Here is a 71,370-nt window from a genome sequence, read left to right on the forward strand (position 1 = left end):
TTTTCAGTATGCCATGGCAGCTGCTCCTGGAAAATGGTAGGATGGGATTCAGCCCAGGAGCAGGCTGACAGAGCAGGTCTCAAGCGAGGTGACCGTTGTTTCCCAAGGTGCTGTGAGGAGACACCTGGAGAGCGCCCTTCTTATGCACCCGTGCCATCTCATGGCCCTTCGCGCCTTGCTCAGCAGGGGGCTAAGAAGGAGCAGGCTGCACTTCCGGCACCACAGCACACCCACCTCCCGTGATGAAGGTATTTGCGGGGGTTAGAGAGGGAAGGACTGAGGCACAAAATGGATTGTGGCATTTTCCTTTTTCTTCCTTATTTATTTATTTTGGTTTTTTTTTGTTCTTTGTTTTGCGGAGGGATGGGCAGGATGCGTAACTTGTGCGTTATGTTTTCCCTGCCACAGTGCAGAGAAAGCCCTCCTGCTGCAGCCACAATCCCTCAAACAGTGGCTAAGACTAGACTGAGTGCAGCACTGCTGCTTCCTCACTAGCAGCCCAGCTTCCCGAGGCCTTGCGAGGCATTGCAGGTGAGGCCTAATCATGCTCACATCATGAAAGCAAAAAACAACAAGCAGAATTTTGCTTGGTTTACTTTTAGTTTGGTGGCATCTGCTGAGACAGCAAAAACACCATGGCTTGTTCCTGAGCACTGGAGGCGGGCGGGATTGTGTCTAGGGCTTTTCCAAGCCGTGTCTTTGCACAGAGCCATCTTAGAATGTCTTCTTTCGAAATGCAGAGCTCAAGGCCTTTAAAGAGAAAGAGAGCCCTGCAAGAGGACCCAAAACACGTCAGTGTCCACGAACGGGGTGCTCATTCTCCCAAGAGGAGGTGCTCTCACAACCTGCAAAGCAGCAAACAAAACTGCCCTCAGCAGCACTACTGCAATGGGAACAGCTGCACATCCTGCTGTAGCGACAGAAACTACACGGAGAAGGACAGAAGCTCCGGGAAACGTCCTCGCTACCCATCCCAAAGCAGAGGACAAACAGAGCAAGGCAGGTCACACGTGCATTCTTGCAAAAGCAGCTGGCTCCACCTGCCATCCGTGTCCAGAGGGCAACATGGGCATCGCTTCAGCAGCCACTGAGCAGATTCTTAGCTCTATTCAGGACTGGAGCAGCCCTCTGGAAAATGCTCTCCTCCAAGATAAGCACCTGCAGCCGTGCCCCTTCCTTCTGCTCTTGAGGGCTCCTCCCAGAAAACTCAAGAGCCGAGAAGCAGAAAAAGAAGACATCCCCATGCAGAAGGGGAAGCTGAGAACGAAATGCAAAGGAAACGGAGAAAGAGCGAAAAAGGACATTTCATCACTTTGTACTTCTTTCTCCTCTGCCTCTTCCTCTTCTCTGTCCTCTTGGCCTTAAGGAGCACTCCGTAGTGCAGATCCCGTGGGTAGGTGGATGAAATAAAGGCAGGAAAGCAACTGCTGAGTTGTGTGTGATCTTTGGGACTCTTCACAGTATGAAATCTCACCGTGAAAAGAAGCGGCGTTTGTTTCCCACATCTTTTCCCTCTGGCGCGTGTTGTTAAAGGTGCCAGAAATATCAAGGGGTGGCAAAGATGCTGCTGGTGCGCAGGGCCTGCAGGTGGCAAAGGCCCAAATGGGGCACCAGGCAGGAGTGCGAGAAGCAAGTCTTTCTGCACCTCGGGCAGCTCAAGCATCAGAACTCCTTGTCTAGTTCGCTGCAGACTCTACTGTGGGTCAATTGGATGGCACTAAGTTTGCCACTGAGGGGGCAAAAGGAGGGAGCGGCCCTGTCCTTGAGAGAGCCTTCGGCAGGGAGCAAGTCAGAGCATGCTGGCACTGCTCATGCACGGGCCCTACTGCTAAAGCATAGCAGCCTCAGGCTTTTCTGCTCATTCGCGGACACACCTCAGCTTGTGCAGAGGCTCCCAGAATGAAATAAAAGCTTCTTGGCCTTCCAAGGGCTTCACACAGTCTTGCTCAGAAGGGCTCCCGAAGGGCTCTTTCCCTGGTGCCAGTACTGCAACATGAGCCGAGTGCTTTCCCTCCACATCTAGAGAGAAAGCCTGGAAAAGGGCCCTGCTCTAGGAGTGCGGCGTTGTGCTCTACAAGGCCTTGGGAGAGTGTGGCGCACACCACAAGAGGGAAAGAGACACTGTAGGGTGCATTAGCAGGGAAGGTAGTGGTTAAATAGCTAATGTAGAATAAGCTGAGTCTTAGAGCACAAGGACCCATGATAACTGGCAGAGTCTGGATGTCTTGCTCATGGCAGGGGCAGAACCCTTGATAGATGGCAGGGTTAGGGTGCCCTGCCCTCAATCAGGATGATAGGGGGGCTGCTTATCCAGATGTTTTAATTCAGCAAAATAGATAACATTAACAAGAATGCAAAACAGGAAAACGGGAGGGGGAACACTCTTGGGTAAGAACGGTATAAAAGAGGGACGCTCGAAGTGGTCGGGGTCCGTGGTGTGACCCCTGCGTGGGAAAGCCCGGACCCCAGCTAGCTGGTAATACTTATTATCTTTCTTCTATTAATAAAAGACAATATATCTATGGTGGTTGTCTCTCTCCCTGTCAGTTCGGATACCGGACCTAACATTTGGGGGCTCGTCCGGGATCCGAATGCAGGGGAGGAGAGAGAGATAGAGAAAGATAATAAGTCAAAGGAGGCCTCAGGGGGTGAGAGTGAGCCGACAGAAATCCAGGTGGACGCACCAAAGGATAGTCGGCTGGAGTCTGAGGGAGACGTCCCTCAGACTCCCACGAGAAGGAAGGGTAGTTGGTTAGGTTGTTTGGGTACACCGTATCTCCTTGACGAAAGGAGACCGGTGTGGGAAGGGAGAATTCTGTTAATAATCACCCTTACTGGTTTACTGGCAGTTGTATTAACTTTGGTTTTAAGCGACGAGCTTGATACAATGGGACAAGGGAAATCCACCCCTTTGTCATTTATGTTAAATCATTTTGGATATGTTAAACATCGGGCACATAATTTGTCTGTAGAAGTGTATAAAAACCGATGGGAGGCATTTTGTAAAAGTGAGTGGCCAAGTTTTGATGTAGGCTGGCCGAGAGAGGGAAGTTTTGATTTAGAATTAATAAGGAGAGTAAAAGAGGTAATAATGAGACCTGGGTCAGAAGGACACCCAGATCAATTTCCATATATAATCACATGGGAGGATTTGGTTCTGTATCCACCCCCATGGCTGAAACCTCTTTTGGGGGAGGGTAGAAAAGACGGAAAAGTTGATATTTACGTAGTGAGAAAGGAAGGGGAAAAAGCAGTACTACCAGATTCGACCTTATATCCAGAAATATTAGACGAAGAAAGCAGGCATAACCCCCTCCCTTACGTACCTCTGCCCGAGGCACAAAGGGAGGCAAGTAGTAGTGATCAAAGAAGGGGGAGAAGGGAGAGAAGGGAAGATAGGGGTCCCGCATATAGGACACGATCTCATCAAAGAGAAGATGAAGAAGGAATATCAAGTACCACCCATGCCTTCCCAGTTAGAACGATTGGAACAACTGGGCCACAGGGACAGCGTACGTATCAATACTGGCCATTCTCTTCTAGCGATTTGTATAATTGGAAAAGTCAAAACCCCTCCTTTTCCGAGAAACCGGGGGTGTTAATTGATTTATTAGAATCCATCTTGTTTACGCACAACCCTACCTGGGATGACTGTCAGCAGCTTTTAAAAGTGCTGTTTATGACCGAAGAGCGTGAAAGGATCCTGACCAAGGCGCGAAAGTTGGTGCCGGGAGAGGACGGGAGACCCACCGGGCAGCAGAACCTTATCGATGAAGGATTCCCATTGGTAAGACCACCGTGGGATTTTGAACAACCTGAAGGTAGGGAGCGTCTTCGAACATACCGGCAAACGCTGATGGCTGGGTTGCGGGCGGCGGCGCGTAAACCTACTAACTTAGCAAAAGTAAATGCTGTTAGGCAGGAAGCCGAGGAAAGCCCTGCCGCTTTCTTAGAGAGAATATTAGAGGCGTTTAGACAATTCACTCCTTTAGATCCTATGAAGGAGGAGAATCGGGCAGCTGTCATCTTGGCATTTGTAAATCAAGCTGCCCCGGATATAAGAAGGAAATTACAAAAGATTGAGAGGTTGGGGGAGCAAACGTTACAGGATCTTTTAAAGGTAGCAGAGAAAGTGTACAACAACAGGGAGACTCCAGAAGAAAAACAGGAGAGAATAAGAAGGGAGGATTGGAAACACCAGAGGGAAATGGCTAGGAGATTTTTTGAAGCAGGAGAAAAATCAGAGACGCAAAGAAGGGGACCGCCACCCCCAGAGGAACAGGGGTACGGTTAGGAAAGGATCAATGTGCAATTTGCAAAAAGAAAGGACACTGGAAAAATGAATGTCCAGAAAAAGGAGAAAGGAGGCCACCTAGAGTACTGGTGGCAAAAGAAGATAGTGACTGAAGGGGCCGGGACTCGGAACCCTTCCCCGAGTCTTGGGTAGAATTAGAAATGGAAGGGAAACATGTAAAATTTCTGGTAGACACAGGGGCTGAATACTCAGTAATAAATAAAGCAGCGGGGAAACTATCGACAAGGAAAGCTCGAGTACGAGGGGTAAATGGGAGTAAGGTATATTGGTGGACATCAGAAAGGAAGGTAGATGTAGCTAATAGACAAATCACGCATTCATTCTTGTATATACCGGAGAGTCCGGTACCCTTAATGGGCCGGGATCTCCTAACTAAATTGGGGGTAAGGATATATTTCGAGGACGATGGGGTAAAGATCAATGACCGGGAAGGACAACCGATACAGGTCCTGACTGTTAGATTAGAGGACGAATATAGACTGTATGAAGAGAGGAAGGAAGAAATTGGACCAGAAACTCAAAAATGGATGAGGGAACTCCCAGAAGTATGGGCAGAGAATTCAGGGGTGGGAGAGGTTAAAGGGAAAACTCCTCTGGTCGTGGAATTAAAACCAGGAGCTCACCCGATTAGCGTTAAACAGTACCCAATGACCCCTGAAGCTCGACAAGCGATAGCGAAGCACATTAAAAGGTTACTGGAAGCTGGCATTCTGCGTAAATGCAAATCTCCTTGGAATACTCCTCTACTGCCAGTAAAGAAGCCCGGAGGAGATTTCAGGCCAGTTCAAGATCTGAGAGAAGAGTGGAGGATGTGCATCCTACAGTCCCGAATCCATACACACTGTTAAGTACGATGCCACCAGATATGGGATGGTATACAGTTTTAGACTTAAAGGATGCCTTCTTTACCATCCCCCTGACAAAACAGAGCCGGGAAATGTTTGCTTTTGAATGGGAAGATCCCGAGAGCGGATACAAGGGTCAGTTAACTTGGATCCGATTACCACAAGGGTTCAAAAATTCGCCGACTTTGTTTAATGAAATACTGCAGGAAGATTTGAGTGAATTCAGGAGACAGAATCCTAGTGTGAAATTGCTTCAGTATGTGGATGATCTGCTGCTAGCAGCAAGAACGAAAGAGGAGTGCGAGGAAGGTACGAGGAAGTTGTTGCAAGAATTGAATAAACTAGGATACCGAGTAAGTGCTAAGAAAGCTCAGCTATGTAGTCCTGAAGTAACATATCTGGGATATAAGATACGAGATGGTAGGAGATGGCTAACTGATGCCATGAAAGAGACTGTTCTTCAGATTCAGGAGCCCAGATCTCCAAGGGAGGTTCAAGAATTCTTGGGGACAGTAGGATGCTGCCGTTTGTGGATACCTGGATTTGCAGAAAAAGCGAAACCTCTGTATGAGGCGAGTCGAGAGAAACCGGACTGGCAGTGGACAGAAGCTATGGGAAAATCTTTTGAGGAACTGCGATTAGCCCTGCTAGAGGCCCCTGCACTTGCACTCCCGGACCCAGCCAAGGATTTCCATTTATATGTGAGCGAAAGAGCGGGAATTGCTAAGGGAGTGCTAACTCAAAAACAAGGACCTTGGAAAAGGATAGTGGCGTACTTATCAAAGAAATTAGACCCAGTCGCCGCAGGGTGGCCCTCGTGCCTTAAAATCATTGCAGCCGTGGCAATGATGGTTAAGGACGCAGACAAACTCACGTTTGGGCAAAAACTGTATGTAACGGCTCCTCATTACGTAGAGGCATTACTCAAACAGCCGCCTGAAAGATGGATAACAAATGCTAGGCTGACTCATTACCAAGCCTTACTTTTAAACCCAGAAAGGATTATGTATACGTCCCCAACGACTTTAAATCCAGCCACTCTCCTACCTAACCCAGAATATGAAACACCTGTGCATAATTGTCAGGAGGTGTTAGCTGAAACTGCGACGGTGCGGGAAGATTTAAAAGATGAGCCGCTGCAAGGGGGAAAAGTGTGGTTTACAGATGGAAGTAACTTGGTCGAGCAAGGAAAAAGAAGGGCGGGAGCTGCAGTGGTAAATCAGAAGGGAGAAATAGTTTGGAGCCAGCGTTTACCAGACGGCACTTCGGCTCAGAGAGCGGAACTGATAGCCTTGGCTAAGGCACTAGAAATGGCAGAAGGAGAGCGAGTGACGATTTATACAGATAGTCGCTACGCATATGGGACAGTGCATATACACGGAGCAATATACAGAGAAAGGGGATTTCTTACCTCCGCAGGAAAAGAAATCCGAAACAAAGAAGAGGTTTTGCACTTGCTGTCAGCTTTGCAGAAACCAAAAGCAGTGGCAATTGTGCATACCTTAGGACATCAGAAGAAAACCGATATGATAAGTAGAGGGAATGCAGCTGCAGATAGTGCAGCCCGGCGAGCTGCGTTAGAAGGACAAATACAAAGGGTACTAGCCCTGACTCACAACGCTTTAAGAGAAGAAGAGGAAATTGGAGAGGATGAATACACCCCGGAGGAGAGGGAGTGGATTCAAAAGGTCGCAGAAAAGCAAAGTGCAGGAGAAGGACATTACGATACAGAAGGAAGAATGTTAATTCCTAAGCGGTTGGGACAGAAGATGGTGCAACAGTTACACAGTACCACACACTTGGGGGAAAGAAAAATGGGACTGTTAATAGAAAAGTTTGGGTTGAGATTCCAAGATCAGAGGAAAATATTAAGAGGGATAATAGAGGGGTGTCAAGCATGTCAGGAAATGAAACCATCGAGGGTCAGGAAGGTACATGAAGGTATAAGGGAAAGGGGTGGTGAGCCTGGAAGGCATTGGGAAGTAGATTTTACGGAAATAAAACCAGGTAAATATGGGTATAGATATTTATTGGTATTAGTAGACATATTTTCGGGGTGGGTGGAGGCCTTCCCCACTAAGCGAGAAACAGCCCAGGTGGTAGCGGTCCCATATATGCAAACGGGACATTCTGTGGGATAAATGGGACAGTCGACGGGTTACAACAACGATTCCCTGCGTGCGGGATTACCCTTAGGAGCATATGGGGGGGATCCATCAGGACAGGTACATAATAGGACAGATTTACTATGGAATAATGATACCGCTAAGGCCTTGCCAGATGGAGTGTTTCTAATTTGTGGGGATAGAGCATGGCAGGGAATACCTAAGAATGCCTATGGGGGACCGTGTTATTTAGGGCAACTGGCAATGATAGCCCCGTCTAGAGCTAAGTTGTTAACTATGAAGCAGGAACAAAGAAGGCAAAAGCGTTCCCTTGGTTTAACACCGGAATGTGATGATAACGTACAATTAATATCTGTAACCGCGCGGGTCGCCTTAGCTATCTTTGTGCCAGGAGCTGCAGCAGGAAATGCATTAAGGGAGCTTTCGAAGTTAGCCTGTTGGAGTGAGAAGCAAGCAAATGCAACAACCGAGGTATTGGAACAACTCCTGCTCAATCAGAACAGCCTGCGACACGCACTACTACAGGACAGAGCGGCTATAGACTTCTTGCTCCTCGCCCATGGACAGGGATGTGAGGAGTTTGAAGGACTATGTTGTTTTAACCTGTTGGACCATAGCCAATCGATTCAACAACAATTGCGCTGGCTCAAGGAACACACTCAGAAGATAACACGGGAAGAAGGACTGATGGACGGATGGCTAGAGTCATTGTTTGGAGGGTTACCTGGGTGGATATCAGGACTGATAAAAGAAGGATTACGCGTATTTGTAATTCTGTTATTACTGTTACTGTGTATCTGTATAATGTGGAAATGTGTAATGGGGGTAATGGAAAAAGCTACAAATCGAGTTAATTCTATGCACATAATGTTCATGCGACAAACTCAGAAAGATCGAGAAAGGATTCTCTGATATTAGCAAAAGAAAAAGGGGGGAATGTAGGGTGCATTAGCAGGGAAGGTAGGGGTTAAATAGCTAATGTAGAATAAGCTGAGTCTTAGAGCACAAGGACCCATGATAACTGGCAGAGTCCGGATGTCTTGCTCATGGCAGGGGCAGAACCCTTGATAGATGGCAGGGTCAGGATGCCCTGCTCATGGCAAGGTCTGGACCCTTGATAGGTGGCGGGGTTAGGGTGCCCTGCCCTCAATCAGGATGATAGGGGGGCTGCTTATCCAGATGTTTTAATTCAGCAAAATAGATAACATTAACAAGAATGCAAAACAGGAAAACGGGAGGGGGAACACTCTTGGGTAAGAACGGTATAAAAGAGGGACGCTCGAAGTGGTCGGGGTCCGTGGTGTGACCCCTGCGTGGGAAAGCCCGGACCCCAGCTAGCTGGTAATACTTATTATCTTTCTTCTATTAATAAAAGACAATATATCTATGGTGGTTGTCTCTCTCCCTGTCAGTTCGGATACCGGACCTAACACATGGTGGCCGTACGAAGGACGGGGGGAGGCCTGGCCACGCAGGTCCCACGGAGGTTCCTGGGGACACAGGTAACGCGTTCACGGTGCGTTCCGACCTCCCTGCGTGCGGTTGCTCTTCCCTTTCATCTCGCCCCAGCCGCAGTGGTGGCTGACGTGTGTCCCTGACGCCTGGGCCCTGGTGCCGGCAGCCCTCCTGGCGGCCTCCCAGGGCAGGTCTCCGCTCTCCTGCTTTGCCCCTCTGCTTTCGCTGGGGACCTCGGGGGCCAAGAACCTTCCTCCTGCTCCTGCACGAGGCCTCTGCTTTCGCTGGGGACCTCGGGGGCCAAGAACCTTCCTCCTGCTCCTGCACGAGGCCTCTGCTTTCGCTGGGGACCTCGAGGGCCAAGAACCTTCCTCCTGCTCCTGCACGAGGCTCAGGAGCGGCTCCCCCGCGTGACAGCGGCGCTTCCCCCACGGGGGAGCCGCGTGCTGCAGGTAACGAGCTTGCCCGCCGTTCATACTCGGCAGCAACGGGCCCTGAACGGCGAGAAGCGCCTCGTAACGCGCCTGGACAGCGCTGAGCACCGGCAGCAGCGCCGCCGCCGCCGCCATTTCACGTCGTCCTCGCAGGCCGCGGCCGCGACCGCCGCCTGCCATTGGCCGCCGCCGTCACGTGGCTCCGCCGCCGGGCTGTGGGCGAGCCCGGAGCGGGTAGCGGCCCGGCCGGGCTCGGCCCGGCTCGGCCCGGCCTCGCGGCGGCCGCTACACGGTCGGACCCAGCCCCACGGGCCCGGGCAGCGCGGCGGAACATGATCTCCCACATGGAGCAGGACGAGGAGCGGTGGCTCTGCCGGCTCCAGGCGCCCCTGAGCAGCGCCCGTGCAGGTAAGGGCCCTCCGCACCATCCGAACCGGGTCTTCTGCGGCTTCGGGCACTCCCGAGCCAGCCGCGGTGTGGGGTATTTCATAACCCGCTGTGTGTTTTATTGCTGTCTGCATCTGCGGGTGTTTTAGCATCCAGCCTAACTTACATTGAGGAATTCTGCAGCTTGCAGCGCTTTGTGAGGAACCACATCCTCTGCTTTGAAGCTGCCTTCTACTGGTTCGCTGGATGCCCGTGGTTCTTGTTTTGGAATAAACAGCGCAGGGCAGATGGCTGCCCACCCTCTGCAGGACATGCGTGTTCTTACAGAGCTCTGATATCTCCCGTCAGATGAACCTTTCTTGGGCGGAACACCCCGTTAAATCATTTCTCATACAGAGGCTGCTCCAAACCTGGGCATCCATGTTACCTTTCTGTACCTTTTCCAGTACTATTAATATAGCACATCATTTCAGTCCCATGTCGTTGCTCCAAGCCATTTTTAGCTATACTGTTCGGCTGAAGTTCAGTAGGGAGCTGTTATCTCCCAGCTGCCTGCATTGAGCCAGGGGAATCTGCACTCCCCAGTTAGCAGGAACCACGTGTGCCTTCCACTGCTGCCCCTGCGCTCACGTCACCGCCACTCTTGGGGGAACTGGAGCTTCTTGTGCCCAGAAGGTGACATCGCAGGCCCTAAGTGAGTGGCTGCAAACTCCAATAGCTGGGACCGGTCGCAGCTGCTCTTCAAATGCAAAGATGATGGATCAGGGACTGGCTGGTCATCTCAGACACAGACCACTTCCCTAATGGGACAAAAAAGTGAGTTTTAGTAACAAAAGTCTTGTAGATCAGCTCCTACGCAGGGAATCTGATATCCTGCCTCTGATCAGCTGCATAATTTTGGGAAAGCTCCTTCCTCTCTCTAAGCCTGTTACTGTGGCAGCGTCTTCCAAATATTCTTGGGTGCAAATAGCAAATGGAGGCTTTTGTAGCAACGATGACCTTGTTGCATTGCAGCAATGGTCAGAAGCATAGAAATGTGCTGTGAAATAGATACAGGTTTACCAGTATGAACATCTACAGATACTAGCAGATACTGTTAAATCTCTTTGCTTTGGAGTCTGTTTATATAATAATACTACAATACAGCTGGTTGTTTTTAAGTGCAGATTTTAAAAAGGCTGCAAGGTATTCACATGGATCAGCAAGGTTCAAGGTGGTTGTCGTATAGAAGTTGAACACAAGTTGTAAATGATTCAGATGATGAAAAAACAGATTCCTGTGCGTGTTATGCATTTCACATTTTTGAGGGATCCTCCACTTTTAAGTGTCAGTGTTTTTCATTGGACAATTCAGTGCGATTCGCCACCTAGCCCAGTAACATCTATCCCAGAGAACTTGGCCTTTGGGGCTCAGTACTAGCAAGTGCTATGCTGGAAGGTGAGGAATGTGATCTGACATTTCTAGAAAGCTAAGGTTTTACCTTATGTGTTAGTTTTTAAGGGCTGTATATAAGGGTTTTGTCTCTTGCTTAGTCCCTGCCTTGCTTTGTCTATTTGGAAACACAGATGAGAATATGAAGGCAAAAGTAAGATTGTTTGGAATAATTTAGCTCTCTCCCTATACTATGTTTCCTGTGTCTCTAACATTTAGTTTGGGTTTTTATTTTAAGTATTTGGTGCTCAAGAATGGCATTTATAGTACTGTGCAGCAAAATATTACTGTGACTTGGCTTAGTAGTAATTGTGGAACCGACGCAATGTCTCAGTACCTCCTAACTAGAGTATTTTCGGTATATTTGTGCAATATTTGCTTGCAAGTTCTTGCAGGATTTTCTTAAGAGCATTTCTAAGTCCCATGAAGTGTAGCAACTTAAGAAAGAAGTTGAATAAACCAGCAGAAGTGTTGAAAGACACAAAAACAAAGGAGTTTTTCATGTCAGTTTTTGCAAGCTTCAAACCTTTAGACCTTTAGCCACAACTAACCCAATTGCTTTTGAACACAGTTTGAAATTAAAATGCAGTGTGTGATCTGAGCCCAAACTAAATGCTGTGGAAAGGCAACATCCGTCTTCCTTGTCAACTCCAGGTAGCAGAAAGCACAAATGAAAGGTAATGCTCTGTCGCTTGACCGATGGGCTCTGTGAAAGCCTGAGCGATGGAGCTGTCCACCTTCCAGCTTCATTGCAAGCAGGAAGGGGCTTGTTAAATCCCTGGAGCAGGAGGATTTAATGGACTTTAGCAGCAGCTTTGTGGCCTGCAAATGACCACTGCGGGTTTTAACCACAGAGCTGAAAAAGCAAATATTTGATGCTCGCAAGCAGAGGCTCTGTCTTTATCTTCTCAACATGTATGTGTTTCTACCATTGGATGTTTCAAAGACCTTAATTCTTAATAGAAGCGCCCCTGCTGTAAGTTTTCGTGCTTTGGCGCTGTTTTTGCCCGAGAGCGGGTGAGCGGTGTGCCCAGCGGATCGGTGTTTTAGGGTTTTACTCCATATTTGAGCGTTTTTTTATTTATTTTCCCGCGCTCGGGGCGGGCGGCCCTCAGGGGGCGCCGTTGGCGAGCGGCGGCCGTTGGGCCCGGCTCGCAGGGCGGGGCCCGTCACCACGGCAACCGCTGTGGCGTCAGGAAGTCTGTGTTGCGCCTGCGTCGCTCGGCTCGGACGCGCCTGCGTGCACCGCCCGAGCAGCGGCAAGCGCGGGCCGTTGGCGCGCGGTGCATGCGCTTCGCTGCGGTCCTTCCCGGTGTTGTGGCGGGGTGCGAGGAGCGGAGGGAGCCGCGGCTGCGGCGGAGAGGTCAGCGGTGGGCCGGGGGCGGCGAGGACCGGGCGGGAGCGGCGGCACCGGCGCCCCCCGATCCCCTCCGCGGCCCGCGGCTCTGTGCGGAGGGCGGGGGCCGGCGGCGTGATGTCACGGCGGCGCCGCTTGCGCGGTGTTTCACGCCTCTAAAGTGACTTAAAAAAAAAAATCTCGCTAAAAAGATACCGACTTAGCCCGGGAGACCCCGTTCTTCACAAAATTGTTTGGATTCGTGTTAATTCGTTATCCATCGAGTCCCGCATCAGTCATTTATTTCGCGTTGCCGTCCGTTTCGGTCTGCAAGATTCTTGCTTCCCCAACGGTCCTGCTCAAAGGTCGCCGCTGGGGATGGGGATTCTGAGAGATCGGGGGCTCTGCCGGGCCAGAGAGCGGTCGGCCTGTTCGCCCGTAGCATCTGTTGCATTGCAGCTCGTTGCTAGAAATCGGGACCTGCAGGAGCTGTGGTTTTTAATAGTGTTTGGGCTTCTCTTGTAGTGCACTAATGTCATCATCATTATGGGATAGATGCCATTAGACCATTGATTTCTGAGTTAGTAGTTTTTAATAATGATCTAATAGCGTTGTTAGTTTTTTGTGGGTTTTATGTACACCAAAAGCTCCTTTTGAACATTCTCTAATAAATCTTGTGTAATTTTACTACATTCTCCTTTTAATGCAGTTCCTTTTTTTATGTTTTGCACTGTACCATTTCATCATCACGTTGCTATTTTGCATATTTGTTTTTATTCCTACTCTGAATATTTCTCCTCTGAAAATCAGATTAGCATTTAACAACTGGTGTCCTGTTCGTTAGTTGTGGAATGGTAGAATTTTGGGCTTCAGTTGAAATGTTTTTAAACAGTGCTTAATTCTCAGTTGTATTTTTCATTTTGAAACACCCGCTGCATAGATTCCTGATTTGTATGTTACTGTGTTTGCATACAAGCCATGAAAATTTGCACTGAGCAACCGTTACTTTTTATTTTTATGATTACTTCCTCTTTATCCTTCCATAGGAGGTATAATGTGAAGTTTTTCCTGTTTTCAATAAGATGCTCTGTAAAATAGGAGGTTAGTTTCTATAACACTTAAAAAACAGGGGCAGTTTTTGTCATGTAAGTACCGATTTAAAATTCATTTCTGGAACGTGATAAAAATTTTACTAGATATAAAATGTTTTGCCTTATGTACGAGGTACTAGTGAGGGGGGTTGCTTTAAAGGAAACATGAACATGATGCACTGATGGGTTATGAGGGAACATAAGTGGGTAGTGTCTGGTAGACAATGATGCTGGTCATTGCTAAGGTTGCTTCTTAAAATCTGTTTTTTTTTTTTTTTTTAGCCGTTATTTTTTGCTTGTTAATTTGTCATTGCTTGTATTTCCCTATCTGTTTCAGTTACCCTTGTCTGGCATAGGAAGACTGACAGAGACTAGAGCAGAAAGGTTAGTACCTGATTTGGAATTTGTCTTCTACACTTATATTTGTGCTCTGCTCACTGAGTAACTCCTGTTCTCTCTCCTCAGTATTATATATTATATTGGCACTTCCACAAAGCCAGAGAACCTGCACTGTGCAGCTCTTGCATTATGTCTCAGTAGGAGAGAGTGTGCCATAGAGTTGTGGTTCTGGGTTCAAGAAAGTTATTAGGAAACAAGATGGAAAAAGAAAGGGCAGACTATTCATGGTATCATGAGTCCCAACTTTCTGCTCAAAATAGGGTCAGCTCTAGAATTGCGTTGTGTTATTCAGGACTTTATCTAGCCTGATCTATTCTGACCTCCAAAGAGCTGCGTTGGGGGGGTTTGTTGTTTGTTTGTTTGTTTGTTTTCTGCAGGAGCAGTGCTGTTCACTGCTGGGAGCAGTGCTGGGCTGAGCAGATCCTGAGTAATATTTGAATTCACACACATATTTAAGTACACAGGTACTTGTGGAAGTGGCTAAACTTAGCACCATTAGAGCATCTGCTGTCACCTTCTCCCACCCTCTGAAGCTTGGAACTTGAGCAAAAAGAGGAATTAGTAAAAATACACTAAAATCTAACCCTTTCCTCCCAATTTCTAGGTTCCATCTTCAAGAACCATCTAGGTTCTTGCTGCTCAGTGCTATTTTGATTATATACATCAAAAGGTTCAGTTGGGCTATAGACTGAACATCTAAGTGGATAGGTAAGTGCTGCTGTTTATTTTATTTGACCAGCTTGTGTGATTTGTAGAGTCCTAAAATCTTACAAAATTAATCGAATTCTATATTGAAATAAATAATTTTGCAAAACCGTTACTTGACAAGCTCTACAAGATGGTGCCAAAGGGGCTTTAAGGTACATCAATAACAGCATGATCAGATGTATTTAGAGGATCCTGGTCTGTGCCTACGCCTCACTATACGTCTGTAGATGGAGGAGTAAGATAGATTAATCCTTAGGTTTGCGTTGCTTATGCATCTCACGTGATCTGCCTGGGGCATTCAGTATTAATTGCAAACAAAAGTTTAACATCAGGAAGTCACCGTAAATAATATGACATGTGTACGCATATGTCTGTGAGAGTTACTTAAAGCCATGGAGGATGTGAGATTCTCTGTGTGCCTCCTCCTACTTAGGGAAAAAAAAAAAAAAAAAAAAGGTCAATTTGTAGTGATAACTACTCCAAGATTCTGTCTGAAAAAAATAAATTTATGGACTAGTTACAGAAAATGTCAATTTCTCTCTCAGGAAATGATCTAAGACTCACAGCAAAGTCCTCTGCAGGTTTGGGAGGTGGAATTTAAAATAGATAAATCCATTAACATCTGTAATTGCTTATAGGAAAGGCTGACCTGTGAAAATGTGTAACCAGCATTCCTTAGCCTTGCATGGCTGCAGCCAAGCCATTTGAGAAAACAATCCTGCTTGTGTTCTTCCTGCATTTTGAGTCTTTTGGTGCCCAGAGCTTTATTGGAGAAACTGAACCACAGCTGCTGCCATTCCAAATGAAACACTCTGTTTAAGTTTTGAAAGAAATGGATTTGGGAGTCAATATAAAAGCTCCATTAAAATAGCCAGAACCGTAGTGAACATATGGCTAGGAAGAAGAGGACAATCAAAATGTCTAAGAATAGAAATCTAGTTCTAGTGTTGCTCAGGGATTGATGGCATTTCCATATGGATGTTGTTGTACCTATTGCTGTTCCAAGAAATCACTAGCTAGCACTGTTATTCTTACTGTAGAGAAAGTTTAAGAAACTTAGTTAAATCAGTTTTTTTAAGTTAGTTTAAGAAGCTAATTTAAACCAGCTAAGAAAGAGACAATACTTTTTTCTGGTGTATTTGACAACAGTTTATGAAACATGGTCAGTGTCTACTGAGTAGCCAAAGGAGGAGGTAAGAACTCAGAGGTGAAAGAAGGGTGGGCACATTTGTTAGATGTGCTCTCTCATCTGTCCGAGAAACTCTTCTGCAAGGCCAAGCACTGCTAAGCCTTACTCTGCTAGCTGCTTTTTAGCATGGGGACAGGTTCTCTTCTTTAAATATGCTGTGTCACAAAATGAAATTTTGCACTCCGAGTGACAGTCTTTCCTCCCCACCTTATGGGAGTGAATACATTCATTTTTGCTGTGTTATATAAATGTAGATATGGATGCATATACAAGTGGGACATCTCAAATTCTGAGCTCCAGGCAGGATTCTGACCTCAAAGGAGAAGTCAGCATGCTTTTGAATGTGGCCTGTGTCTGTCTGTGCGGAAAGTACAGTATTAGTGTTTTGGGTCAATATGTGCTATTATACTTATGTGCTGCAATATTTTATATGAGAATCTCTTCTCCTTCAAAGAAGAGTCTTCAAAGAATGTCCTCTTTCAAATTGGTACCAGAGGCCTGTTTCACACTGCATCTGCGTATACCATCTTACATATCCACCTTTTAGAGGTTTTTCCATTAAAGGGCTTCAGTAAATCTTTCTGAAGCCCTCTAGCGTACCATGAAGATCCTACACATGCTTTGGGCAGATTGAAATGCTTCACTTCCATTCCAAAATCCTCTGAACAAGAAAGTCATCACTGTGCTGAGTGAAAATAAGCAGGGTCCTTGGAGAATGTGCTGCACTAAATGCTATAATATATTCTGTGCAGATGAATTAATCACAGAGGAAAGTCCACCGTTGGAACAGTGGAGAAGTGCTGGCGTCTGAAGAATGAAGGCGGCGAGCCAGAGAAGACGCAGCCCTGACTGTTCCTGAGATCTTTCCCTGTAGCGCTGCTAGGCAGCATTACTGCAGCCTGCAGCACCATGGATGAAGAGGACAATGAATTTAAAGTAGTGTGGGCAAAAATTGTCGGTAGGGCAAAGAAGAAAGCTGAGGATACTGAGGAGAAAGCTGAGGATACTGAGGCAACAAAGAAGGTTCAGAAATGGATAAAGACCACTACAACAGGCAGATCTGTTCCTGGGAGCCAAATCGATCAGTGCTTTCCAGTAGTGAAGGGGAAAGATTTGCCACAAAATTTGGGTTCTAAGGTGCTGACAGGGATGCGTGAAGAAGACGATGATGCTGTGCCCTGCAGTAGTGGTGGGACGTCACAAGAAGACAGGAGAAGCGCTTTCCCTGACAGCCAGCTGCGCACAGTGACCAGTTACTCTACCAAGAGGAATCTGACAGGTGCGTGCACTGAAATCTTTCAGACAGAAAATAGGCTAGTACTGAAAAGACTCAGTTCAGTAGAGCTCTTTAGAAGTCTGGAGGAGGTATGCAGTTCTTCAGTAAGGTGAAACCTAAGTGCTGAGTGATATATGAGGGAGTCATTACCTTTTTTTTTGCGACTTCAGAATGTAAATCATCCCTCAAATCATCAAGAAGCAAGTTTAGATTATATCAAAGTGTTTTTTCACAGTGTGTTATTGTATTGAATGTTGAATTATGTTGCCATTGACTGTCACCAAGGCCAAAAAAATAAATTAAGAAAGGTTCTGGGTTAATTCATGAAGGATTGGTCTTTCAGTGATGACTAAATATGATGACCAGAAGGCAGTCACCAGTGCATGAAATCCTTAAACTGACAGCTAAGGTCAACCAGGAGAAGGATTATTTTGTGCTTGTTCTGCCTGATACCCTTTCGTAATTATCTACTAGTGACTGCACTCAGAAACTGGGCTGGTGAGATCTTTGGTCTGATCTCACAGGTTGCCTCAAAGCAGAGCGGAGATACACTGAGCTGTTAGCCTGCTGCTCGTTACCACCCCTCCTTAGGAACACCTGTTGCTTGGTTCTGAGCCTGAAAGTCCGAAGCATGGATAGGGCTTGAAGATCAGAGTAGAAACATGTTCATTTTTTTTGACTATCTCAGGTTGCTGTTTTGGGAAGCTTCCCAAGAGCTCCCTGGGCAGCTCAGTTACCTGTTTAATTCTGACTGGGAAACTGTGCTTTGTCCCCTTCAGTGAATGCTCCGAGTGACTGTTCCCAGACTACACTATCCTTCCGTCCTTCACAACCAGAGACCTGCTCTTCAGACACCTTGAAGACACCACTGCTGCCTGGGTCGAAGGTGCGGGCAGCAAAGCTGGCGGTGGAGGGAATGCAGCAGTTCAAGAGAGTGGCACCTGAGCAGCTAAAACATAGCCTGGGCGATAGCTTGCCAAAGGCTGCAGCTAGCAGGAATTCCTCTGATGAAAGCGAGGAAGAGAACCCGGAAAAAGGTACGTTTCTGCTGTTATTTAGCTCCTGTGTGTGCATGGAGAGTGCTGAGGGCTGCTTAGGGTGATTGCATGAGCAGCAGTCTGGATTCCTGGGCTTTGTTCACAGCTGGACAGGTGGCTTGTGTGATGCTGAATAAATCGCTCCACATGTCTGAGAACTTGCTTTCTCTATTGATAAATGTGTATTGATCTCTATACTTTTCTCCTAGATCTTTTGTGAGGCTGAAATTTGATTTTATGTTAAATTCTGGAGAGAGAATTTACTTTCTGGAAACAGGTTGAGATTCTAAGAGCATCAGTAAATCCAGTCGTTCTTCTCAGGGGCAATATTGTGTAGCTCATATAAATATGACCTTAGTTACTCCGTGTCTTCTGTAAATCTCTGAGCACTTACAAAATAGGATGTTCTATGCAGATGAATTGAATCCGTAGCAATTTGAATTCATAGCACTTTTTTTGGTGTTTTGGTGCTTTAAAAGTCAAGGCCCCTTTAAAAGTCAAGGCCCTGCTGGTTCTCTATGGACATGAGAATTTCCTGTGTTTAATATGTAATGTTTAAGACCCCATGTTCTCCCAGAAACTTCATCTAAAACATAACTCTCCTTTTGGTTCTGATACATAATGTGCGATGAACCAATTGCCACCTTCCACTCCTGGGGTAGTGCTCTCCTGTACTGTTTGTGCATTCCCTTGTGAGAAATGAGATGTGAAGATGCAACAGGAAGATTGCAGGGGTTTTTTAAGTTAATAAAATAATCATGACAAATGTAACAGTTTCATGCCTTTCACTACAAGATGTTTAACTCTATCATCTCTCCCTTCTGTGCCAGTTACCCACGATCTTCCATCCACAAAGGACGATGGTGCTTTGGCTTTTGCCCTTCAGCAGAAGATCAAGGAGGAAGTCCCGGAAAGCCTAGAGGAGAAGGGCTTGTTTTTTTGTCAGATCTGCCAGAAGGATCTTTCAGCCATGAACATAACACGACGGGGGCAGCACGTTAATAGGTGAAGCACTAGCATGAAAGGCCAGTGTGGCTTTCAGCAGCAGTGCCTTAGAGAAGATGTAATTGCAGACTAGGTAGCAAAGCTACCCATTAGTGTCCATTTCAAAATCAGCCCATTTCAACACCATTTATTCAATTAAATAATGATTTCCTAAGAACATTTGGTATGTCAGCTGTTTGCAAATCTGAGCTATTCGCTGAAGGAAAGATGTGATACTGTTTTGCAAGATGAATAAATACATAGACTATGCACTATATACTTTTGTAAAACTATGCACTATATACCTTTGTAAATACTATATATATGCACTATAGACCTTTGCTTTCCACAGGTAATGAGAGTGGAAGGCTAAGGGAAGGATCCTTGTGTTTTCTTTTGTCAGAATGGTGTGGGCTTAAATTGATGCCAGCACTCTATAACAGTTTCCTTAGTGGTAAATATCAAATACTGTTAAAACATTACATACAGCTAGCTCTTTATAAATGAAAAGTCTGTGCTTCTCTGTAAAGAAAGTATTGTAAACAGCTTGCTTAAGTAGTTGGAGTTGCTCAATTACAGCATTTCAGGAGGCAAGGTTCAAAAAGAGCATGTCATGTCATGTCATGTCATGTCCATCATCCTCCAGGTGTCTGGATGAGATGGAGGCAGCAGAGATCTCCTCCTCCAGCAAACCAGCAATCCCTGATTGTCTCAGCTGTGGCAAACATTTCCAAACTTCCGAGAGCCAAACTACTCACTTGAAACGCTGTGCTGTGAAGATGGATGTTCCTCCTAAAATGCTGCTTCAGGCACTGCAGGTGTCTCAGTTTGGAGTTGCCTCTCCTAAGTATCCCAGGTAAGATTTTGGTGAAAATCTTGCTTTCCTTCAAAAGTGATCAGGTGGTGGATGACTATGAGTCAGGAGACAGGAGCAAAATGGGAAGTAAATAATCTTACACTAATTTGTCAGAAATATTTATGCTCTGAGAGGTAATTATGTAATAAAGCTGAATAGCGTGGTTGAGCTTATTAAGCAGAACATGCTATATGAGCATACAGTCTCTTCGGAGTATCTGTGTTTCCAAGGCCTCAGCTTTTCGGCTCGTTGCTGTCCTGGATACATGGGCCTTATCCACAGAGTCAAGGAGGAAACATACAGGCTGTTTTGAATTGTGCTGGGTGCAGAGATGTATCTGCTCTTTGGGATTTGAGCAACATGTTCAGAGTATAGCGAGTGGTGCCTGCCTGAAATGTATCCAAAGGACTTTTAAGTCTTATTGTGCTGAGGAAAGGCCATTGCTTGTTTACTGTGGAAGTGTAAGATTGGCAGAACGGTTTTGGTGACGGTCTTCTTGACTTCAACCTGATTTTTGCCCTTTGATACAAAGTTTAGGTTTGAGATAGCAGATGGTTAAGGCCATTCCTGCCCTTGCAAAAAAAAAAAAAAAAAAGGCAGTTTGTCAGTGCTGCAGTCTTATGTTTACCTTTCCAAAATAAGATTTTCTCCAAATTGCTGTGAATTCCACACATGATAAGAAATCCTTTTCTTTCCTCCACAGAAAAAACTACTGTTGATGCTTTCTTATTATTCTGGATATGGGAATCTCTCTGAGGAAGTGGGGCAGCTGGTCTGAAGTGCTCAGGGTTTCTTGTCTCTGATCCAGTTATGTTAGGTTAACTTGGGCTTTCTGCTGCATTCTTACGTTTCAGCAATCAACCAAACATATCAAAGCGCAAAGAGTTCTCCGGAGATGACTCAAAGGAAATGAAAAAGAGGATCAAAATGGAACCTCAGGATGAAGATCTGCAGGTTGCTATGGCAATGTCACGCTCTCTCTTGGAGCAAGAAAAACGTGAACAAGCAGCAGTAGCTGCAAATATGAAACCCGTGGCTGCCTTGCCAATCAAATGGAAGCCTGGATCAGGTATGTGTCACCGTGAGTGTCTCAGGCTATATTATTGGAGGAGTGATGCAACAGCCTGCTCTTCACTACCAACTTTTCTGTTGGGCATAGGGGATGACAAGCACACTTCTGTTTCATTTAAGTTGTCCGAGATGGAGTAATGCAAAGTATCCACATACAGATAGCCAAGGGAGGCTGCAGGATGTTTCACTGAAATCCATTCTGAGTCTTATATTTATTTCACTGGTTGATTGTTTCAAAACTATAGAATGTTTTTAAGATGAGTTGTTTTTTTTAATAAATCCCAAAGGGAAAACATGAAAAGACCATTGTTATTTTTTTTGCAGTGCATTTTTCTTATTCACTGTCCCATACCCTTGATTATGCAACTTTTTCATCCTTCTCTCCTTGCTCTGCTTTCTTTCTGAAGTATATGTGCATACAACTACACACGTTGAACCTGTGGTTTGCTATTTAAATGCACAAAAATGGTCAGAAAAGAAGCCAGTTGCCCTGGGGGAAGGTTGAGTTCTGCACATAGGAGACACTTTGCTCTTCGTGGCTCTCCTCAATCTCTTCCTGCTGATAACCACTGCCAATTATATTGGGAATTAGTAAGTCAAAGGCAGTAAAGAAACAGACCTGAGAAACAGACCTGACAAATGATAGCTGTGCAGGATTCATATGTGCTGTGGTTTGACATGAGTGACCATCACCAGTGATCAAGACGCACCAAAAGCAGTCCTTCATGGCTTTGGAGTCTTTTTTCTTCTCTCTCTCTCTCTCTCTCTCTCTCTTTTTTGAGTGAAGCGCTGGTAACTAGCCAAAAGCACTGTACGGTCACTGTTCAAAGGGTCTGGAAGGTAGCCTGCACATAGGTATCAGTTGCTTTCATAGTGATCTGATTTGACAGCTCAGCCCAGCAGGACCATGTGTGCACGAATAAGTCTTCCCTGAAGGTTTGTTTCTCTGGCAGAAGTAACGGGAGACTTGGGACTTATTGCAGAAATCTTGTGTTCTGCTGTAGTTGCATTTTGATCATTGCCAACTGCAACACTTGAAAAAGCTGGCAGGTTCAGTTCCTCTGCTTATGTGTTCAGCTGTTCATTTATTTGGGTTTCTTTTGCTTTTCTTTTTAAAGAGAAAAGAACACGTAAAAGAGGCCCAACTACTCCTCCACCGTTACTGCTGCGGGATCCAGAGACAGCCCGCAAAAGGACTGAAGAGCGAGCCGCCATGGTGCTTACACAAGAGATGGAATTCCCTCCCACTCCTCGGCTTCCCACCAGTAGGATTTTGGAGGATGGATCTGAGAAAACAGACTGGCTCATGCCATCGCCCAGAAACAAGGACTGCCCTTTATGGAACAGCAGTGCTCTAACAGGGCCCTGCGACCCTGAATCATTCTACACTGCTGAACTGACCCCTCCAATCGTACCTTGCATAACTGTGCAGGTGGGATGCTCTTTTCTCCTTCCTCTGGTATTTGTGTGCCACAGTTTACTTGCTCTGTAGCCCTTCTCTTTTCTGCCATTTAAGTGAGTCACCCCATGCTCTGCATGCTCTCTGCTCCTGCACAACTGTCCCCTGGTCTCACACAAGTAGGTTTGGTGATCTTGAACTTTCACTTCTCCCTTTTGGACAGGAGGCTGAGGCTTGTGTTGCCATGCTGTTCTTTGGGCTTTTGGAAGACAAAACAAATGGGAGCAGAGCACTGAGTGAGAGGGCTTGAGCCTCTTCATTTTGCCACTAGCTTAGCTATTTTTACAGTAGCCTGACTCTTGTGTTCCTTCTTGATACTTTTCTCTGACTGATTATAATCAGAGCCTTTCTCTTTCTTTACTCATGTTTTGTATCAAGGCAGCAAGGAACAGTGTGGAAAGTTCACACTGAAGATGGATGCTTGTGTGTTACACTGAGGAGGGGGTGGGCACTCCTAGGGTTGTAAAGTGAAGCGTTTGCATTTCAGGCTTTCCCCATGTATCCCACTGCCTGAAGCTGCATGCAGGACTGTGATCCAGTTTTAAACCGAGCGGTCTCACTCTGTTATTATCCAGATGTCTTGCCTCTCGTTTTTCTGTAGTTTTATAAATGCTGCCTACAGAAACAGACAGGACCTTTTAGTCTGTCGCCTTATAGCACTATCTTCTTGGAGAGCAAGTATGTATCTGGGGATCGCTCAAAGTATTTTATTAATATTTATTAAGATATTTTGAAAGTATGAACTAGAGATCAATTCAGAGACTGTACTCTGAACTCTGCAAATACATACAAAATTAATTTATTGATGTCTTTTTTTTTCTCTCCTTTGATCAGATTTGTAAGTCAGAGACTTCTCTGCCATCAGTGGGATCTGATCAACCAGAAGTATCTCAGCAACTTCAGCCTGATCTCAGTCCTCATTATCCTGCTTCTCCAGAGACTGGAGAAAAAGCTGCTGATGAAGCCGACTCCGGCTCTGAACAGGCTGGACAGATTTCATCTCAGGGCGAGAAGGTTCATGTTCAGACTCTGCAGCAACTGATTGAGTTGGCCATGGAAGCACAAACTCAGTGGAGGCTTGAGCTTAACGACGCTCAGGAAGTAGAGCAGCCAAGTAAGTTCTGGCAGCCTCATGAGCCTCCTCTCTGGTGTCATCAGCTATGAGGAGCCACGTTTAGCCATACTGAACTTGGAGAGCAGTGGCAGCAGCCGCAAGATGATATTGTTGATCCAGGGGGTGATATTTGGGGGCATTGTTCTGTAGTAGGCTTTAGGTACAATCAAGTTGACATTTCTGAAATGATTCATAGATCCCAATATTTAAGAAGAGCTCCTCTTAGACAGCAGCTTCTAAATTTTATTTTAAAAATCCTTTAAAGGTGTCAGATACATTTCTGCCAGCCGGGGGCCCAGACACGGCCAATAGTGAGGCAAAAATATATCCCAAAAATATATGCTCTTTTCTGCCTAGTAGCTTTTGCCGACAGCACTGTCTTACGAGGTTTCACCAGGAGAAGACCTGGTGAAAGAAGAGCGTAAGAGATGATGTTGTGTTGGTACATGGATACACAGTCCCTGAAGTTGATCTGTACAGGCTGAAAAAAGTACACCACCTAGAATTCCTTCAAGAGCAGCTCTAACTTCCCTGGTTACAGTGGTGTGCATTGCACAACGGCACATTCCAAGACCTTGGAATGGTAGCCTTAAAATTGTCCAACCATTTAGCATAATATATGCACTGTGTGTCTCCTGTTCACTCATCAGTGAAGACTATGGTTGCTAAATCTAATGTCTCTCTGCTTTGTACTTGACTTGGGTAAAATTCCCTCAGTTCTCCTATTAAGCTGCAGCAAATGGCTGCTGGTCATATGCCAAGAAAACCAAATGCATCTGATAAAGCCAAGAGGGGGAGGCTGAACCATTCAGCTCAGAAATGTCAGCCTGGGACAGGAGTCTCTTGGGGAGTTGTCATGGCAAGGAGGAAATGGCAGTTAAGAGTTGCCACTTCGTTCTGTCTTACAAGAAGGTTGTACATGACTTGAGATGTGCCTTTTCTTCTTTGAGGAAAAGAATTGACTTCCAGTGATTCTTCACTAAGTGGCTTTGCCCCTCTACCCATAGAGAAGAGATTCCCGAGAAGCAACGATATAAATGTAAGGACAAATGTTATTTTTCCCCTTTTTTGTATTGTTTATTTGCACTGTATTTTTGTATTGTTTATTTGTTTAAAAAAAACAAAAAGCCTCTCCTATTTGATTAATTTCCAGAAGTATGGAGTATTTCCCATTCATTTTCACAGAAACAGAGATGTTTAAGCATTACAGTCACTCACAGGAATCATCCTAGGCAAAGCTGAAGTCCAAATACGTGATGTTTCATTGATGCCCACAGGCAGGCTTGTGGGTGTTTCAGAGTGTTTGTCCTACTTAATTTAAAATAACAGGTAACATAAAGCAAATTTGTGCATAATTTACACAAAGAGAACCAGGTTAAATATTGAGGCTGTAGTGCATAGAGTATTTGGGGGTAGTTACTAGGGATGTATCTGCTCAGCACTTAGGTAGTACTCTGCTTTGATGCCCAGCCTAGATGACACAGGCCACACTTCCTGGAGACCAGGAGAGACAGAACTGTCTGGGGTTTCATCCAGGCTCATGTACGCACCCATTTTGCATGGTTCTGACCAGAACTTTGTAAATGCCTCTCCTCTTATCTTCCTTTCCAGTCTTTCTTTTGCACAGAGAATGGTGCAGCCAGAATATTTCTGTTCTTACTTAATTTCCCCATTTTCGAGTCATAATTTTAGTGTCAGCAGGAAGGCTGTTCTGGGCTTCCTGCCTGGAAAGCAGTGCCTGCCTTCTCGAGGTACCGTCTTGCAGGTGTCCTACCTGCCAAGAAAAAGAGAGCAAGAAACACCTAACAGGTTTCCAGACTGAGCTTCCTGTCTTGCCCTTGGAGAGCAGTCCATGACGTGCAGAGTCTCCTCTAGCCCACCTGTGAAGCCTGGAAGAAATGGCCCAGCGTGTGCTGCCGTTTCCATGCTAACTGGTATTGGCTCCTTGCAAACACACTGAAGCAAGTAGAGAGGTTGAGTTCCCACTGAACTAACCTAGAAAGCTGCTAATAAAATAAAGAGCTCTGCTGTTTCTGGTGGAACTACATCTCATGGAGTTGGATAAAACTTGCCTTTCTTCCAGTCTGCGCTAGGGTCAGAAATTACAAGGTCAACAATTAGTGTCTCAGGTAAAGCTGCTTTCTACTTACAGTCAGGCAGCCTCCCTCAACCATGGGCTGCAGGTATTTCACGCTTCTCTGAAGCACTGGCCACCTCCAGAAGCAACACTGCTACCTAGGGAGTCTGAGTCTTTAGAAGATTGCTTTGTATGGGTTTGTAGTAGGGGTAGTGCCAGACATTAAACTAGTCACAGATAGCTTGGGCAACCAGCCTTCCCCAAACTTTCAGTAAAGGAGTTTAAAATTATAAGAGTAAATACTTAATAAATAAATAAATAAAGGAATTTTCAAAGGAGATTTCAGTAACAAGTGCACAAGTTCCTTTGGACTAGATACCTGCATTTCTTTTATTCCGTGTTGCCCCCTTGTTGCAGAGGGTTTCTTCCCAGGTGTCATTGCTAGACCAAAACAGTGAACAAGAGAAGAAAGGCTCATTACCTTGCCCCTGGGTCATCCTCATTCCTCTTGCTCTATGCAATTGTTATGAACTGAGTTCAGTTCCATCAAGGTGGGAATTACAGCTTTCAAAAACATGGTGGAAGACAGCAGAGCAAGAGGCCAACTGCAGGCAGTGGCTCTGCCACATCAGGAAATGATGTGGTAAAGATCCGAGGACGATGATGTGCTGTAATGCAAAAGGCTGTTCCACAAGTAGAGTGGAAGACAGCATGTGACTGCCTCTTCACAGCTGCTAAGCTTTGAAGAGAGGAGAAGGAGGGAAACAAAGCCAGAGATGTGTGTTGGACTAGGTTGCTTACGTCTCTTATGGAAGACCTTGCACTGATAAGGATTCTGTTAGTCCTGAGAAGGCAAAGGCAGCCATACCCACGCTGGGACCCAGAGTACAGCAGTGCTGACAAACTGGGCTGTTGCCTCCTTATCTGCCAGGAAAATGCCTTACAGCTGTAAAAACTCCTGTCTTTGTGTCCCTTCTATGTTCTAGTCCTCTTTCAGGATGCTGGCAGAAGATTACAATATCATGGTTAACAACGCCTACTTGAGTGATATCCAGTTTCAAGTGGACTCTGGAGAAATCCTTTATGCCCATATGTTTGTGCTGTATGCACGCTGTCCACGGGCTGTTCAGCTGGTAAGTACTGCTGTTAGACTTTTCTCTTCCCCTCGAGTAAAGCCCCTTTGCAGTAACAGGAGTTTGACCGTCTATTCCAGACTGATCACAACAAATGAGTTAGTGATGCCGTACAGTAAGCACAGAGTATTTGGAGATCCAGTGGCAAGTCACTCTGGACCTGCTGATTATGGAGTAGACAGTATTTACAAGCTGTGCTTGTAACTAACCCAGACAGAGGTCTGTCACTCCCACAGGTGCTATGGAGGTAGCTGCATTGACCTGTGCCTTTGGCAAGGCCAGTGAAGTAATTTCTGTGTTTCCAGAAGCATTTTGGTTCATATAGTTTCCAGCCTGCTCCTGTGCAATTTTCTGCAAAGGCAATGAAAGGCAGTGGGCTGAAGACAGGAACTTGCCCTCTGACAGAGCTGCCACCAGACCATACCAACTTCTTGACAAAGTTTTGTCATTCTTTCTGGAATCAGTAGAATTCGTTTTGTCCTCATGCATGATTACAGCAGTTTCAGCTCAAGGTGCTTAGGACCATTTATGAGGGGTCCTTGAAAGCTTCAGGGTACAAGTTAACAGCTGTATGGAGCTCCCTATTCCCCAGGGAGCTCTGTATCTCTGGTCATTTTAGCTTCCCTCTGAGGCATCAAATCCTGGCCATAGGAACAGACTTTGACACAAAAAAAAAAAAAAAAAAAAAAAAAAATTAGTGGCCTGATAGAGAGCAGATACTGCTGGTGTTGTTCCTTTATGAGGAAGTGGACCTTGTTTGCTTTCCTTTTACTGCACAGGTTTACGACGAAGGGATATATGTGAAGGTGAAGGACGATGACGACGAGCAGACGCGCCGGGTGCTGCTGAGCGATGTGACAAAAGAGGCAGTCCTCGCATTCCTGCGATATCTTTACACTGCTTATACTGACATCCCTGCTAGAATCGTGCCCCAGCTGAGGGCTTTGGCTACCAGGTTTGTATCATATGAGTGTGCTTTGGGTCACCTCATGCTTTCAGCCACATGGACTTTAACCTGATACCTTCTGTTGTGGTTTCAGTGGCTTTCACAAAACTCATTTCACTTGAGATGCAAGTACCTCTGCTTCCATCTTAAGTGAAATATGAACACACGAGCATCTTATCCTCATTTTTTCATGAATCTTTCTTCAGGTTACATCTGCTTGAGATTTTCTATTTTTGGTTTATGACTAGAACACTTTTGCCAAGTTTTGTCTCATGATCTTTAATGACAGCTGATGGTGGCAATGGTGATGAGTGTAATTCTCAAAGCATTGCCCTAGTGACACACTTAATCTGAATGAGACTTGCAGAATGTGGATGCAGGCAATGCTAATTTGTTATGTCAGTCATGATCCTAGACATGTGTTAGATAATGAACTTGAAACAGCAGCAGATGAAACACATTCTATCGGATCAAAATCACTTAGTTCTGGAAATGTAGGTGTCCTCCTTTTAAAGTAATTCTGAAAAAGACCAGGAAAAAAAATCTGCTCTTTTATGTTGATAGTCAGTTAAACTCATACCTAATCAAGGAGAACTGATTATCCTCTGTAGTGGCAGCGATGCATTGTTTGGAATGGGGGAAATAAGTGTGAAACCTGAGGAGATTATGGTGACACGGAGTGAAAACCTGAAATTGTTATTGACTTTATTAATGTTGAAACTGCATGTCTAATTTGGCACAACAGTTTCACAAATTAAATTTAACTTTCTTTACAAGACTCACTAGATTGATCAGTCAACTATAACATTTTGGAATTTTGAATGAATTTTGAGGGAGATTAACATTTCTGTTACATTCTTGCAGGTTTGATTTAAGGGAACTTGTGCTCAAGTGTAAGGACTGCGCTGAAGAGAGACAGGCATCTTCTGGAGTGGATCCAGAAGATGATCTCCTCTCTGCGAGAGACGATGAAGATAATGATAACAGAGCTGAGAACTTCAAAGAGCTCCTGAACTCAGTGTGGGTGGGTGAAGATGAGGAAGAAGAAGCTGTGCTAAACCCTGCATGCCAGAAGGAAGACGACAACGGGGTGGGTAAACAGGAGCCGGAGGAAATATATGAGTTTGCTGCAACTCAAAGAAAAATGGTTCAAGACAAACTGGAGATGAGTGAAGGCACAGATTACAACATCTGTAGTGATACTGAGGTAGCCCAAGGTGCGAACCAGCAGACTAAGAAAAAAGAGGCAAAAAGGTCCGTATCTGCCTTAATAAGCAATGACTTCAAACATCTGAGGGAAGACAATGATGTGGAAACATCCAAATGTGACTTGTCTGAAGAAGACAAAATGCAGAATACAAGTGGATGCAAAAATGTGAATGCCACAAGCATCAATTTTGAGTCTTGTCAGTTTGAACCTCAGAAGGGGGTTAGGAGATGGGAAAGTGGGAAAGATTTCAAGTTGTCTCAGGCTTCACATAATATGGGAGAGGGAGACCGCTTGGAAGAACAACAATTCACCAGCTGTTCACCGCACAATGATACTGATAGGCGTGAAAATTATAATGCTTATTTTCAAAAATCAGATAGAATACAGTGAGCCTTCTCCAATGAAAGAAGTTATCAAAGAGTCAGGAAAGGCTGTTAGCGAAAAACATGTTGATGTTAATGATTTGCTTCCTTACTCCAAGTCACAAAAAGACCTCTCTCCACACAGGGATGGTTTTTGTGGCAGTCCTCCTCTCAAATCTTATATGTCTTTTTATTCTGCTGTTGGTTCTTCACTTATGTCTTCAGAATCGGATAGGAAATTTCCAGAGAAGCAAAAACACCAGAGAGAAATCAAAAACCATTCCCGTCTCCCAAAATAGCTTTCCAGAAAGCCAATGAGCAGGACATTACATCAGGAAATCGGAACATAGAGAGCACAATTTCTCCAGAAGAGCTTTCCTGCACTGGTTTCAACAAGCATAAATATGCTTCAGTTTGTTCAGTTTTGTCATAAAAACTCCGGATGTTGCAGTCCAGAACAGAAAAGAGGCTGATATTACTGTTTTATCTTCTGATGATGAAATGGAGCTAGAACAGAGAGGAAGTTACCAGAGTCTGGCTCTCCTGTGAAGGAAATGGAAATCTCCAAGCAACTGAAAAGTGCTAGCATAGCACATGGGCCTGAGATCCCCAAACCTAAACCTAACTCATCATCTGTCACTGAGATACAGCTGAGATCATCCCAGGTCTCATGTCGCATTACAGATGCATCACTTACAAATAATGATGTAAAAATGTCCAGAGAGTTGCCTCCCAGCACCCAGGTAGGTGCCTGTACAGAGAGCAAACAGAGCCTGAACCTGAGCCATGAAAAAGGGCAGAGTCGCGAGGAGTCTTCAGGTATGGACAGCTCCTGGCTAGTGCCAGACACACCACCTCAGACCAAAAGCAGGGATTTTGCAACGCAGACACGTGTCACAAGTATAAACCGTATAAAGCAATCTATGTCTAAACTCGAGACCAAGAGCTTAGTGGCAGGTAACAGTGACCATGAAATGGCTCTCAGCCTCATAAAAGTTCCTGAAACATCGCTGTCAGACAAACAGTTGCCTAGGGAGAACTCAGCTGATGAAAGGAGTCCTTCCAGCAGCCGAGCAACAGAATTATATTCCACCGACACCTCATTACCTTCTCCAGGGGATTCAGATCTTTCCCTTGGCTACACTGGCATGGAAAGGGAATGTGCCAAAAGCTCATCAGTGTCCAAACCTGTGTCTCCATGTCATGAGCAGGCACTGGAAGATGAAACTGATACCAATGTGGTTGAGATAAAGGACAGTGAAGGGAAAGAAGAAACAAGTCGTCTTTCTTTGAGCAGTAGTGTCTCGCTTCATGATGAGCCCCCAGTCCCCGTTGATGACTGCTGGCACGCTGAGGATCCGTCACCATTAAGAGGAAACAGCCAGAACTCCAGCCTGGCTGGCTGGGCAAATGCCAGCCCTGGCAGCAGACCCAGATCTATCTCTTGGGCTTTCGACTGGGAGAGCCCGGTCCGAGACCAGGAAATGAAGGCAGTACCCCTCTTCAGGGCAGTCCTAGTGACGGAGCAACAACTTCGCTTCACCTCAAAAATAGTCCTGTTGAGGCATGGTCATCAGAGTGCAGTATACAAAGTTTCCTGAAGCCCAGATTCTGGGAAGTTTCGGATAGTGGAAGAGGAGGAATTCCACAGATGCTTTTTTTAACTGAGAAGGTGTCAGGCTTCAGCAGATGCCTGTCCGACAGACCTTGCAAAGACTCCCGGTGAGAGCTTGTATCTGTACAGAGTTCACTGAAGTAGGTTAAATTGTTGTCATTTTAGGTGATCATCCTGTTTGTTGTTCACCTGCTATATTGAGAGGGTGTTTTGGCCTTCTAATCCAAAGCAGTCAGGGCCAGGCACAAGAAGGTACAGTCAGCTTCTGATGTGGGGGAGTGCAACTAAATACGTGGGATAGTTGGAGCGTAGCCATTTGTGATCCATTCATGCTGCTGCTTTGACAGTGATCGTATGCATTGTAGAAATGATGAGACATTACCTGGGAGGGGAAAAAAAATCAAACAGCCTTCACTTTGCATGCTAGGGAATGATTATTCCTTGCAGTAATGGGTCTTGTTTTTCATGCATTCATCACTGATGTATGTGCTAACATTTACATGAAGACATCAGGTAAGCTTTGCTTCCAGTGGTAGGAGTATAGAGGTTGGCTAGAAGTAGGTGCCTCTCCTGCCCACGGGTAGGCTCTCTGCATATTTTCCTGCAAAGCTCTTCTGATTTGCCTTTGCTTTGACTTGCCCTGCCCTTCTGTTTGCTGATTGTAGGCTCTTCCAACAGATTTTTGTGTGTCCAGCACTGGTCCCAACTGGAGGACACAGTGAGCGTTTCAGGACGCACACAAGACTAAGGGCCAAGCTGCTCTTTGCCACCAGATTGCACTTAGTGGTGTCAGGAGCTGGGCCTTGTCTGCTTGAATGTCTGATGACACAGAGAACACTAGCCTCTGGGGTCATACCCTTCTGGGGTCAGCTGCTTACTAGGACAGTTCCTTCCATCTAAGCTCTAAGAACAGTAATTTATCCCTTAATATTTATTAGATATATTACTAATTATACTATCTTAAGTAATTAGTTTAACAAGCAGGATTTAGAACATGACCTGAGACTGACTGTGCTTCACAGTATCAGGAAATCAGTATCACTAAATCAGTATCTAATTCAGGCCCCCAGAACCTTGACTTGTTCGGTTTCTTCTGCATCAAGTCTCCTATGCAATTTTCTTCCTTGGGAAAGAACCACTTCACAGAATTCAGTAAACATATATTTTTAATTACCTTGCAGCAGTTCTATCAAAGCCTCCAGTGGGCTTTTTTATTCAGACCTAACATATGGCTCAATTTGTTTTCTGATTTAAAGACAATAAAAAACAATATCCTAGACCCAAGGAAGACGAAAGTGTTGATCTGTTCGGTATAAAGGTATTTAGTAGAGCAGCTTGCAGACAAGTAGTTCTTCTTAAACAGTTACTAGATAACATTAAAATATCTGCCACCAGGAGGGGAAGATATCATCCCTCCTATATCCTTCTGTACTAATTCTGATGACAATTTCATTCTGTTGCAGAACCTGCCTGTCAAGAGAAGGACAAGTCTCCTGAGAAGGACAAGTCTCCTGAGACTCCTATGACACCAATGCCAGCTTACTCCCTTATGAAGACCCCAGAACTGAAGAGGGAGTTGAGCAGGTTAGCACTGCTTCTACAAGTATATCTAGAAAAAAAAAAGTACAAGTACATCTCTTTATGAGCAGAAAAAATACATGGAAGTTCCATCTCCATATGAGGAAGAACTTCTTTACTGTTTGGGTGTCACAGCCCTGGAACGGGCTGCCCAGAGAGGTTGTGGAGTCTCCTCCCCTGGAGATCTTCCAAACCCGCCTGGATGTCACCCTGTGCCACATGTTCTAGGTGTCCCTGCTGGAGCAGGGGGGTTGGACTAGATGATTTCGAGAGGTCCCTTCCAACCCCAACCATTCTGTGATTCTGTGAGAAACCTGCTGGTAGGTGGTGTGAAAGGCAGCTACTGTGCTAAAGGGGAAAACTTGATGGTTTTCCAATATCATGCTCTTCCAGCTGGCCACTGAGCTTCCTGGCCTGGTCACATTGCTGAGCTATAGCAGTGGAAGGCGCAGCATTATATTAGGCTTAAGTCCTACCTTTCTCTTTCAGATTTGGAGTTCGTCCTTTCCCAAAACGCCAGATGGTGTTAAAGTTGAAGGCCATATTCCAGTATACTCACCAGGACGTGGATACGGATGTGGATACTGACACAGAGGATGATATCCCATCCTCCCAGCTTCCCCCACAGAGGCCTCCAGCCAAGCGCCGTAGGCAGCTGAAGACTAACGGGCATGCTGGTGGGAAACGTGCCAAAATCTCAGAAACCGTGAGAAAAAAGCAGCAGGTTGTTAAGGCTTCTTCAGCACTCGCTGGGCAGGGTGCTGGGGGCAAGGGTTTGGTCACACCCCCTGCAACAGGCTGTGCAGCAGCTGAGAAAGGAAATGAAAGGATGTATCAGCCCAGAGGAACCAGGGAGCAGAACACACCAACTGTATCTCCAGAGAGGGGCTCTCTGGTAGCTGATAAGGAGGAGCTGATGCTCTCATCATCTCAGGAATCTTCATATTCTCAGGAATCTTCATCCTCGCTGGATGGCAGTGACGTCTCTACTGGTATACAGAGGTAGGGGAACAAAATACTAACGAAGGAGTCTACTGTGCAGCACAGAGATGAGCTGGGAAAATGGGAAATATAAGTGTCAATGCAGAATACAGGGGATCTGTACTGTAGCCAGCTTCCCTGAGCTTTTATCACTTGAAGTAAGTTCTTCTGTTGTACGTTTCAGTCTAATTGCTAGTGAGCTATTCTGAGAGCACAGAAATGCTCACGGGTGAAAATGCACATGGGCAGAGCTCAAAGCTGGCACTGCAAGGAGCCTCGCAGGGTTGAGTGAGAGCCTGCAAGAGGAGCAGGGAGCGCTGCTCGGTGAGCACTGCGTGTGGTGCTGCACAGAGCAAGTGTGTCAGCAGTAGTGCAGCAGGAGCAAGGAATGCCGGGCAGCACCGGCACAGCTTGATGTGCAGGTTTGCAGAACACGTGGCGTGTTCTGCCTCCCTCCCTTTGGCAATTGCTGGTGTCGGAGATCCTACACAGGGCATTGCAAGGGTTGGCAGCCAGGGACTTGGGCATCTCTGAGTGTGCCCTTGATGACCAGTTGTTTCCTTGATTGTTTTTTGCACTTTTTCTCACTTTTAGTTCTTGTAGCAATATATCCGAAGATGAGGAAGAGGAGCTCCCAGCTTCTCAGACAGCAGCCCAGGAAGCAGATACACTGGACGCAGTGGGAAACTGCATCATTTCAAATTCAGTCCTGTACCACAAGGTCCTCTTTTACGAGCCAATTGAGCTGGCTGCACTGCACCGAGAGCTGAAAGCAAATGGCATGAAGATTTCCAAGGCAAAGCTGATGGATTTTCTAGATGCTTACTGTATCACCTTCACCACGGCTGCAGAGCGGAAGGAGAAGGAAGCCAAAGGCAAGGGGAACGGAAGACAGAGGAAACGCTACTGAATGGAGCCTCTCTCCCATTTCCAGCGGCAGCTGCAAAGATCCCTCCTGTTGGTGCACTCCCCTGCTTCTTCTCCTCTTTATCTTTGCTTTCCATTTTTTCCTAATAAGTTTTAGTTCCCTAATAAGATCTTTTTTCCTGAATCTTCAGACTCTCCAAGTAGTTATTTATTCAGTATTTGAGCGGCCCTACTGATTGCTACGCAGGGGACATCGTGGAAATAAGAGGCCTTTGCTGTCCTTGGTTAATTTGGTGGTCTCTGGTAAAACTCCTCAATCTGTGTGCAGCTGTTCTTCTAAACTATTTCTCATGGCTTTGCAGTGTCCTCTAACACCAGCAATTGTGTGAAAGCCTGGATTCCAACATTCTGCTGTGTGTGTCCAGCATGTAGCAGGTATTGGCGTGCTGGGATCTCCAAGATATAATCTGCTCCATTTTCTGAGGGCTGTGTTACCTTGTCTTTGTAGTCCGATCAGAGCACATCCTTGACAGAGGTGGGGTTTTTTGTTTTTGTTTTTTTAAGGAGATGGTATTATAGTGATTAAATCTCTTCCTTGAACAGTCTCTTCTTAAACCTATTGTAAAAGAAGTTGTGAACATCATCTGGAACTCTTGGACAAACTCCTGGACCCTAAAAGGTCATCTTTTATATGTATTTTGTGAGCTCTTCTGACTTTGATGTGTTTTGAGGGCTTTGGATCTGAAAAGGTCTTGGCAAAAAGGACACATTGTTATTTTTTTTTAAAAAAGGAGCCACTTTTGTAACGTATTTATGTATTCTGGAAATTATTTATATTTTTGATATATTATAGCCTTTTTAATTTATATAAATAAACAGAATAAGATCTTGATGATAAACTGTAACAGGTAATGCCTTAGGAAGGCCCGGGGCAGCCTAAGCAGCAGTCCTGGGTCTAGCTGGGAGCAGTAGTGGCTCCACAGTGAGCGCTCTGGCTGGAAGGGTCCTCAGCAGAGGACGGAAGGACAAGGTGAGTCGTGGCACAGGGGCCCAGCAGCAAGGAGGGCTGGAACAAGGGATTGTTGCGCAGTGGCTGGAGAGAGGAAGATCACCAGGTTTGTTTGAGATGGAGAGCACCAAGGTAGGAGAGACTCCAGGTAAGGCTGGGGAAGGTGTTTTGGTCAGCCAGAAGGAGAGATGGGGAAGACTTCCTTGCAGAAAAAGGACGACTTTCTTGCAGAAAAAGGCCAAGTTTTGCCTTAAGTGGCATTCTAGGAAATACTGTTTCCCATAATGTATCACGTATTTCTCTCTTGTCAGTCTTAATATCTGAAAATAAGTAAGATCCCTTTCCATCTTCTCTGTTGTATTCCTAGTCAAGACATTTATCATCAAAACTTTTGCAATCAATTCTTTCTTATATCTTGACCTTCAGCAAATACAGTGTTACACTTTGGGCATATAAATTACAATCGTTCAACTAATAGGACTGCACCAAAAGAAACTTGGTAGCATGTTAAGAAAAAAAATTTTTAAAAAGAACAGTTACTGAAAATGCCTATATCCTCTTTTCTGTCATCCTTCAGCCTTTCAACAGAACACTTTGCCTAATGAAACAAAACAAAAATTTAACAACTGTGCCATTCGGGTTGGAGATAACATTTTGCAGAGGCTTGTCTCAGTATTCTTGTGGCTACAGTTGACAAAATTAAATGGTTTTCCTAATTCTAACAATTCTCCCAAAAGAGGAAAAATGACTTGCAGCATGTCAGATAGGTCACAATGCAGCCTGCATGCTGCAAATTATCAGAAAGCCATTATTCATTCACCTGCTCCGTTAATCTGTACGCAAGGGTGTCTCTTCCAGCTAATATTGATGTTTCCATCTGCCAGTGATGACGTTATCAATCAGTTTCATCTGTATACTTTTCTCTGTTTTCGTATGTTCCTAACACAGGGTCATATCTCTCTTGGAAAATCCATTGTCTCTCTAAGAAAAAAACCTTTTCAACTAAGATTTGAATTGTTTCCTACGTTACAAAGTAGCCAATATGTTATTGGCAATGCATAAAGCCTTTGGCCTACCCCGACACACCTGATGAGCTCCAAATGAGCTTGGGAAAAAACCATTTCCAAATGTGTGTGACAACGAAGTGATCTGTGTGAGTGCCTATGGATACTAGTAGAGCAACTGTTGCAGCTACTGCCTGTTGTTTTGTGCATTATCACATTTCCTACCTACAAAATCAGTAGGGTGATGACTGTTGTGCCCTCCCTTTCTACCTGACCAATAACTCCCAACTATTGTGTTTACGGTGCTAAAGTTTAGGTACCGAAGTGCTAAATACAAGAACAGCCTTGTGCTCATCCAAGGGCCTCCTGGAGCCTTTGGTAGCTCCATGCTGGTGGATTCCGTGGGCTTTGGTCAGTGACCTGTGCGCTTCAGCTCCATGGTGGCCATACGAAGGACGGGTGGAGGCCTGGCCACTCAGGTCCCACGGAGGTTCCTGGGGACACAGGTAATGCGTTCACGGTGCGTTCCGACCTCCTTGCGTGCGGTTGCTCTTCCCTTTCATCTCGCCCCAGCCGCGGTGGTGGCTGACGTGTGTCCCTGACGCCTGGGCCCTGGTGCCGGCAGCCCTCCTGGCGGCCTCCCAGGGCAGGTCTCCGCTCTCCTGCTTTGCCCCTCTGCTTTCGCTGGGGACCTCGAGGGCCAAGAACCTTCCTCCTGCTCCTGCACGAGGCCTCTGCTTTCGCTGGGGACCTCGAGGGCCAAGAACCTTCCTCCTGCTCCTGCACGAGGCTCAGGAGCAGCTCCCCCGCGTGACAGCGGCGCTTCCCCCACGGGGGAGCCGCGTGCTGCAGGTAACGAGCTTGCCCGCCGTTCATACTCGGCAGCAACGGGCCCTGAACGGCGACGCCTCGTAACGCGCCCGGCAGCGCCGAGCACTGGCAGCAGCGCTGCCGCCGCCGCCATTTCACGTCGTCCTCGCAGGCCGCGGCCGCGACCGCCGCCTGCCATTGGCCGCCGCCGTCACGTGGCTCCGCCGCCGGGCTGTGGGCGAAAGGATCAATGTGCAATTTGCAAAAAGAAAGGACACTGGAAAAATGAGTGTCCAGAAAAAGGAGAAAGGAGGCCACCTAGAGTACTGGTGGCAAAAGAAGATAGTGACTGAAGGTGCCGGGACTCGGAACCCTTCCCCGAGTCTTGGGTAGAATTAGAAATGGAAGGGAAATGTGTAAAATTTCTGGTAGACACAGGGGCTGAATACTCAGTAATAAATAAAGCAGCGGGGAAACTATCGACAAGGAAAGCTCGAGTACGAGGGGTAAATGGGAGTAAGGTATATTGGTGGACATCAGAAAGGAAGGTAGATGTAGCTAATAGACAAATCACGCATTCATTCTTGTATATACCGGAGAGTCCGGTACCCTTAATGGGCCGGGATCTCCTAACTAAATTGGGGGTAAGGATATATTTCGAGGACGATGGGGTAAAGATCAATGACCGGGAAGGACAACCGATACAGGTCCTGACTGTTAGATTAGAGGACGAATATAGACTGTATGAAGAGAGGAAGGAAGAAATTGGACCAGAAACTCAAAAATGGATGAGGGAACTCCCGGAAGTATGGGCAGAGAATTCAGGGGTAGGAGAGGTTAAAGGGAAAACTCCTCTGGTCGTGGAATTAAAACCAGGAGCTCACCCGATTAGCGTTAAACAGTACCCAATGACCCCTGAAGCTCGACAAGGGATAGCGAAGCACATTAAAAGGTTACTGGAAGCTGGCATTCTGCGTAAATGCAAATCTCCTTGGAATACTCCTCTACTGCCAGTAAAGAAGCCCGGAGGAGATTTCAGGCCAGTTCAAGATCTGAGAGAAGAGTGGAGGATGTGCATCCTACAGTCCCGAATCCATACACTCTGTTAAGTACGATGCCACCAGATATGGGATGGTATACAGTTTTAGACTTAAAGGATGCCTTCTTTACCATCCCCCTGACAAAACAGAGCCGGGAAATGTTTGCTTTTGAATGGGAAGATCCCGAGAGCGGATACAAGGGTCAGTTAACTTGGATCCGATTACCACAAGGGTTCAAAAATTCGCCGACTTTGTTTAATGAAATACTGCAGGAAGATTTGAGTGAATTCAGGAGACAGAATCCTAGTGTGAAATTGCTTCAGTATGTGGATGATCTGCTGCTAGCAGCAAGAACGAAAGAGGAGTGCGAGGAAGGTACGAGGAAGTTGTTGCAAGAATTAAATAAACTAGGATACCGAGTAAGTGCTAAGAAAGCTCAGCTATGTAGTCCTGAAGTAACATATCTGGGATATAAGATACGAGATGGTAGGAGATGGCTAACTGATGCCATGAAAGAGACTGTTCTTCGGATTCAGGAGCCCAGATCTCCAAGGGAGGTTCGAGAATTCTTGGGGACAGTAGGATACTGCCGTTTGTGGATACCTGGATTTGCAGAAAAAGCGAAACCTCTGTATGAGGCGAGTCGAGAGAAACCGGACTGGCAGTGGACAGAAGCTATGGGAAAATCTTTTGAGGAACTGAGATTAGCCCTGCTAGAGGCCCCTGCACTTGCACTCCCGGACCCAGATATGTGAGCGAAAATGCGGGAGTTGCCAAGGGAGTGTTAACGCAGAAGCAAGGACCTTGGAAAAGGATAGTGGCATACTTCTCAAAGAAATTAGACCCAGTTGCCGCAGGGTGGCCCTCATGACTTAGAATTATTGCAGCCGTGGCGTTAATGGTTAAGGACGCAGACAAACTCACGTTTGGGCAAAAGCTGTATGTAACGGCTCCTCGTTACGCAGAGGCATTACTCAAACAGCCGCCTGAAAGATGGATAACAAATGCTAGGCTGACTCATTATCAAGCCTTGCTTTTAAACCCAGGAAGAATTATGTATACGTCCCCAACGACTTTAAATCCAGCCACCCTCCTACCTAACCCAGAATATGAAACACCTGTGCATAATTGTCAGGAGGTGTTAGCTGAAACTGCGACAGTGCGGGAAGATTTAAAGGATGAGCCACTGCAAGGGGGAAAAGTGTGGTTTACAGATGGAAGTAGCTTGGTCGAGCAAGGAAAAAGAAGGGCGGGAGCTGCAGTGGTAAATCAGAAGGGAGAAATAGTTTGGAGCCAGCGTTTACCAGACGGCACTTCGGCTCAGAGAGCGGAACTGATAGCCTTGGCTAAGGCACTAGAAATGGCAGAAGGAGAGCGAGTGACAATTTATACAGATAGTCGCTACGCATATGGGACAGTGCATATACACGGAGCAATATACAGAGAAAGGGGATTTCTTACCTCCGCAGGAAAAGAAATCCGAAACAAAGAAGAGGTTTTGCACTTGCTGTCAGCTTTGCAGAAACCAAAAGCAGTGGCAATTGTGCATACCTTAGGACATCAGAAGAAAACCGATACGATAAGTAGAGGGAATGCAGCTGCAGATAGTGCAGCCCGGCGAGCTGCGTTAGAAGGACAAATACAAAGGGTACTAGCCCTGACTCACAACACTTTAAGAGAAGAAGAGGAAATTGGAGAGGATGAATACACCCCGGAGGAGAGGGAGTGGATTCAAAAGGTCGCAGAAAAGCAAAGTGCAGGAGAAGGACATTACGATACAGAAGGAAGAATGTTAATTCCTAAGCGGTTGGGACAGAAGATGGTGCAACAGTTACACAGTACCACACACTTGGGGGAAAGAAAAATGGGACTGTTAATAGAAAAGTTTGGGTTGAGATTCCAAGATCAGAGGAAAATATTAAGAGGGATAATAGAGGGGTGTCAAGCATGTCAGGAAATGAAACCATTGAGGGTCAGGAAGGTACATGAAGGTATAAGGGAAAGGGGTGGTGAGCCTGGAAGGCATTGGGAAGTAGACTTTACAGAAATAAAACCAGGTAAATACGGATATAGATATCTGTTGGTATTAGTAGACACCTTTTCAGGGTGGGTGGAGGCCTTTCCCACTAAGCAAGAAACAGCCCAGGTGGTACCGAAAAAACTTTTGGAAGAAATAATCCCCAGATATGGGATACCGGTGAGCATCGGGTCTGATAATGGACCAGCTTTTGTGGCAAGGGTTACACAGGAATTAGCCCGAGCACTGGGAACCAACTGGAAATTGCATTGTGCCTATAATCCTCAAAGTTCGGGTCAGGCGGAAAGGATGAACAGAACCTTAAAGGAAACCCTTGCTAAGCTAGTAAAAGAGACTGAAGAGAACTGGGTAACAATGCTACCTTTTGCCCTATACCGGGTCCGGATAACTCCATATGTACTAGACTTTACACCATTTGAAATAATGTTTGGGACCCTACCCCCAGTATATCCGTTAGAGATAAGGAAGGGAATAACTAAAAACTCAGGAATGAGGAAAGAGATGCAGATCTTAAAAGAAATACAAGATGAGTTATTCCCATTACTACAAAACTGGTATAAAAGAAATCAGAAGGGGTCAGAAATGGATATCGAACCTGGAGATTGGGTGTGGGTAAAAAGGCATAACCCAAAAACATTAGAAAGCAGATGGAAGGGACCTTATGTAGTAATTTTAGTAACACCCACTGCCGTTAAGGTCGATGGAATAGGACATTGGATTCACCATTCCCACGTCCGGAAGCTAAACAAAGAAGAGCGGAAGAAAGCAGAGGAGTGGGAGGTCCGAAGGAATAGTAACAATCCTCTGAAATTGAAATTAATTAGGAAAAATGTACAGTAACACAATTTGGGTAATTATGGTCCTGCTAATTATGATTCTGAGGTGTTCTAATGGGATATACAACATAGAAGAGAGAAGTAATATGTGGGTGACTTGGGCAAATAACACGGGGAATCAGGAATTCTGCCTGTCCCTCACCACCGCTAGTAATCCATTCAGAACCTGCTTGTTTGGGAAGCCGGGATTTGATGACAACAGTTTTAAAAAGGTATCTACGGGAAACTGTTCAGGGGTAGTAAGTGCCTCGGAATGTGCCGTAAGGCTCATTAAGGGATTAAATACCTCATTGCCTTGGGACCCCCAAGAGCTCAATTTGATGGAGGCACAAGCAATTGGAAATAGTTCCAATAATTGGACCCAAACGTGTTTTATGTTTGGGGACAAGTTTTTTGGAGAAAAGGGAGGAGTGAGATTCCTGGCACAATGGAACATTATAATTAAAGGAGGCCCTAGGCCCCAATGGTGGAATGCTTCGGGTTGGACTGATGTATCTCCCGACCCAATATTCGACTGGCGTAAGACCATAGGAGGAGATGGAACCTTCGGTCCCATATATGCAAACGGGACATTCTGTGGGATAAATGGGACAGTCGACGGGTTACAACAACGATTCCCTGCGTGCGGGATTACCCTTAGGAGCATATGGGGGGGATCCATCAGGACAGGTACATAATAGGACAGATTTACTATGGAATAATGATACCGCTAAGGCCTTGCCAGATGGAGTGTTTCTAATTTGTGGGGATAGAGCATGGCAGGGAATACCTAAGAATGCCTATGGGGGACCGTGTTATTTAGGGCAACTGGCAATGATAGCCCCGTCTAGAGCTAAGTTGTTAACTATGAAGCAGGAACAAAGAAGGCAAAAGCGTTCCCTTGGTTTAACACCGGAATGTGATGATAACGTACAATTAATATCTGTAACCGCGCGGGTCGCCTTAGGAGCTGCAGCAGGAAATGCATTAAGGGAGCTTTCGAAGTTAGCCTGTTGGAGTGAGAAGCAAGCAAATGCGACAACCGAGGTATTGGAACAACTCCTGCTCGATCAGAACAGCCTGCGACACGCACTACTACAGGACAGAGCGGCTATAGACTTCTTGCTCCTCGCCCATGGACAGGGATGTGAGGAGTTTGAAGGACTATGTTGTTTTAACCTGTCGGACCATAGCCAATCGATTCAACAACAATTGCGCTGGCTCAAGGAACACACTCAGAAGATAACACGGGAAGAAGGACTGATGGACGGATGGCTAGAGTCATTGTTTGGAGGGTTACCTGGGTGGATATCAGGACTGATAAAAGAAGGATTACGCGTATTTGTAATTCTGTTATTACTGTTACTGTGTATCTGTATAATGTGGAAATGTGTAATGGGGGTAATGGAAAAAGCTACAAATCGAGTTAATTCTATGCACATAATGTTCATGCGACAAACTCAGAAAGATCGAGAAAGGATTCTCTGATATTAGCAAAAGAAAAAGGGGGGAATGTAGGGTGCATTAGCAGGGAAGGTAGGGGTTAAATAGCTAATGTAGAATAAGCTGAGTCTTAGAGCACAAGGACCCATGATAACTGGCAGAGTCCGGATGTCTCGCTCATGGCAGGGGCAGAACCCTTGATAGATGGCAGGGTCAGGATGCCCTGCTCATGGCAAGGTCTGGACCCTTGATAGGTGGCGGGGTTAGGGTGCCCTGCCCTCAATCAGGATGATAGGGGGGCTGCTTATCCAGATGTTTTAATTCAGCAAAATAGATAACATTAACAAGAATGCAAAACAGGAAAACGGGAGGGGGAACACTCTTGGGTAAGAACGGTATAAAAGAGGGACGCTCGAAGTGGTCGGGGTCCGTGGTGTGACCCCTGCGTGGGAAAGCCCGGACCCCAGCTAGCTGGTAATACTTATTATCTTTCTTCTATTAATAAAAGACAATATATCTATGGTGGTTGTCTCTCTCCCTGTCAGTTCGGATACCGGACCTAACAACACCTCACACCAAGGAGAACAAGCCAGGTCAAAGCGCCCATGAGGGATGGTGACTCAAGTCTCACCGTGTAAAGAAGAGGCATTTCTTTCTCACATCTTTTCCCTCCAGCGTGTGTCGTTAAAGGTGCCAGAAATATCAAGGGGTGGCAAAGATGCTGCTGGTGCGCTGGGCTTGGAGGTGGCAAAGGCCCCCACTTTCCAGGGGTAAAAAAAACAACAACAACAAACAAGGAGCTGTATGTGTATAATTCCCTTATCTCTACAGTTTTGCTTTACATTCACTGGCCCATCCCACAGGGCCTGCACATCAGGACACATTCACACGAGAGCCAAGCGAGGCCGACGTTGGCGACGCGGCACAAACGGGGCCTTTGCGGAGATGTCAGAATCGCCGTGCCTGGAGTGAAGCCTGGCGCTGAGGCCAGCGCAGGCCCCCGGGCCCCGCGCTTGCTGCTCGGGGCTCAGCGCTGCCCCGTCCTGACGCGGCTGCTCCGCAGCGGCTCCGCTCTGGGCCGCAGCCCCCGGCACCTCGGGCCCGTCCTGGCCGGCAGTGGAGCAGGCGCCGGGACCGGCCCAGCAGCGTCGCCCCCTCAGTTCACGCGGCAGGCGCGGAGCAGCAGCAGCTGCAGCAGGATGAAGACGGGCGCCATGACCAGCCCGTACCAGAGCTCGCCCGTGCCCTCCGCCAGCTTCTGGCACAGCAGCAGCTCGAAGACGAACTGGAGCCCCAGCACGGTGAGCACCCAGAGCAGCCGCAGCACGGCCAGCCGCTTCTCAGCAAAAGGAAGATCAGGGAAAACGTGGGTCCGCTGGTGAACGGGATGGGCACCCTGGTTACAAATAACACAGAAAAAGCAGATTTGCTGAATGCCCTCTTTGCTTCGGTGTTTACCAAGGGCAGCCCTTTAGAGCCCCAGGCCCTAGGGACAAGAGAAGAAGCCTGGAGAGAGGAAGACTCCCCCTGAGTAGAGGAAGATTGGGTCAGAGAGCACCTAAGGAAACTCGATACCCACAAATCCATGGGCCCTGATGGGATGCACCCCAGAGTGCTGCGGGAGCTGGCAGATGTCATAGCTAAGCCACTCTCCAGCACCTTTGAAAGATGCTGGAGAACGGGGGAGGTGCCAGAAGACTGGAAGAAGGCCAATGTCACGCCAGTCTTCAAAAAAGGCAAGAAGGAGGATCCAGGCAACTCCAGGCCAGTTAGCCTCACCTCTGTCCCCAGAAAAGTGATGGAACGGCTCATACTGGCTGTTGTCTCCGGGCACGTGGAGGACAAGAAGGTGCTCAGGAGTAGTCAGCATGGATTCACCAAGGGGAAATCTTGCTTGACTAATCTGATAGCCTTCTATGATGCAATGACCAGCTGGATAGATGAGGGGAGAGCAGTGGATGTCGTCTGTCTCGACTTCACCAAGGCTTCTGACACCGTCCCTCACAACATCCTCCTAGGCAAGCTCTGGAAGTGTGGGATAGATGAGTGCACAATGAGGTGGATTAGGAACTGGCTGGATGGCAGAGCTCAGAGGGTGGTGATCAGCGGTGCTGAGTCTGGTTGGAGGCCTGTAGCTAGCGGGGTCCCCCAGGGGCCAGTCCTTGGTCCAGTCCTGTTCAGTTTATTCATCAATGACCTGGATGAAGGCACAGAGTGCTCCCTCAGCAAGTTTGCTGATGATTACGAACTGGGAGAAGTAGCCAATACCCCAGAGGGCTGCGCTGCCATCCAGAGGGACCTGGACAGACTGGACAACTGGGCGGTGAAAAACCTCATGCAATTCAACAAGGCCAAGTGCAAGGTTCTGCAGCTGGGGAGGAAAAACCCCAGACACCAGCACAGGCTGGGGACCGACCTTCTGGAGAGCAGCTCTGCAGAGAGGGACCTGGGCGTCATGGTGGAGGATAAGTTGACCATGAGGCAGCAGTGTGCCCTTGTGGCCAAGAAGGCCAATGGGATCCTAGGGTGCATTAAGAAGAGCATCTCCAGCAGGTCGAGGGCAGTGATCCTGCCCCTCTACTCAGCCCTGGTGAGGCTGCATCTGGAGTATTGTGTCCAGTTCTGGGCTCCACAGTACAAGAGAGATGTGGAGCTGCTGGAGAGAGTCCAGCGCAGGGCCACAAGGATGATCAGCGGCCTGGAACATCTGCCCCATGAGGAGAGGCTGAGGGAGCTGGGTCTGTTCAGCCTGGAGAAGAGAAGGCTGAGAGGGGACCTGAGCAGTGTCTATAAGTACCTCAAGGGAGGGAGTGAGGAGGATGGTGCTGGTCTCTTTTCCCTGGTGGCCACCGACAGAACTAGAGGTAATGGCCACAAACTGAAGCACCATAAGTTGCACATGAACTTAAGGAAAAATTTCTTAACAGTGAAGGTGACAGAGCGCTGGAACACGCTGCCCAGAGAGGTTGTGGAGTTTCCTTCTCTGGAGATCTTCAAAACCCGCTTGGATGCAGTCCTGTGCCACGTGCTCTAGGCAACCCTGCGTGTGCAGGGGGTTGGACTAGATGACCTCCAGAGGTCCCTTCCAACCTTCAGCGTTCTGTGATTCTGTGGTTCTCGCCATCCCAGCAGAGCCGCACAGACACGATGGTGCTGAAGTAGGTGCTGAGGCCGTCGGCGGGGGCTGCTGAGCGCCTCACTGCGGCGGGGACGTCGCTCGGCGCCGGGTGATGACGTCAGCGGCAGCTCCGTGGCTCCCGGCGCAGAGCGCCTCACTGCGGCGGGGACGGCGCTCGGCGCCGGGTGATGACGTCAGCGGCAGCTCCGTGGCTCCCGGCGCGGGGCGCTCTCCTCACTCCCGGTTCCAGCGCCGGTGTCGCTGGGACCGCGATTGCCCGGTCCCCGCGTCCCCAGTTCCCCCTTTCCCCGGTCCCCGATTCCTCCTTCCCCCGGTCCCTCCCGTCCCCGGTCCGTCCTTGCCGCGCTGCTCCCGTCACTCTCTTCCTGCTTCCCACGGTGCCTCCGTCCCCGCTTCCCCCCAGTCCCCGTGAGCCCCTGTCCGTGGTGCCCCCGAGCTCTGGTTCCCGCATGGCCGGGACCGCAATCCCCAGCTCCCCCTTCCCGCAGTGGTTCCCGCTTCCCCGGTTCCCGGTTCCGCAGGCGCCTGGAGCGCATCCCTGGCAGCGCGAAGCCCCTTCCCCTGCGGGCAGCGGGTGCGGGCGGCGGGGGCAGCGCCCGGGGGCTCTGCGCCGGGGGCGGCCATAGCTGCGAGTGCGGCCGTGTGCCGGGCCCTGGGGCTGCAGCAGCTCTGCCGTCCCGGGCAAGGGGACAGTGCCCGGAGCGGCAGCCGCCGGCGGGAGCGCGGCCGTGGAAAGGCTGGGAGCGCGGTGGGGCGGGAAAAGGAGCTGGAATGTGGGTCGCTGTCCCTGCGTTTGTGTCCCCTCCTGAGTCAGAGGCTTTGCTGCCTCCTGCTCCCTGCTGTTCGGCTCAGCCTTCTCATCTCCTGTCCTCCCTCTTCCACTGCTCTGCTGCTCTGTGCCCTTCAGCAGACAGTGGCACCCACAGCAGGAATGAAATCCCAGTGGCCTGTGCCGGGCTCCCAGTCACAGCTGAGGGTGCACAAGGACCGGGAAATGGGGTGCTCCCAGACTGGGTTTTCAGCTCCACACTCTGAGGCCAGGACAGGCCATTGAGCGTCCCCGGGCCAGGGCTGCAGCCACAGGCGACCTGAGCAGAGGCCGGTGCGGAGCCAGGTCACACCACACACCAGGGACTGAGCTGCATTTTGCAGAGCACCTCCCCATGGCCAAGGCCCTTGTTCTGGGCCCTTGGCTCAGCTCCCACCATCGGCACCCCCCCTTACCTGGAACGAACAACATTAAAATCCTTTTGATTCAAGAGCAAAAGAACGAGAATTTCTTTAATGCATTCTGGGAGGCATTCTTTAGAATGCCATTTATTTCTATATTATGTATTTATTTATTTATTATAATATAATTTCTATAATATTTATCTATTTATTATAATATATTTTATATATTTATGAATTTATATATTTATAAGTTTTATAAGTTAATTTATATATTTATAAGTCACCCTGCCCAAGTCAGCCGTCCAGCCTCGATGCCCTCCTACTCTCTTAGAGATGCAGCCCAGCTCCTACATGGCCATTGCGTGTGCACGACAATGAGACCCACGAAGGCCACGGCTGCAGCGCGCACGGAGGGTTTTTTCCACACCAAGTGCAGCACCTCCTGTGGGACGGTGTTGGCGACCTCCAGCGCGTAGCCCAGACTCCAGCCGACGTCCGTGCTCCCGGCCTGTCAAAGGAGAGAGGGGGGCATCGTGAGGACAGCTCTAGCACAGAGATGCCCCTAGCAGCACTGGGGCCCTGCGTGCCAGGCCTGGCACAGGCACAGCGCGTGTCCCCAGGCAGGAGGTCTCCACGAGCCTTGGCCACGGGGCTGAGCTGCACATCTGCGTGTTAGCAGGAGTTCTGCCAGGACGAGACAGGACAGAAAGAGGATCCCAAGACAGCCCTATGTCCTGGGTGCAAGTCACATTCTCCTCCCATTTAAGGCAGCTGGTTTTTTTTTGTTTTTTTTTTTTTTTTGGGGGGGGGGTGTGGCCGTTGGCGGGCAGGGAGGGGGAAATGTGTGAGCTGGTTCCCAGAGCACAACTGGATTGGATCAGAGCCAAACAGAATAAAGCAGAAGGGATGTCCTTGAGGGCACGGGTTGGCCTTGGCTTTTCCAGATGTGCTCGGTGTTAGTTAGCATGGGGTTTTCTTCCCTGTGTCCACACGGCATGGGGATGTGCCCTGATCTTTTAGCTGCAAAACCCTCATCCCTGCTCTCTCCCTCCCCTTGCACTTTAGCCTAATAAAAGAATTCCTTCTCCTACATCATTCCTGAGGTGCAAAGACCCAGACTTTTCCTTCTGTGCTAAGTGAGTTTAAAAAGGTAAGAAAGATCCAAAAGAAAGAAAGGAACAACCACAGAAACCAACAAGCACCCAGTGCAAAGAAGGGGTGGCTGTTTCAGCCTTCTCTCACCTCAGGGAAGGAATAGATTAGGTAGGTGACGCTGATCCAGCCATAAGCTCTTTCCTCTTGCCGTGTGATGATTCCAACCCCGTGGAAATCCATGGCAAAATCCTTCATGCTCTTAGCAATTCCCTCCATGCTTTCATCTGCTGATGAGTTGTTCTTTTGCCTAAGAAGCATCCAAAATTCAAGAAACAAATGCAGTGAAATAATCCCAATGCAGAGAACCCAAGGAAGCAGTTGGCTTCCTCCTACTTTCACAGATTGCAGCGTTTGGTCCTGAGCAGTTGCTGTGAAATGATGTTTGCTGCTCTCTAGCTTGTACAAGGTGCTCCTTGCTTTTCCTAGGGAAAAGCAAGATGAGGTGGCAGAACAGCCCTTTGGCATTCTACCTTGAACACACTCCCCTACCAGCACCCAACCACGTCTGCAGAAAGTGCGTGCCCTGGTGGGAACCACTGCCTTATGTTGCAGGAAGAAGGAAGAGCAAAGCAAGAGCACGGAGCATTTCCCGCTTGGCAAGAAGCAGAGCAGCATCCTTGGCGCTCGTGGGCTCCCAAAAAGGCCAGCGTCTGTCTCTGGGCCCCCAGGGCCCAGCACAGGGGCCAGTACAACTCAGGTCCTGCCATGGCTCCCCACTGTGCTGTCTTCCTGCCAGGGCTCCCTTGCTCAGGGCAGCTGGGGAGCTCGGCGCAGCCGGCCCCGTGCAGGATGCCGCATTAGCCAGGCTGCTGGCAGCTGCCTGCAGCTTGGCCACCTCCCCTTCTCCTCAGGGCCTGCCAAGTACCTCAGGAGCCTGCTGCCTGCTGGTGCTCCAAGAAAAGCTGCTACCTCTCTCCCTTTCTCAGTGGCAATGGCCTTCAGAGCTCTGTCCAGCCACTCTCTTAGGGACTCCAGAGCTTTCGCAGTATCGTTGGCATAGCTTGATGTGCCTGGCCCTGGAAGAGAGTCAGGTCACTCGGATGAGAAACGCCCCGCTTTGGCACACTAAGGAAAGGGAAATGAGGCCACCCCAGCTGCCATACAGACACACACACACCCCCAGGGCAGCATCAAGGCCACCGCAGAGGGGATACTGACCCTGCACATTACAGAAAAAGCTCTGCCTGATCTCAGCCATGTTGTTCTCATCACCTGTCTCCCTTTTGATGATGAACAGAGTGGGGTGGGACGAGCCGGCGTCCATCCCTCGGTCCACCTGGAAGCACAAATGAAGAGCTCGTGGCTGGCTGGAAGAGCAGCAGGGATGGTGGGGCTGGAGCCCAGCCCTGCCAGGAGACTGGTCACTTTGTCAAAGCTAAGATGTCCCCAAGAGGGTGTCCCAAAGAGCAGCTCTTATTGCTCTTAAAGTGGAGACCCTCCCAAAGCTATGGCAGTCTCAAGCATGGTCGAGCAGAGCAGTGACAGGACAGGGCCCTTCAAGGTCTGGTCTTGAGTCTGAGATGAAGGGCTCAGAGTCAGCCAGAGGGCTCGATCAGCCTGGCCCATGCTGGCCCCAGCTCCAGCAAGGCTCTTTCAGGGCCCCTGCCTTCTCTCTTCTGCCTGCATTTTGGCATGGCTGGAGAAGACTCACACCTGCAAGACTCATCCTAGCGAGCCCCACACACTCCAAAGCCCTAACATGAGCTCTTGTCTCATGGAGCATCTGTGCCACATGTCTGCTCTGCAGTGCTGCTCACCTTGGCCTCGGGTGACAAGCTGACCTTGAACAAGACCAGCTGACGGGCAATGAATGACTCCAGGAGCAGTAACGCCAGAACAACAGAGATCAGACGGCTCTTTTTAATGGCCATCCTGGCAAAGGACCCTGCAAAGGTCAACACAGAAAGAGAGAAATTGCTTGGATGTGACGCACTGGGAAGAGCGTTGATGAGTTAAAGCTGCAAGGAGGCCGTTCCCGAAAGCGGCCTCCACGTTGGCCCTCTCCTCAAGGAAGCTGTGGGTATCTCGAGGTCAGTGGGCTCCTCTCACCTGCCTGCACTGTCACGCCTGCGCACTGCCCGGCACGCACACACGGGCAGCGAGGGATGGAGCCAGGATTGCTCACAGGCAACAGTGAAGATGGGGAAAACCAACTTACTTGTCCTCTTTGTGCTGTCAGTCGCTCGTAGATACCTGTCAACAGAACTCAGGCAGAGTTCTGGAATTTTGAGCTTCTCTAGGTTACCTCACGTGGGCATTGAGCAGTTGCACGTTGTCATGATGACACCACACGTGCCACTTTTCACATTGCCCTTACGAATCTGTCACCTCTTAAAGAGCAACCTTGGTCATATCCCCTGCCCTGGAATTGCCCGCAGAGCAGCCGGGGTTTTGAGAGCAGGTTTGATTCCAACCAGAAGCAGGATGCGGTTGGAAAAGGAAGGATGGCCGTGCAAGGAGGGGGCCGGGGCCCTGAGCAGAGGCAGCCCCCACTGCCTCCATCTCCTGGCAGCAGCCAGAGCTGTCTCTGAGCTGCTCCTGGCCCTTTTCAGCTCCACACCCTGAGGCCAGGACAGACCATTGAGTGTCCCCGGGCCAGGGCTGCAGCCACAGTTGAGCTGAGCAGAGGCCGGTGGGGAGCCAGGTCACACCACACACTGGGGACTAAGTCCCTCGCTGTCAGCCCTGGCCTCCTCCTGGATCAGACCCCTTTCTGTCACAACCTGGCTGTAGCAGATTCCCTGTGAAGGGACAATCCCCATCACATAGGGAAAATGTCCGCCTCATGCCCGAGGGCTGTCAAGAAAAGGAAGCCAATCACTTATTTCATGATCATCAGAGGATCCTACAACGCTGGGGCCATCAGCCCCATGGACATGGTCCTGCCCTGCCCCAGAGTGCTGCCAAGGGACTCGCACATGGTCGTGTTCACAGCTTCGCTGCTGCTGTCTCTGCCTGTGCCCTCAGACACCATCCCCCTGCCTAGAACCTCTCGGCTCGGCCCATTTCTGGAGGACACAAGCTCTAAGCCACCAGGGTGGCTTCTCCACCCATCCACTGCTGCTCGGCTGGAGCGCTGCATGTGCCGCATAGCCCCAGCTGAACTCGGTGGCACTCCGCAGGGTCTGTTCTATGGGGTCACTGCTCTGGCTGCAGCGGCTCCCTGTGGCTTCCAAGCCTGTCCTCCTAGGGTCACATTCGCCCTGCTCTGCCTGGCCAGGCAGCTCTACCCGGCACCACGTCTGTCCACACGTTCCAGAGAGGACACGTCCCAGCAGAGGCACAGAGTAACTTTGTGAAGGGGCAGAGCCAGCACAGGTAGCAAAGGGTCACCGAGCGCTGCGGAGCTCAGCGGGGAAGCCCACGACTGCAGGAGGTTTCTTGCAACCATCATTGTCCCCAAATCCAGCACAAAGTTGCCTCTGTGCACCAGAGTAACGTTCGTTGTCTCACAGGTAGGTGAGGGATCCATAGTCCCGAACAGCCTCACAGCTGCAGCTAAATGACACTGAAGCATCTTTACTTTGTGAAACTCACGGTAACTTGCTGATCTCCAAGTCCCCTCGAAAGACTAAAGCCCCCTCATTCAGCCTGGCTCATTTCTAGACGGTCGAGGAGTGTTTCCCACCAAAGCTGTGACCCAGAGAAACTGTCTTCAGGAGCAGCAGCAGCTGCTCCTACTCTGCCCCTTCTCTTGGCCCTCCCAACACCCTTAGCACTACCTTGGGGAATAGGCCTACAACACTAAAAACTGCATTTCTGTTCAACACCATGCACCAGCTCCCTCTGCCTCCCAGCACAATCCGTGAGACAACCTTGCTGGCACCCTGAGGGCAGGAAGTGCCACTCGGGGAGGGGACAGGAGAAACGGGAACACATTGGAGTAGAACTGCAGAAATCAGTGTTAAGATCATGGCCTCGGACTGCTCAGGACAAGCAGCAGCTTCTCTGTTTCAGGCTGGCAGCAGCTTGAGGTTTACACAGGTGCCGACAGCACATAAACAACCCCCAAAGAATTCTTACTCCAGGCGGCAGGTTTCAGTACAGAAACTTTCCGGGGGAAAATAAACAACAACAAGAAACAAGGAGCTGTATGTGTATAATTCCCCCATCTGTACAGTTTTGCTTTACATTCACTGGCCCGTCCAACAGGGCCTGCACATCAGGACACATTCACACGAGAGCCGAGCCAGGCCGACGTTGGCGACGCGGCACAAACGGGGCCTTTGCGGAGATATCAGAATCGCCGTGGCTGGAGTGAAGCCTGGCGCTAAGGCCAGCGCAGGCCCCCGGGCCCCGCGCCTGCTGCTCGGGGCTCAGCGCTGCCCCGTCCTGACGCGGCTGCTCCGCAGCGGCTCCGCTCTGGGCCGCAGCCCCCGGCACCTCGTGCCCATCCTGGCCGGGGCTGGAGCTGGGGCTGGGGCCGGCCCATAGAATCATAGAATGCATAGGGTTGGAAGGGACCTCTAGAGATCATCTAGTCCAACCCCCTTGCACACGCAGGGTCACCTAAAGCACGTGGCACAGGAATGCGTCCAAGCGGGTTTTGAAGATCTCCAGGGAAGGAGACTCCACAACCTCTCTGGGCAGCCTGTTCCAGTGCTCTGTCACCTTACTGTTAAGAATTTTTTCCTTAAGTTCCTGTGGAACTTTTGGTGCTTCAGTTTGTGGCCATTACCTCTAGTTCTGTCGGTGGCCACCAGGGAAAAGAGACCAGCACCATCCTCTGCACTCCCTCCCTTGAGGTACTTATATACACTGATTAGATCCCCTCTCAGCCTTCTCTTCTCCAGGCTGAACAGACCCAGCTCCCTCAGCCTCTCCTCGTAGGGCAGATGTTCCAGGCCCCTGATCATCCTTGTGGCCCTGCGCTGGACTCTCTCCAGCAGCTCCACATCCCTCTTATACTGTGGAGCCCAGAACTGGACACAATACTCCAGATGAGGCCTCACCAGGGCTGAGTAGAGGGGCAGGATCACCTCCCTCGACCTGCTGGAGACACTCTTAATGCACCCCAGGATCCCATTGGCCTTCTTGGCCACGAGGGCACACTGCTGCCTCATGGTCAACTTGTCGTCCACCATGACACCCAGGTCTTTCTCCGCAGAGCTGCTCTCCAGAAGGTCAGTCCCCAGCCATCCGCGTCGCCCCTCAGTTCACGCGGCAGGCGCGGAGCAGCAGCAGCTGCAGCTGGATGAAGACGGGCGCCATGACCAGCCCGTACCAGAGCTCGCGCGTGCCCTCTGCCAGCTTGTGGCACAGCAGCAGCTCGAAGACGAACTGGAGCCCCAGCACGGTGAGCACCCAGAGCCGCCGCAGCACGGCCAGCCGCTTCTCAGCAAAAGGAAGAGCAGGGAAAACGTGGGTCCGCTGGTGAACGGGATGGGCACCCTGGTTACAAATAACACAGAAAAAGCAGATTTGCTGAATGCCCTCTTTGCTTTGGTGTTTACCAAGGGCAGCCCTTTAGAGCCCCAGGCCCTAGGGACAAGAGAAGAAGCCTGGAGAGAGGAAGACTCCCCCTGAGTAGAGGAAGATTGGGTCAGAGAGCACCTAAGGAAACTCGATACCCACAAATCCATGGGCCCTGATGGGATGCACCCCAGAGTGCTGCGGGAGATGGCAGATGTCATAGCTAAGCCACTCTTCAGCATCTTTCAAAGATGCTGGAGAATGGGGGAGGTGCCAGAAGACTGGAAGAAGGCCAATGTCACGCCAGTCTTCAAAAAAGGCAAGAAGGAGGATCCAGGCAACTCCAGGCCAGTGAGCCTCACCTCTGTCCCCGGAAAAGTGATGGAACGGCTCATACTGGCTGTTGTCTCCGGGCACGTGGAGGACAAGAAGGTGCTCAGGAGTAGTCAGCATGGATTCACCAAGGGGAAATCTTGCTTGACTAATCTGATAGCCTTCTATGATGGAATGACCAGCTGGATAGATGAGGGGAGAGCGGTGGATGTTGCCTTTCTCGACTTCACCAAGGCTTCTGACACCATCCGTCACAACATCCTCCTAGGCAAGCTCTGGAAGTGTGGGATAGATGAGTGCACAGTGAGGTGGATTAGGAACTGGCTGGATGGCAGAGCTCAGAGGGTGGTGATCTGCGGTGCCGAGTCTGGTTGGAGGCCTGTAGCTAGCGGGGTCCCCCAGGGGTCAGTCCTTGGTCCAGTCCTGTTCAGTTTATTCATCAATGACCTGGATGAAGGCACAGAGTGCTCCCTCAGCAAGTTTGCTGATGATTACGAACTGGGAGAAGTAGCCAATACCCCAGAGGGCTGCGCTGCCATCCAGAGGGACCTGGACAGACTGGACAACTGGGCGGTGAAAAACCTCATGCAATTCAACAAGGCCAAGTGCAAGGTTCTGCAGCTGGGGAGGAAAAACCCCAGACACCAGCACAGGCTGGGGACCGACCTTCTGGAGAGCAGCTCTGCAGAGAGGGACCTGGGCGTCATGGTGGAGGATAAGTTGACCATGAGGCAGCAGTGTGCCCTTGTGGCCAAGACGGCCAATGGGATCCTAGGGTGCATTAAGAAGAGCATCTCCAGCAGGTCGAGGGCGGTGATCCTGCCCCTCTACTCAGCCCTGGTGAGGCCTCATCTGGAGTATTGTGTCCAGTTCTGGGCTCCACAGTACAAGAGAGATGTGGAGCTGCTGGAGAGAGTCCAGCGCAGGGCCACAAGGATGATCAGGGGCCTGGAACATCTGCCCCATGAGGAGACGCTGAGGGAGCTGGGCCTGTTCAGCCTGGAGAAGAGAAGGCTGAGAGGGGATCTAATCAGTGTATATAAGTACCTCAAGGGAGGCAGTGAGGAGGATGGTGCTGGCCTCTTTTCCCTGGTGGCCACCGACAGAACTAGAGGTAATGGCCACAAACTGAAGCACCATAAGTTGCACATGAACTTAAGGAAAAATTTCTTAACAGTGAAGGTGACAGAGCGCTGGAACACGCTGCCCAGAGAGGTTGTGGAGTTTCCTTCTCTGGAGATCTTCAAAACCCGCTTGGATGCAGTCCTGTGCCACGTGCTCTAGGCAACCCTGCGTGTGCAGGGGGTTGGACTAGATGACCTCCAGAGGTCCCTTCCAACCTTCAGCGTTCTGTGATTCTGTGGTTCTCGCCATCCCAGCAGAGCCGCACAGACACGATGGTGCTGAAGTAGGTGCTGAGGCCGTCGGCGGGGGCTGCTGAGCGCCTCACTGCGGCGGGGACGGCGCTCGGCGCCGGGTGATGACGTCAGCGGCAGCTCCGTGGCTCCCGGCGCAGAGCGCCTCACTGCGGCGGGGACGGCGCTCGGCGCCGGGTGATGACGTCAGCGGCAGCTCCGTGGCTCCCGGCGCGGGGCGCTCTCCTCACTCCCGGTTCCAGCGCCGGTGTCGCTGGGACCGCGATTGCCCGGTCCCCGCGTCCCCGATTCCCCCTTTCCCCGGTCCCCGATTCCTCCTTCCCCCGGTCCCTCCCGTCCCCGGTCCGTCCTTGCCGCGCTGCTCCCGTCACTCTCTTCCTGCTTCCCACGGTGCCTCCGTCCCCGCTTCCCCCCAGTCCCCGTGAGCCCCTGTCCGTGGTGCCCCCGAGCTCTGGTTCCCGCATGGCCGGGACCGCAATCCCCAGCTCCCCCTTCCCGCAGTGGTTCCCGCTTCCCCGGTTCCCGGTTCCGCAGGCGCCTGGAGCGCATCCCTGGCAGCGCGAAGCCCCTTCCCCTGCGGGCAGCGGGTGCGGGCGGCGGGGGCAGCGCCCGGGGGCTCTGCGCCGGGGGCGGCCATAGCTGCGAGTGCGGCCGTGTGCCGGGCCCTGGGGCTGCAGCAGCTCTGCCGTCCCGGGCAAGGGGACAGTGCCCGGAGCGGCAGCCGCCGGCGGGAGCGCGGCCGTGGAAAGGCTGGGAGCGCGGTGGGGGCGGGAAAAGGAGCAGGAATGTGGGTCGCTGTCCCTGCGTTTGTGTCCCCTCCTGAGTCAGAGGCTTTGCTGCCTCCTGCTCCCTGCTGTTCGGCTCAGCCTTCTCATCTCCTGTCCTCCCTCTTCCACTGCTCTGCTGCTCTGTGCCCTTCAGCAGACAGTGGCACCCACAGCAGGAATGAAATCCCAGTGGCCTGTGCCGGGCTCCCAGTCACAGCTGAGGGTGCACAAGGACCGGGAAATGGGGTGCTCCCAGGCTGGGTTTTCAGCTCCACACTCTGAGGCCAGGACAGGCCATTGAGCGTCCCCGGGCCAGGGCTGCAGCCACAGGCGACCTGAGCAGAGGCCGGTGCGGAGCCAGGTCACACCACACACCAGGGACTGAGCTGCATTTTGCAGAGCACCTCCCCATGGCCAAGGCCCTTGTTCTGGGCCCTTGGCTCAGCTCCCACCATCGGCACCCCCCCTTACCTGGAACGAACAACATTAAAATCCTTTTGATTCAAGAGCAAAAGAACGAGAATTTCTTTAATGCATTCTGGGAGGCATTCTTTAGAATGCCATTTATTTCTATATTATGTATTTATTTATTTATTATAATATAATTTCTATAATATTTATCTATTTATTATAATATATTTTATATATTTATGAATTTATATATTTATAAGTTTTATAAGTTAATTTATATATTTATAAGTCACCCTGCCCAAGTCAGCCGTCCAGCCTCGATGCCCTCCTACTCTCTTAGAGATGCAGCCCAGCTCCTACACGGCCATTGCGTGTGCACGACAATGAGACCCACGAAGGCCACGGCTGCAGCGCGCACGGAGGGTTTTTTCCACACCAAGTGCAGCACCTCCTGTGGGACGGTGTTGGCGACCTCCAGCGCGTAGCCCAGACTCCAGCCGACGTCCGTGCTCCCGGCCTGCCAAAGGAGAGAGGGGGGCATCGTGAGGACAGCTCTAGCACAGAGATGCCCCTAGCAGCACTGGGGCCCTGCGTGCCAGGCCTGGCACAGGCACAGCGCGTGTCCCCAGGCAGGAGGTCTCCACGAGCCTTGGCCACGGGGCTGAGCTGCACATCTGCGTGTTAGCAGGAGTTCTGCCAGGACGAGACAGGACAGAAAGAGGATCCCAAGACAGCCCTATGTCCTGGGTGCAAGTCACATTCTCCTCCCATTTAAGGCAGCTGTTTTTTTTTGTTTTTTTTTTTTTGGGGGGGGGGGGTGTGGCCGTTGGCGGGCAGGGAGGGGGAAATGTGTGAGCTGGTTCCCAGAGCACAACTGGATTGGATCAGAGCCAAACAGAATAAAGCAGAAGGGATGTCCTTGAGGGCACGGCTTGGCCTTGGCTTTTCCAGATGTGCTCGGTGTTAGTTAGCATGGGGTTTTCTTCCCTGTGTCCACACGGCATGGGGATGTGCCCTGATCTTTTAGCTGCAAAACCCTCATCCCTGCTCTCTCCCTCCCCTTGCACTTTAGCCTAATAAAAGAATTCCTTCTCCTACATCATTCCTGAGGTGCAAAGACCCAGACTTTTCCTTCTGTGCTAAGTGAGTTTAAAAAGGTAAGAAAGATCCAAAAGAAAGAAAGGAACAACCACACAAACCAACAAGCACCCAGTGCAAAGAAGGGGTGGCTGTTTCAGCCTTCTCTCACCTCAGGGAAGGAATAGATTAGGTAGGTGACGCTGATCCAGCCATAAGCTCTTTCCTCTTGCCGTGTGATGATTCCAACCCCGTGGAAATCCATGGCAAAATCCTTCATGCTCTTAGCAATTCCCTCCATGCTTTCATCTGCTGATGAGTTGTTCTTTTGCCTAAGAAGCATCCAAAATTCAAGAAACAAATGCAGTGAAACAATCCCAATGCAGAGAACCCAAGGAAGCAGTTGGCTTCCTCCTACTTTCACAGATTGCAGCGTTTGGTCCTGAGCAGTTGCTGTGAAATGATGTTTGCTGCTCTCTAGCTTGTACAAGGTGCTCCTTGCTTTTCCTAGGGAAAAGCAAGATGAGGTGGCAGAACAGCCCTTTGGCATTCTACCTTGAACACACTCCCCTACCAGCACCCAACCACGTCTGCAGAAAGTGCGTGCCCTGGTGGGAACCACTGCCTTATGTTGCAGGAAGAAGGAAGAGCAAAGCAAGAGCACGGAGCATTTCCCGCTTGGCAAGAAGCAGAGCAGCATCCTTGGCGCTCGTGGGCTCCCAAAAAGGCCAGCGTCTGTCTCTGGGCCCCCAGGGCCCAGCACAGGGGCCAGTACAGCTCAGGTCCTGCCATGGCTCCCCACTGTGCTGTCTTCCTGCCAGGGCTCCCTTGCTCAGGGCAGCTGGGGAGCTCGGCGCAGCCGGCCCCGTGCAGGATGCCGCATTAGCCAGGCTGCTGGCAGCTGCCTGCAGCTTGGCCACCTCCCCTTCTCCTCAGGGCCTGCCAAGTACCTCAGGAGCCTGCTGCCTGCTGGTGCTCCAAGAAAAGCTGCTACCTCTCTCCCTTTCTCAGTGGCAATGGCCTTCAGAGCTCTGTCCAGCCACTCTCTTAGGGACTCCAGAGCTTTCGCAGTATCGTTGGCATAGCTTGATGTGCCTGGCCCTGGAAGAGAGTCAGGTCACTCGGATGAGAAACGCCCCGCTTTGGCACACTAAGGAAAGGGAAATGAGGCCACCCCAGCTGCCATACAGACACACACACACCCCCAGGGCAGCATCAAGGCCACCGCAGAGGGGATACTGACCCTGCACATTACAGAAAAAGCTCTGCCTGATCTCAGCCATGTTGTTCTCATCACCTGTCTCCCTTTTGATGATGAACAGAGTGGGGTGGGACGAGCCGGCGTCCATCCCTCGGTCCACCTGGAAGCACAAATGAAGAGCTCGTGGCTGGCTGGAAGAGCAGCAGGGATGGTGGGGCTGGAGCCCAGCCCTGCCAGGAGACTGGTCACTTTGTCAAAGCTAAGATGTCCCCAAGAGGGTGTCCCAAAGAGCAGCTCTTATTGCTCTTAAAGCGGAGACCCTCCCAAAGCTATGGCAGTCTCAAGCATGGTCGAGCAGAGCAGTGACAGGACAGGGCCCTTCAAGGTCTGGTCTTGAGTCTGAGATGAAGGGCTCAGAGTCAGCCAGAGGGCTCGATCAGCCTGGCCCATGCTGGCCCCAGCTCCAGCAAGGCTCTTTCAGGGCCCCTGCCTTCTCTCTTCTGCCTGCATTTTGGCATGGCTGGAGAAGACTCACACCTGCAAGACTCATCCTAGCGAGCCCCACACACTCCAAAGCCCTAACATGAGCTCTTGTCTCATGGAGCATCTGTGCCACATGTCTGCTCTGCAGTGCTGCTCACCTTGGCCTCGGGTGACAAGCTGACCTTGAACAAGACCAGCTGACGGGCAATGAATGACTCCAGGAGCAGTAACGCCAGAACAACAGAGATCAGACGGCTCTTTTTAATGGCCATCCTGGCAAAGGACCCTGCAAAGGTCAACACAGAAAGAGAGAAATTGCTTGGATGTGACGCACTGGGAAGAGCGTTGATGAGTTAAAGCTGCAAGGAGGCCGTTCCCGAAAGCGGCCTCCACGTTGGCCCTCTCCTCAAGGAAGCTGTGGGTATCTCGAGGTCAGTGGGCTCCTCTCACCTGCCTGCACTGTCACGCCTGCGCACTGCCCGGCACGCACACACGGGCAGCGAGGGATGGAGCCAGGATTGCTCACAGGCAACAGTGAAGATGGGGAAAACCAACTTACTTGTCCTCTTTGTGCTGTCAGTCGCTCGTAGATACCTGTCAACAGAACTCAGGCAGAGTTCTGGAATTTTGAGCTTCTCTAGGTTACCTCACGTGGGCATTGAGCAGTTGCACGTTGTCATGATGACACCACACGTGCCACTTTTCACATTGCCCTTACGAATCTGTCACCTCTTAAAGAGCAACCTTGGTCATATCCCCTGCCCTGGAATTGCCCGCAGAGCAGCCGGGGTTTTGAGAGCAGGTTTGATTCCAACCAGAAGCAGGATGCGGTTGGAAAAGGAAGGATGGCCGTGCAAGGAGGGGGCCGGGGCCCTGAGCAGAGGCAGCCCCCACTGCCTCCATCTCCTGGCAGTAGCCAGAGCTGTCTCTGAGCTGCTCCTGGCCCTTTTCAGCTCCACACCCTGAGGCCAGGACAGACCATTGAGTGTCCCCGGGCCAGGGCTGCAGCCACAGTTGAGCTGAGCAGAGGCCGGTGGGGAGCCAGGTCACACCACACACTGGGGACTAAGTCCCTCGCTGTCAGCCCTGGCCTCCTCCTGGATCAGACCCCTTTCTGTCACAACCTGGCTGTAGCAGATTCCCTGTGAAGGGACAATCCCCATCACATAGGGAAAATGTCCGCCTCATGCCCGAGGGCTGTCAAGAAAAGGAAGCCAATCACTTATTTCATGATCATCAGAGGATCCTACAACGCTGGGGCCATCAGCCCCATGGACATGGTCCTGCCCTGCCCCAGAGTGCTGCCAAGGGACTCGCACATGGTCGTGTTCACAGCTTCGCTGCTGCTGTCTCTGCCTGTGCCCTCAGACACCATCCCCCTGCCTAGAACCTCTCGGCTCGGCCCATTTCTGGAGGACACAAGCTCTAAGCCACCAGGGTGGCTTCTCCACCCATCCACTGCTGCTCGGCTGGAGCGCTGCATGTGCCGCATAGCCCCAGCTGAACTCGGTGGCACTCCGCAGGGTCTGTTCTATGGGGTCACTGCTCTGGCTGCAGCGGCTCCCTGTGGCTTCCAAGCCTGTCCTCCTAGGGTCACATTCGCCCTGCTCTGCCTGGCCAGGCAGCTCTACCCGGCACCACGTCTGTCCACACGTTCCAGAGAGGACACGTCCCAGCAGAGGCACAGAGTAACTTTGTGAAGGGGCAGAGCCAGCACAGGTAGCAAAGGGTCACCGAGGGCTGCGGAGCTCAGCGGGGAAGCCCACGACTGCAGGAGGTTTCTTGCAACCATCATTGTCCCCAAATCCAGCACAAAGTTGCCTCTGTGCACCAGAGTAACGTTCGTTGTCTCACAGGTAGGTGAGGGATCCATAGTCCCGAACAGCCTCACAGCTGCAGCTAAATGACACTGAAGCATCTTTACTTTGTGAAACTCACGGTAACTTGCTGATCTCCAAGTCCCCTCGAAAGACTAAAGCCCCCTCATTCAGCCTGGCTCATTTCTAGACGGTCGAGGAGTGTTTCCCACCAAAGCTGTGACCCAGAGAAACTGTCTTCAGGAGCAGCAGCAGCTGCTCCTACTCTGCCCCTTCTCTTGGCCCTCCCAACACCCTTAGCACTACCTTGGGGAATAGGCCTACAACACTAAAAACTGCATTTCTGTTCAACACCATGCACCAGCTCCCTCTGCCTCCCAGCACAATCCGTGAGACAACCTTGCTGGCACCCTGAGGGCAGGAAGTGCCACTCGGGGAGGGGACAGGAGAAACGGGAACACATTGGAGTAGAACTGCAGAAATCGGTGTTAAGATCATGGCCTCGGACTGCTCAGGACAAGCAGCAGCTTCTCTGTTTCAGGCTGGCAGCAGCTTGAGGTTTACACAGGTGCCGACAGCACATAAACAACCCCCAAAGAATTCTTACTCCAGGCGGCAGGTTTCAGTACAGAAACTTTCCGGGGGAAAATAAACAACAACAAGAAACAAGGAGCTGTATGTGTATAATTCCCCCATCTGTACAGTTTTGCTTTACATTCACTGGCCCGTCCAACAGGGCCTGCACATCAGGACACATTCACACGAGAGCCGAGCCAGGCCGACGTTGGCGACGCGGCACAAACGGGGCCTTTGCGGAGATATCAGAATCGCCGTGGCTGGAGTGAAGCCTGGCGCTAAGGCCAGCGCAGGCCCCCGGGCCCCGCGCCTGCTGCTCGGGGCTCAGCGCTGCCCCGTCCTGACGCGGCTGCTCCGCAGCGGCTCCGCTCTGGGCCGCAGCCCCCGGCACCTCGTGCCCATCCTGGCCGGGGCTGGAGCTGGGGCTGGGGCCGGCCCATAGAATCATAGAATGCATAGGGTTGGAAGGGACCTCTAGAGATCATCTAGTCCAACCCCCTTGCACACGCAGGGTCACCTAAAGCACGTGGCACAGGAATGCGTCCAAGCGGGTTTTGAAGATCTCCAGGGAAGGAGACTCCACAACCTCTCTGGGCAGCCTGTTCCAGTGCTCTGTCACCTTACTGTTAAGAATTTTTTCCTTAAGTTCCTGTGGAACTTTTGGTGCTTCAGTTTGTGGCCATTACCTCTAGTTCTGTCGGTGGCCACCAGGGAAAAGAGACCAGCACCATCCTCTGCACTCCCTCCCTTGAGGTACTTATATACACTGATTAGATCCCCTCTCAGCCTTCTCTTCTCCAGGCTGAACAGACCCAGCTCCCTCAGCCTCTCCTCGTAGGGCAGATGTTCCAGGCCCCTGATCATCCTTGTGGCCCTGCGCTGGACTCTCTCCAGCAGCTCCACATCCCTCTTATACTGTGGAGCCCAGAACTGGACACAATACTCCAGATGAGGCCTCACCAGGGCTGAGTAGAGGGGCAGGATCACCTCCCTCGACCTGCTGGAGACACTCTTAATGCACCCCAGGATCCCATTGGCCTTCTTGGCCACGAGGGCACACTGCTGCCTCATGGTCAACTTGTCGTCCACCATGACACCCAGGTCTTTCTCCGCAGAGCTGCTCTCCAGAAGGTCAGTCCCCAGCCATCCGCGTCGCCCCTCAGTTCACGCGGCAGGCGCGGAGCAGCAGCAGCTGCAGCTGGATGAAGACGGGCGCCATGACCAGCCCGTACCAGAGCTCGCGCGTGCCCTCTGCCAGCTTGTGGCACAGCAGCAGCTCGAAGACGAACTGGAGGCCCAGCACGGTGAGCACCCAGAGCCGCCGCAGCACGGCCAGCCGCTTCTCAGCAAAAGGAAGAGCAGGGAAAACGTGGGTCCGCTGGTGAACAGGATGGGCACCCTGGTTACAAATAACACAGAAAAAGCAGATTTGCTGAATGCCCTCTTTGCTTTGGTGTTTACCAAGGGCAGCCCTTTAGAGCCCCAGGCCCTAGGGACAAGAGAAGAAGCCTGGAGAGAGGAAGACTCCCCCTGAGTAGAGGAAGATTGGGTCAGAGAGCACCTAAGGAAACTCGATACCCACAAATCCATGGGCCCTGATGGGATGCACCCCAGAGTGCTGCGGGAGATGGCAGATGTCATAGCTAAGCCACTCTTCAGCATCTTTCAAAGATGCTGGAGAATGGGGGAGGTGCCAGAAGACTGGAAGAAGGCCAATGTCACGCCAGTCTTCAAAAAAGGCAAGAAGGAGGATCCAGGCAACTCCAGGCCAGTGAGCCTCACCTCTGTCCCCGGAAAAGTGATGGAACGGCTCATACTGGCTGTTGTCTCCGGGCACGTGGAGGACAAGAAGGTGCTCAGGAGTAGTCAGCATGGATTCACCAAGGGGAAATCTTGCTTGACTAATCTGATAGCCTTCTATGATGGAATGACCAGCTGGATAGATGAGGGGAGAGCGGTGGATGTTGCCTTTCTCGACTTCACCAAGGCTTCTGACACCATCCATCACAACATCCTCCTAGGCAAGCTCTGGAAGTGTGGGATAGATGAGTGCACAGTGAGGTGGATTAGGAACTGGCTGGATGGCAGAGCTCAGAGGGTGGTGATCTGCGGTGCCGAGTCTGGTTGGAGGCCTGTAGCTAGCGGGGTCCCCCAGGGGTCAGTCCTTGGTCCAGTCCTGTTCAGTTTATTCATCAATGACCTGGATGAAGGCACAGAGTGCTCCCTCAGCAAGTTTGCTGATGATTACGAACTGGGAGAAGTAGCCAATATCCCAGAGGGCTGCGCTGCCATCCAGAGGGACCTGGACAGACTGGACAACTGGGCGGTGAAAAACCTCATGCAATTCAACAAGGCCAAGTGCAAGGTTCTGCAGCTGGGGAGGAAAAACCCCAGACACCAGCACAGGCTGGGGACCGACCTTCTGGAGAGCAGCTCTGCAGAGAGGGACCTGGGCGTCATGGTGGAGGATAAGTTGACCATGAGGCAGCAGTGTGCCCTTGTGGCCAAGAAGGCCAATGGGATCCTAGGGTGCATTAAGAAGAGCATCTCCAGCAGGTCGAGGGCGGTGATCCTGCCCCTCTACTGAGCCCTGGTGAGGCCGCATCTGGAGTATTGTGTCCAGTTCTGGGCTCCACAGTACAAGAGAGATGTGGAGCTGCTGGAGAGAGTCCAGCGCAGGGCCACAAGGATGATCAGGGGCCTGGAACATCTGCCCCATGAGGAGACGCTGAGGGAGCTGGGCCTGTTCAGCCTGGAGAAGAGAAGGCTGAGAGGGGATCTAATCAGTGTATATAAGTACCTCAAGGGAGGCAGTGAGGAGGATGGTGCTGGCCTCTTTTCCCTGGTGGCCACCGACAGAACTAGAGGTAATGGCCACAAACTGAAGCACCATAAGTTGCACATGAACTTAAGGAAAAATTTCTTAACAGTGAAGGTGACAGAGCGCTGGAACACGCTGCCCAGAGAGGTTGTGGAGTCTCCTTCCCTGGAGATCTTCAAAACCCGCTTGGATGCAGTCCTGTGCCACGTGCTCTAGGCAACCCTGCGTGTGCAGGGGGTTGGACTAGATGACCTCCAGAGGTCCCTTCCAACCTTCAGCGTTCTGTGATTCTGTGGTTCTCGCCATCCCAGCAGAGCCGCACAGACACGATGGTGCTGAAGTAGGTGCTGAGGCCGTCGGCGGGGGCTGCTGAGCGCCTCACTGCGGCGGGGACGTCGCTCGGCGCCGGGTGATGACGTCAGCGGCAGCTCCGTGGCTCCCGGCGCAGAGCGCCTCACTGCGGCGGGGACGGCGCTCGGCGCCGGGTGATGACGTCAGCGGCAGCTCCGTGGCTCCCGGCGCGGGGCGCTCTCCTCACTCCCGGTTCCAGCGCCGGTGTCGCTGGGACCGCGATTGCCCGGTCCCCGCGTCCCCGATTCCCCCTTTCCCCGGTCCCCGATTCCTCCTTCCCCCGGTCCCTCCCGTCCCCGGTCCGTCCTTGCCGCGCTGCTCCCGTCACTCTCTTCCTGCTTCCCACGGTGCCTCCGTCCCCGCTTCCCCCCAGTCCCCGTGAGCCCCTGTCCGTGGTGCCCCCGAGCTCTGGTTCCCGCATGGCCGGGACCGCAATCCCCAGCTCCCCCTTCCCGCAGTGGTTCCCGCTTCCCCGGTTCCCGGTTCCGCAGGCGCCTGGAGCGCATCCCTGGCAGCGCGAAGCCCCTTCCCCTGCGGGCAGCGGGTGCGGGCGGCGGGGGCAGCGCCCGGGGGCTCTGCGCCGGGGGCGGCCATAGCTGCGAGTGCGGCCGTGTGCCGGGCCCTGGGGCTGCAGCAGCTCTGCCGTCCCGGGCAAGGGGACAGTGCCCGGAGCGGCAGCCACCGGCGGGAGCGCGGCCGTGGAAAGGCTGGGAGCGCGGTGGGGGCGGGAAAAGGAGCTGGAATGTGGGTCGCTGTCCCTGCGTTTGTGTCCCCTCCTGAGTCAGAGGCTTTGCTGCCTCCTGCTCCCTGCTGTTCGGCTCAGCCTTCTCATCTCCTGTCCTCCCTCTTCCACTGCTCTGCTGCTCTGTGCCCTTCAGCAGACAGTGGCACCCACAGCAGGAATGAAATCCCAGTGGCCTGTGCCGGGCTCCCAGTCACAGCTGAGGGTGCACAAGGACCGGGAAATGGGGTGCTCCCAGGCTGGGTTTTCAGCTCCACACTCTGAGGCCAGGACAGGCCATTGAGCGTCCCCGGGCCAGGGCTGCAGCCACAGGCGACCTGAGCAGAGGCCGGTGCGGAGCCAGGTCACACCACACACCAGGGACTGAGCTGCATTTTGCAGAGCACCTCCCCATGGCCAAGGCCCTTGTTCTGGGCCCTTGGCTCAGCTCCCACCATCGGCACCCCCCCTTACCTGGAACGAACAACATTAAAATCCTTTTGATTCAAGAGCAAAAGAACGAGAATTTCTTTAATGCATTCTGGGAGGCATTCTTTAGAATGCCATTTATTTCTATATTATGTATTTATTTATTTATTATAATATAATTTCTATAATATTTATCTATTTATTATAATATATTTTATATATTTATGAATTTATATATTTATAAGTTTTATAAGTTAATTTATATATTTATAAGTCACCCTGCCCAAGTCAGCCGTCCAGCCTCGATGCCCTCCTACTCTCTTAGAGATGCAGCCCAGCTCCTACATGGCCATTGCGTGTGCACGACAATGAGACCCACGAAGGCCACGGCTGCAGCGCGCACGGAGGGTTTTTTCCACGCCAAGTGCAGCACCTCCTGTGGGACGGTGTTGGCGACCTCCAGCGCGTAGCCCAGACTCCAGCCGACGTCCGTGCTCCCGGCCTGCCAAAGGAGAGAGGGGGGCATCGTGAGGACAGCTCTAGCACAGAGATGCCCCTAGCAGCACTGGGGCCCTGCGTGCCAGGCCTGGCACAGGCACAGCGCGTGTCCCCAGGCAGGAGGTCTCCACGAGCCTTGGCCACGGGGCTGAGCTGCACATCTGCGTGTTAGCAGGAGTTCTGCCAGGATGAGACAGGACAGAAAGAGGATCCCAAGACAGCCCTATGTCCTGGGTGCAAGTCACATTCTCCTCCCATTTAAGGCAGCTGTTTTTTTTTGTTTTTTTTTTTTGGGGGGGGGGGGGTGTGGCCGTTGGCGGGCAGGGAGGGGGAAATGTGTGAGCTGGTTCCCAGAGCACAACTGGATTGGATCAGAGCCAAACAGAATAAAGCAGAAGGGATGTCCTTGAGGGCACGGCTTGGCCTTGGCTTTTCCAGATGTGCTCGGTGTTAGTTAGCATGGGGTTTTCTTCCCTGTGTCCACACGGCATGGGGATGTGCCCTGATCTTTTAGCTGCAAAACCCTCATCCCTGCTCTCTCCCTCCCCTTGCACTTTAGCCTAATAAAAGAATTCCTTCTCCTACATCATTCCTGAGGTGCAAAGACCCAGACTTTTCCTTCTGTGCTAAGTGAGTTTAAAAAGGTAAGAAAGATCCAAAAGAAAGAAAGGAACAACCACACAAACCAACAAGCACCCAGTGCAAAGAAGGGGTGGCTGTTTCAGCCTTCTCTCACCTCAGGGAAGGAATAGATTAGGTAGGTGACGCTGATCCAGCCATAAGCTCTTTCCTCTTGCCGTGTGATGATTCCAACCCCGTGGAAATCCATGGCAAAATCCTTCATGCTCTTAGCAATTCCCTCCATGCTTTCATCTGCTGATGAGTTGTTCTTTTGCCTAAGAAGCATCCAAAATTCAAGAAACAAATGCAGTGAAACAATCCCAATGCAGAGAACCCAAGGAAGCAGTTGGCTTCCTCCTACTTTCACAGATTGCAGCGTTTGGTCCTGAGCAGTTGCTGTGAAATGATGTTTGCTGCTCTCTAGCTTGTACAAGGTGCTCCTTGCTTTTCCTAGGGAAAAGCAAGATGAGGTGGCAGAACAGCCCTTTGGCATTCTACCTTGAACACACTCCCCTACCAGCACCCAACCACGTCTGCAGAAAGTGCGTGCCCTGGTGGGAACCACTGCCTTATGTTGCAGGAAGAAGGAAGAGCAAAGCAAGAGCACGGAGCATTTCCCGCTTGGCAAGAAGCAGAGCAGCATGCTTGGTGCTCGTGGGCTTCCAAAAAGGCCAGCGTCTGTCTCTGGGCCCCCAGGGCCCAGCACAGGGGCCAGTACAGCTCAGGTCCTGCCATGGCTCCCCACTGTGCTGTCTTCCTGCCAGGGCTCCCTTGCTCAGGGCAGCTGGGGAGCTCGGCGCAGCCGGCCCCGTGCAGGATGCCGCATTAGCCAGGCTGCTGGCAGCTGCCTGCAGCTTGGCCACCTCCCCTTCTCCTCAGGGCCTGCCAAGTACCTCAGGAGCCTGCTGCCTGCTGGTGCTCCAAGAAAAGCTGCTACCTCTCTCCCTTTCTCAGTGGCAATGGCCTTCAGAGCTCTGTCCAGCCACTCTCTTAGGGACTCCAGAGCTTTCGCAGTATCGTTGGCATAGCTTGATGTGCCTGGCCCTGGAAGAGAGTCAGGTCACTCGGATGAGAAACGCCCCGCTTTGGCACACTAAGGAAAGGGAAATGAGGCCACCCCAGCTGCCATACAGACACACACACACCCCCAGGGCAGCATCAAGGCCACCGCAGAGGGGATACTGACCCTGCACATTACAGAAAAAGCTCTGCCTGATCTCAGCCATGTTGTTCTCATCACCTGTCTCCCTTTTGATGATGAACAGAGTGGGGTGGGACGAGCCGGCGTCCATCCCTCGGTCCACCTGGAAGCACAAATGAAGAGCTCGTGGCTGGCTGGAAGAGCAGCAGGGATGGTGGGGCTGGAGCCCAGCCCTGCCAGGAGACTGGTCACTTTGTCAAAGCTAAGATGTCCCCAAGAGGGTGTCCCAAAGAGCAGCTCTTATTGCTCTTAAAGCGGAGACCCTCCCAAAGCTATGGCAGTCTCAAGCATGGTCGAGCAGAGCAGTGACAGGACAGGGCCCTTCAAGGTCTGGTCTTGAGTCTGAGATGAAGGGCTCAGAGTCAGCCAGAGGGCTCGATCAGCCTGGCCCATGCTGGCCCCAGCTCCAGCAAGGCTCTTTCAGGGCCCCTGCCTTCTCTCTTCTGCCTGCATTTTGGCATGGCTGGAGAAGACTCACACCTGCAAGACTCATCCTAGCGAGCCCCACACACTCCAAAGCCCTAACATGAGCTCTTGTCTCATGGAGCATCTGTGCCACATGTCTGCTCTGCAGTGCTGCTCACCTTGGCCTCGGGTGACAAGCTGACCTTGAACAAGACCAGCTGACGGGCAATGAATGACTCCAGGAGCAGTAACGCCAGAACAACAGAGATCAGACGGCTCTTTTTAATGGCCATCCTGGCAAAGGACCCTGCAAAGGTCAACACAGAAAGAGAGAAATTGCTTGGATGTGACGCACTGGGAAGAGCGTTGATGAGTTAAAGCTGCAAGGAGGCCGTTCCCGAAAGCGGCCTCCACGTTGGCCCTCTCCTCAAGGAAGCTGTGGGTATCTCGAGGTCAGTGGGCTCCTCTCACCTGCCTGCACTGTCACGCCTGCGCACTGCCCGGCACGCACACACGGGTAGCGAGGGATGGAGCCAGGATTGCTCACAGGCAACAGTGAAGATGGGGAAAACCAACTTACTTGTCCTCTTTGTGCTGTCAGTCGCTCGTAGATACCTGTCAACAGAACTCAGGCAGAGTTCTGGAATTTTGAGCTTCTCTAGGTTACCTCACGTGGGCATTGAGCAGTTGCACGTTGTCATGATGACACCACACGTGCCACTTTTCACATTGCCCTTACGAATCTGTCACCTCTTAAAGAGCAACCTTGGTCATATCCCCTGCCCTGGAATTGCCCGCAGAGCAGCCGGGGTTTTGAGAGCAGGTTTGATTCCAACCAGAAGCAGGATGCGGTTGGAAAAGGAAGGATGGCCGTGCAAGGAGGGGGCCGGGGCCCTGAGCAGAGGCAGCCCCCACTGCCTCCATCTCCTGGCAGCAGCCAGAGCTGTCTCTGAGCTGCTCCTGGCCCTTTTCAGCTCCACACCCTGAGGCCAGGACAGACCATTGAGTGTCCCCGGGCCAGGGCTGCAGCCACAGTTGAGCTGAGCAGAGGCCGGTGGGGAGCCAGGTCACACCACACACTGGGGACTAAGTCCCTCGCTGTCAGCCCTGGCCTCCTCCTGGATCAGACCCCTTTCTGTCACAACCTGGCTGTAGCAGATTCCCTGTGAAGGGACAATCCCCATCACATAGGGAAAATGTCCGCCTCATGCCCGAGGGCTGTCAAGAAAAGGAAGCCAATCACTTATTTCATGATCATCAGAGGATCCTACAACGCTGGGGCCATCAGCCCCATGGACATGGTCCTGCCCTGCCCCAGAGTGCTGCCAAGGGACTCGCACATGGTCGTGTTCACAGCTTCGCTGCTGCTGTCTCTGCCTGTGCCCTCAGACACCATCCCCCTGCCTAGAACCTCTCGGCTCGGCCCATTTCTGGAGGACACAAGCTCTAAGCCACCAGGGTGGCTTCTCCACCCATCCACTGCTGCTCGGCTGGAGCGCTGCATGTGCCGCGTAGCCCCAGCTGAACTCGGTGGCACTCCGCAGGGTCTGTTCTATGGGGTCACTGCTCTGGCTGCAGCGGCTCCCTGTGGCTTCCAAGCCTGTCCTCCTAGGGTCACATTCGCCCTGCTCTGCCTGGCCAGGCAGCTCTACCCGGCACCACGTCTGTCCACACGTTCCAGAGAGGACACGTCCCAGCAGAGGCACAGAGTAACTTTGTGAAGGGGCAGAGCCAGCACAGGTAGCAAAGGGTCACCGAGCGCTGCGGAGCTCAGCGGGGAAGCCCACGACTGCAGGAGGTTTCTTGCAACCATCATTGTCCCCAAATCCAGCACAAAGTTGCCTCTGTGCACCAGAGTAACGTTCGTTGTCTCACAGGTAGGTGAGGGATCCATAGTCCTGAACAGCCTCACAGCTGCAGCTAAATGACACTGAAGCATCTTTACTTTGTGAAACTCACGGTAACTTGCTGATCTCCAAGTCCCCTCGAAAGACTAAAGCCCCCTCATTCAGCCTGGCTCATTTCTAGACGGTCGAGGAGTGTTTCCCACCAAAGCTGTGACCCAGAGAAACTGTCTTCAGGAGCAGCAGCAGCTGCTCCTACTCTGCCCCTTCTCTTGGCCCTCCCAACACCCTTAGCACTACCTTGGGGAATAGGCCTACAACACTAAAAACTGCATTTCTGTTCAACACCATGCACCAGCTCCCTCTGCCTCCCAGCACAATCCGTGAGACAACCTTGCTGGCACCCTGAGGGCAGGAAGTGCCACTCGGGGAGGGGACAGGAGAAACGGGAACACATTGGAGTAGAACTGCAGAAATCGGTGTTAAGATCATGGCCTCGGACTGCTCAGGACAAGCAGCAGCTTCTCTGTTTCAGGCTGGCAGCAGCTTGAGGTTTACACAGGTGCCGACAGCACATAAACAACCCCCAAAGAATTCTTACTCCAGGCGGCAGGTTTCAGTACAGAAACTTTCCGGGGGAAAATAAACAACAACAAGAAACAAGGAGCTGTATGTGTATAATTCCCCCATCTGTACAGTTTTGCTTTACATTCACTGGCCCGTCCAACAGGGCCTGCACATCAGGACACATTCACACGAGAGCCGAGCCAGGCCGACGTTGGCGACGCGGCACAAACGGGGCCTTTGCGGAGATATCAGAATCGCCGTGGCTGGAGTGAAGCCTGGCGCTAAGGCCAGCGCAGGCCCCCGGGCCCCGCGCCTGCTGCTCGGGGCTCAGCGCTGCCCCGTCCTGACGCGGCTGCTCCGCAGCGGCTCCGCTCTGGGCCGCAGCCCCCGGCACCTCGTGCCCATCCTGGCCGGGGCTGGAGCTGGGGCTGGGGCCGGCCCATAGAATCATAGAATGCATAGGGTTGGAAGGGACCTCTAGAGATCATCTAGTCCAACCCCCTTGCACACGCAGGGTCACCTAAAGCACGTGGCACAGGAATGCGTCCAAG

The 71,370-nt window shown here is 50.4% G+C and overlaps 1 pseudogene; it reads left to right on the plus strand.

The window, feature by feature from the left end:
* The first annotated feature begins 16,625 nt into the window (after positions 1 to 16,625).
* On the plus strand, positions 16,626 to 34,325 carry LOC148591844 (structure-specific endonuclease subunit SLX4-like; annotated as a pseudogene).
* Positions 34,326 to 71,370: the final 37,045 nt, after the last annotated feature.

Source organism: Tinamus guttatus, unplaced genomic scaffold, assembly GCF_059628265.1.
Source record: "Tinamus guttatus ecotype Peru unplaced genomic scaffold, ASM5962826v1 Tinamus_guttatus_pri_ptg000700l, whole genome shotgun sequence".
NCBI lineage: Eukaryota > Metazoa > Chordata > Aves > Tinamiformes > Tinamidae > Tinamus > Tinamus guttatus.